Genomic DNA, 72,089 nt, shown 5'->3' with positions numbered 1-72,089 from the left:
GCAGTTCCACGTCGATACTACTGTTTATGTTATTCCAATGCGCAGGGCCTAGTGGGAAACTAGGAACTACACTACATGGCGCCCAACGTTTGGTAAGGCGATAAACTAACGCAAGACAGTTAGAGTAACTCAGTCGTGCATATTTCACACCCCTTTCTCCCGTAAATACTCCAATAGACGTCTGGAGTGGGTGAAAGGTTAAAATCCGCCCGACCTTAGTAGGAAGAGATTCCTATGTAAAGCTCTGGTTTATTCAACGTTGAAGGATACAGTGTTCCAAAATATTGTGCACCTAATCTTTGTCTCCTTGGAGACCTACTCTGCAAACCTCGCATTTTTACAATGCCAGAAAACGGAACCAATGGGGCCGCAGCAGATGCGACTCAGCAAGGTCCCGAACACACAGACCCGGATGCAATAATCATCCCGGTCCACTTAAGAAGATCTATAACTTTAAAACTTATAGAGAACGGACTGACACCTCAAGGTGGTACAGTAATTTTCGTGATAGAGGCTCACGAGTATCGGCAGAAGAGGCATTCTATTCATGGATAAACTTTACAGCGGTAAACGCTAGAACAAAAGAGTTTCACTATTACAAAATAGAGAAACCTCCGGAAGAGTACGCTCCTTTCGAGGAGATTGAAATTCCACTTAAATTTCAAGAGCACCTGCTCTGGTTTAATGGCGCCCTAAAACACAATGATCACATAACTAGGCTCGGTCCACTAGGTAGACCAGGAGCCACGTGGGCGGTTCTAGCCAGCTACACACCACATCCTGACATTGTAAAAATGTCTAGAGAAGAGCTGTTAGTACAGCTAAACACATTAATTAAAATACATAGGCAATTAGTCCAATATGTAATGCGGACTGCAACAGTCCAGCCAGCTGTTAATACACCACAGCTGACCCCTCATCAGGGGAACACAAATAAAATTACACCACAGAACATACAGTCATGTCTTGGTAAAACACCCGTAAAACGGGAATAAATTCCTTTCTGGTTAGCACAGAAAATAACTCAAATAGAGGCAGTATTTCCTGACACTACCCCTATTGAGAAACACAGAATCTTGACCATCTGCCTTCCTATGGGAATCGCACCACACGTGGAGGACTGCGACACTTGGGGTACAGTCTTTGCTTCCATTTACACAAAAACACAGGGTGTTCCGTCTATGGCGGTAATACCAGAAGTGCTAAAACAGATTCAAAATGAATTCGGTCCAGAGCCCGCTTTAAATCTAGGTATGAAATTACTGAAAGACTTCAAGCAGGTCTCGGCTATATTATTAGCCAACATTAGAGGAGAAGCAGCATCTGTGGCGATCCGCCAGAAGTTGAAGGAAACAGATATAAAAGATCCTGTTGAGCTTGCAAAAATCATAGAAAAGTGCTATGAAGAATTAGGTAGAGACAGCTTGGGTGGGAAACCGGTAAAGCCCCAACTGCTCGAAAATCCTGAAAAATTATTTATTAAAAATAATTCAAACACTCCTAAAAAGAGCTGGGATGGAAATAAACAATCCACTCCCAAGGAAAAAGTTTTCCAGTCCAGAGGAAGGTCTCCTCGACGGAGGGAAAGAACTCCGACTCGAGAACGCCAGTCTCCCCAGCGGGAGCCCTCTGAGAAAAGATATAACCTTAGAAATAGGGATAATCTAAAAAAACCTGATAGATATCAAAGTATTGATACACGTCCCTCTCGATCTCTTCCACAGAATTCGGAAAGAAGAGGACGGTCAGACCCAGGAGAGCACACCAAGTCCAAAGACAAGGAACCTGCTCAAAATAAGAAATCTCAATTTCCTAAAAAGAAGGTAGCCAGTATTAGAGTAATCAACCATGCCGAGAATACTGAGGACACAGTTGAAAAACGGGGAGTGGGCATTGACAATGTTGGACAGTGCAGCAGAAATCAGTATAGCGCACAAGATCTTGATGAGTCATCTGGAGACAGTGGACACGAATGAATACATTCAGGTTGAAACTGCCGACGCCAGACTTAGCGAGCCCCATAAAATATACAAAATAACATTGCGTATGGAGGGTGATAAGACTAGGAAAATTAAGGGTCTATTTTGGGATAAGCTCTCAAAAGGCTATGATATTCTGTTAGCTGAAAAAGATTGGCCCCCGGAGTTTGTCAGGGAGTGCCCTCGTGGCGAAGAAGTGATTATGCCTGCCTTCTCGAATCACATTCCGATTCACAAAAAATATACATATGCAAGGAAATGGGCAGTGGCCCAGGCACCTGCATTATATAAAAATCATGTAGGATGGGATGAGGATTCACCTCCTCACAAAATCCAATTAAAAAGTGAACCAACTGCCCAACGGCAGTATCCCATAGAGCAAGAAGCTAAAAAACAGGTCAGGGAGATCTTAGATCAACTTGAGTACCAGGGGGTGATTGAAACATGCACCTCTCAAATGAACAATCCTTTGTTTCCTGTCTCCAAGCCAGACAATTCATATCGTCTAGTTTTGGACTACAGACATCTTAATACATGTTGCAAAACTTTTGCAGTACAAAACTCGCATAGTGCAGCCCTAATGAATAACATAGTTAGGAAAAAATATAAAACGACGTTAGACATATCTAATGGTTTCTTTTGTCACAACATTGCACCGGAAAGCAGATATTTGACCACTTTCTCTGCATTTGGGTCACAGAAAAAATTCTGTCGACTCCCACAGGGGTTCAAGAACAGCCCAGGACTATTCTCAGCTAGGGTAACAGAGTTACTACAAATCTATGATGATGAAGCATTATCTTACGTAGATGATATTTATCTCACAGACGACGACTTGGATACTCACTTGAAAAGAGTGAACACCATTATACTTGGGTTCGCAGCAGAGGGTTACAAATTCAACTTTAAAAAGTCCCGAATTGCCCATCTGAAAGTACTGTTTTTAGGGTACGAATTATCAAGTGAAGGGAAAAGCCTAGCGGACAACTTCTTAGAGAAGTGCGCTGTACTCCAAACTCCAAAAACGCTGAAGAATTTAAAATCCATTCTAGGTTTTCTGAATTTCGGAAGAACTTACATTCTAAATTACGCAGAGAGGGTTAAACCTCTCTACGAACTAATTAAACCTGATTTTAAACAAATCAATTGGACTCAAAAACACACAGACATGTTAGCAAAAACAAAATTAGATACACGTGACAACACGATCGATCTTGTAATCCGAGTCATCCCAGGAAGATGCGGATTCACGTACCTAACCTCTAATGAGGGAGAAAAGGTACCTATTTCAATTAAATCTCACTTGTACACACAAGCAGAAAATACATTCAGTCACACAGAAAGAACTGTGAAAGCAGTGCAAATCGCATTAGCAAATGAACGAGAACTAGCACACGGCAAAAGGATTAATATCCTCACAGGGAATCCGCCTTCGAGGCGCTATTCAGCCCAGTAAACCTGCCTACAGTGTCACTGGATCCGAAATGGATACAGTGTATAGATTCTCTAGGAGCGGAAGACGTGAAATACTATTTCGCTCCGCAATTTGAAGAACTGAATGATTTAGAATATGAAGAAGAATATCCTCTGCCAATCGAAATTCTGCCTCTCCCACTGTACGCCTGTATAATCTATACAGATAGCTTTGTACAGCATTTCAACGTAGAGAGAAAATCCTACGATGCAGCATGTGCGATTATTAAAGGTCGTTGGCTGTGCGGTAAATTCAGAAGTAACAAAAACTGAATCTGTAAGAAACTGTTCGGTTCAGAGAACTGAAATCAGATCTTTAAAGATGGCGCTCGAAAATGCAGAACGTGAATTCCCGACACTTATAGTGTGCGATTCTCATTTTTGCGTCAATTCTTACAACAATAAACTGCAGAGTTGGATCGAAAACGACTACAAAGATGACACAGGTGCAACAATAAAGCATAAATTGCTTTGGGAACAGCTAGCTCTTTTACACAAAGAACTACAAAAGACTCACGTGATTCACGCACAGAGTCTTCGACGTGATGGCGTTCACGTTGCAGGGAATTCATTGGCTAATACAGCCAAAGCGGAAGCAACTAAACCGGCTTCCGTAGCCACAAAAAAGCGTACAGATAAATACATAGACGGGGTAACCATGCTGGCAGTAAAAACGACCGTAAAAGGCGACTGTGCAGCACTACCCGTAAACTATCCACTCAATTATGCATACATAATCGATGCAAACTCCGTTCCTTTTGCTCGAATCCCTGGAGTGGGGGACAGAGTAATTCCAAACAGGAACAGGAGAATATTTTTAATAGCAGACGCACATATGGGTTTGGGTCCTAGGCACAGAGAGATCAAGGAATCACTGACTGAATTACAATCAGTATTCTGGTGGCCGGGAATGAGTGTAGAACACCAAATATATGCAAACAACTGTGAAAACTGTAATAGGGATCGCAGTAGCGAACCTTGCTACCGGCTACCAGTCAGAAAGAGCGTAACGCTGCCTACACCCCATCCTGCGTCCTATTAACAGTTAAGACGAAAAGCACTTAAAAAATGAGGCCCCCAGCGCTCGGCTGACGCTAGAACGGTTATAAAAGATTTGCGAGTCTTTATCGGCACATACGCAATTACCACGTTCCATTCTGACCAGGGTCCTGCTTTCAGCTCTCGAGCCTATAAGGAGGCCATGGCCAGCATGGGAATTGGGTTGCGGTATTCTTGTCCGTCATACCCCGGAAGGGAACAGTGTGGTAGAAAGAAAAAACTGTGACATAAAGCAATCTATAACAGCGAAGGTATTAGGTTCAGGCGCTGGGTGGGTCAAACATTTAATAAGTGTCCAGACTAGTCTTAACAACATGCCAAGAAATTCTCTAAAAGGTTTCAGCCCATACGAACTATTGTTCGGAATTAGAATGCGAGTTCAGGACCTCGATAGTCAGATGTCAGTGGTACAAGAAAAAACAACAGACTTTGATGTAAAGGATCGTTTGGCTGTTTTACAGGAACTGAATGAAACAAGAAAATCATTAAGCAACATAAAGTTAAAGCAACAGCCAAGTACCACTGACGAGGCACCACCAGCAACAGCCCCAGCAAGGCCTGTCTGGATTCCAAAGATTGGGGATCTAGTCAGAGAAAAGATCGCGGTGAAGAAGGAATTTGGGCCTTCTTACAGAAAAGCAGTACCTGTCTTGGCAGTCACCGGAACAAGATCAGTTGTGCTACCGCCCCTTGCTGGTAAAAAGGAGAACAGAGTTGTGTCTATCGATCTGGTAAAACCACAAGCATGTGGCCTATAATCAACAGTAGGCCCAGTGGACTCCCAAGAAACAACAGAATACCCAAACTTGCAACAATCCAAGAGGTTCAAACTGAAAGACTAATCAGATTCGATCAGCCTGCAGTGCACAATGAAGGACTATGCAATAATGCCATGGAACTCGTGCCTCTTGAGACACAGATTGAAACAGTTCGTCAAGAAACAACACCAGTCTACAATGATGTGGCATCAGAAAGTGCTACCGAGAGACAGATTGAAAGAACAATCCCATCAATTGACAGAACTGCCTCTGGTTATTTCATCAACTTCGACAACTTCTCTGAAGATCAAAATGAGCCTGAAGTGATGCCAGAAACAAAAAAGACTTTTAAAGAAAAAGCAACTGAACTCTTTCATCAACTGAAGGAAATCTACCTTATTTCCCCTTGGCTAGAGTTCTGGTTTGGTCTAGGTGTATTTTTCCTCCTGCTTTGGCTCATCATGGTACTATGTTTGGGAAAATTCATTGAAGGAAAATATATTACAATGGACACAGCAAGTCAGAACATCAACCTAGTCCTGAAACCACACAGATCATCCCACGTGAAGAAAAGAGAACTGTCAACAGTAAATGTCACAGCAATTCCAATACCTGGTGGGGTAGTATGGGAGAAAACAGACTATGAGATATATGGTCCGGTCGAAATCCTGAAGTATCCTCATCAACTAAAGGTTTCCTTAAGTGACTTTGTGACACCTAGTACATTCTCTGATGATTGGGACTTTAACAGTATTAATGACATGATGTCTGATTTAGTAATGTCAGCTAGATTCACAGATCATGATTATTTACAAGGTTCATCTAGTTATGAGCAATTATTCTGTTATACCCACTATGGGGATCATTACCTGCGTAAATCTGCACAGCCTAGAAATGTTTTCATGTATAATCAATGGGAACATTGTTCTACACCACCTAAAAGCAGTTCTAAAGCATTTTTTGAGAAATTCAAATACTTCTCAGGGTTTAACACCAGTGATGCAGAAACGTTTTATTACAAACTGTTAGATAAAACAGGAATGAAAACAATGCTGACAAATTCTAAATTGATATATTCAGAAGCATTTTATGACAAAATGATGACATTTGGTTTTGATTATTGGAAAAATAATATTGAAACGAAAACAATTTGGGGTACAAAAGATTGGCAGGTGCAAGGCATAGAAGCACTATTTAGAACCTGCATGATACCAGAACAAATGTTGTTTTTAAATGACACAATACACCAAACATCTTGTCTTGGCCTAGCTAAGAACAAAGACCTTAAAACACCGTCTATTCCAAAGCCAATACCTGAGAATACAACCACAGATATTGAGTTAGACGTGTCACAAATTTTACATTTCAACAGAACACATCCTGATTGGAAAAAGTGGTTAATCTGGCCTACAGACACAAATAGCTGTCAAGATAGATTCCTGAATAAAACACAGGGTTTAAAAATGACCAGATTAGACTCTAGATACTCCCAGAGACAACATCCAGGGAGTATAACAACATACAGTGTAGGGAAACTCTGCCTAGAATGGCTAACTTCGTCCACACTGGCTGAAATTAAGCAACACTTGTCTTTATTAAAAGATGGTGCTGATTTGCGCGATTTCATTCTTGGACCACACAAACAGCGTCAAAAGCGTTTCATAGCGACCAGTATCTATGCTGCTTACAACGAGGCTTGGAAAGTAAAGCAAATTGAAACTGCTGAGAAAATACGAGAAATTGATCGTATTAATTTGGAAAAATCACTTTCTGTGGTAGACAATGGGTTAATGACTCTGTCTTCCAGAATATATTCGTTGGACAATATTGTATATTTCTGCCTTTGATGTGATAGACAGAGACTTGCTAATGTTACAACATGGCCAATCTCAATTACGTTCTATTATAGAATTAGGCTGGACGCTGCAAAATCTTCGTTCAGGCTATGTGACTTGGCGTTTAATCAACACAACGTCATTATTTTCCAGTTTTAACCTTACTGATAAACAGATCAGTTTGGCACAGAAAGGAGCAGACTATACAATCCTGAGCATCGAAAAACTCGAGAGATTACCATTGACAATGTCAGAGAGTCCTGTCATTGAATGGATAATACACGGAATCTTCACTATTCCGATAACAACTTTCCGATTTAAAAAGTGCCTTGAGTACATACCTGCTGGCCAGTATGAACAATTGGGTAAAGGATATGTAAAATCTGAATGGAAATTACCATACACTCATTCTTGCTATAGTGACAGCAACAAAAATGTATTTCTTAGTGGTGACAACTGTAAACATTCACTAAGCGGTATACTTTTGTGTCAGGGTATTAATTTACACGGAGCATGTGATGGAAATTCAAACAACCTTTCATGCCACCAGCTAGTCACACCTGCAACTCAGATAGAGCCCTTCTTTATGCAACTTTCGAACGGGAGTTACATTCTTAGAACGGATCACAGATGTTGTGGCCTCGTGCCAGGGAAAAGTTATCTAGTAGAATTAACATCCATGGTCAAATGCTGTATGCAAGCATTGTTTCCGAGTGGGCCTGCAGACACAGTGACTCCCATCTGGCCTCGTCTGAATCTCTATTCTATACGAATTGATACATTAAGCAAAATGAAATCTGTACTTTTACAGACAACAGTGCCTATAACGTCATCTAAAGAGACGTATGATCTTCTAGTTGCAAGGACAGCTACTGAAGTTCATGACCTTTTATCAACAAATTGCCCCGTGCATTTCGTAGAAATGTTCAGCCAACTCCTTAACATGTCTAGTGCAACAAGCATCCCAGGCATATTTAAGACAGTCTTTACGGGACTGCTAACACCCTTCCAGGCAATTTTGGGAATCTTTCCTAATTTTGTGCACTCCATTTTTGGCGGCATACCATTATTTTTGGGACTCGTCGCAGGGATTCTATTTTTGACCCTTCTGCTTCGTTATGGCAAGCCTCGGCTCAGACATAGCTCCCATGGGAATGGAAGAGACAATCCTAGCAATGCGCTACCGGGACAGGGGAACTAACGTCCTCGGATTGGCCAGGCTGAGAGATCTAAACATGACCTGGTCCCTTTCATTCAGACCGATATGGCAAAATTGCATTTTACCTGTGCTACGGTGTATGCTTTGCGGCGATGAATGCGTGTTGGACATCTGTCTTTCACTTCCATCAGCAGTACCAATGGACGTCGGTACTTTGCTCAGTCCAATAACGGCTCACGCATTGTGTTGTCCCCAGCGGCTACCAATCCTGATGACGGCATTCATGGAGACTCCTGTGCTACAACCAAGTGGTAACAGTGGAGCGAGTGACAAAAGCAACATCATCCAGGTACAACGTTCTGTGAGCATTGCTGGTCCTGCCTTCGATGACAGCAATCATTCTCACACCTGCCAAGTTACAGCGCTATCTAATTTGGTTGAACTATCACCTGAATTTGTAGACCAATTCTTTGAGAGCCTGTCTGATACGATGTTCTCACCCGTACAGAAACAATAACTTTTAGGAAGCTTTCCGACACACAGTGTTCCCATGAACTCTGAATTCGGCCTTCAGTTTTGATCAACAAAAACTGCCAAGAGCTTTGGAAATATAATTTCTTTGAATTGGACAATTTTTCTAATATTGACCCTTTTTTGGCACGAACAATTCTTTGCTTAACGTAAAAACTATTCTTAGAGAACAGAAGCTTCACACTTCTATTTCTAAACACATCTAGAGACATAACAATATTACACCAGCCTCTAGAACACATGTTATTACAATGCATTTTTATGTGATGATTTATCTCACTTTTCTTCTGTCAGAGATACTTCATGTGTAATTCCTTTTGCATAATCGTTCATTGATTTCATATGCAATAATTTTTTGAATGATTACTATGCTTTAAAAAACGTACAGTACCTAAATTCCATGTATTACAAGTACGCCTATTTCGAATGCATTTATGTATTTTGGGGTGGGCAATGTTACACATGCATCTAATTGCTTTAGTTTTAGTAATTTTGATGGACATTAACCCGTGGAGTGGGTGTTGCGTGTTTATCTAGGTTCCTGATCGATACTGTGACCTTATGCCCCTATTCGGCTATAAATCCATTTATTCCCTATATTGGCATAACCGTTCAAGTGCGATTTTCTGAAAAGTCATCTCTGGCCTCACACGAACAGAGCCACATTCCAGCATAGTTCTCTCTGCCACTTCCTTTGCGACCAATTAGTGCAATGACAGAGCAGTAGTCACTATCTGATATTCCTAGATAACACTCCGAGTTCTTCAACAAGATAAAAACTCAGCAAACCTGGAAATCCCCGCTTGCTGTGTTTTGATTAGTAATGGAACTCTAATGAGCAACTGATAACTATCACTTCCTAGTGACATCTTTAATTGACGTCTTATGTCCAACAAACTTGCGTCAAACCCGGCACCTGTCAGGTATAAATATTACCAACGTTGCCTTAAGCAATGTGAGCTGCGAGCTACTGTTGCTGATGCCAGCTGCCTGCAAGACCCCGTGTTGGTAAATCTAGCACTCTGTCGCTGCAGCCTGCTATCCTGTGGTGGTGAAGCTGCTGATACCATTATCGCTGCCAAAGTGCGAACTATGGTGCAGTACGCTTAGGAGCTGAACAGACCGTCCCTCTGCGAAGACATCCAGCAGATTCCAGCTGCCCGCGGACGCTGTCCCCCCTCCTTCCTCGACGCGCTGAAGAGACCTGCTGCCGTTCTCGTGCAGAGAAATCCAGCTACGGCGTTTCCGGTCTACCTTCGCGGGTGACTGGGATATCGAGTGAGACCCCTGAAGGAGATACCAATCCTCCATCATTCTATTCAGAGGTATGGTGTTGACTAAACCCTTAGACGAGAATTCTTGAAACAAACCTTGGCAAAACCAACTTAACTTAAAGCTACTTACTTACTCCCCTTCCACGTGTTAGGCTTAGGTCAGGCACACTGGGGTAGGCTTAGTTAGAAGCACCAGTTGAGTATGTTAGCCTAATGTATATATGACTGTATATATGTTTTATTACTTTTAAACCATTGTATGGCTAAGAAACCATATCAATGCTTTTACAGTTCTATTTCGCAATACTTATCTTACTGTACGTACTTTTTATAATAACAATTATTGCAATTGTGGCAATTCATTTCTCTTGTACGAGAAGAAAGACTGTTCAATAAATGTTAACCCTTTATTGACAAACGCCCGTCTCTCTATTCTCTACATCTCGTGAAAGTAAACTGCACTAGACTGACTGAGTGAAATGCATGTCTATTGTTTCACACCACCCTAGAGATTGACTCTTGATCTGAGGAGCAAAGTTGTCATGTTGCACGGTTGTTGGAAAGCTGAATCCCTTCTTGTCTGTGCCAAGGAAGCTGATCACTTCCTATGCAGAGAAGAAAGTTTCCAGTGACCTCTGAGCTAGTTGGTAACACAACCCAATTAAGTTTAGCATAGTCAGTGGAGGCCTGGAATATCCGCAGTTCCACGTCGATACTACTGTTTATGTTATTCCAATGCGCAGGGCCTAGTGGGAAACTAGGAACTACACTACAGGTTTTTCATGGCAACCAACTAAAATTAAATATTTGGGAGTTTGGTTCACCCCCCTTCTATCTGACACTCTTAAATTAAACTTTGATTACATCTCCAAAAAAATGGACACGGCCATTACACGCTGGCATCCACTTTTTCTGTCCTGGTGGGGCCGACTTAATTCTATAAAAATTATGTTATCCCCTCTTCTTCTTTATACTGTTTCCATGCTCCCACTCCGCATTCCAATCTCTTTCTTCAAAAAGATTGACTCTTTACTATTGAAATTTCTTTGGAACGGTAAGCGTCCTCGGATAGCCCTTGCTTCTTTACGGAAGGATAAAGCTCATTCTGGAGTACGTTTTCCTGATTTTAGGGAATATCATCGAGCCTTTACCATGAAACAATCAATTCGCTGGCTATCTTCTGATCTTCCTCACTATCCTCCCATCTGGTTAAATATGGAAACTTCCTTCATTTCTCCATTCACCTTTCGCGAATTTCTATCCTTTTCTTCTCCTCTAACTCGTCTTCGCACACCTGTTATTTCTCATTCTCGAAATCTCCTTTCACCATTCCTATCTTCATCTTATCCATCCCTCCTTTCCATTCACGAACAACCAATCTGGAACAACTCACTCCTCAAAATTCATAACCGCACTTTCTTTTGGAAATCTTGGTATTCTCGTGGAATATGTTGGATTTCCCAATTAATATATCAAGGTACGCCTTTCTCCTTTTAGGAGCTCCAATCCCTTTACTCATTGCCTGCTTCTGCCTGAGCGCAACACGCTACCCTTTTACCTGTTTTGGTCTCCCATCTTCGCTCCTTGTCATCCTCCAATGATGTTTCTCTAGAACATAAATCCACTTCTATTTTACTAGAAGCTTCTCCTTCTGCATCCGCTTTGTATAATTCGTTCCGCTTTGTTGATGATAGACCTAAATCGCGCATCGAAATTGCTTGGGAATCTGACCTCTCTCAGACCTGGCCTGTACTTTTTTGGGAAAAAATTTGGACTAAACTTCATAAAACCTCTAGAGCTGCGAATACCACCCAAACTTTATATTTTATTTATAACAGAACCCTATTCACCCCACTAGTTTTATCCCGTTAATCACCAGATACCCCTTCTACTTGTTGGTCATGCCCCTGTTCCACTGCAGACCTTAAACATATGTTGTTTGAATGCCCTCCTACTTCCCAGTTCTGGCACCTAGTTTGGAAGCAAATACAGAAATGTTTTCAATTTCAAGTTCCCTTTTCCCCTACACAAATTTTTCTAGGCTCTCTCTCACCAGAACTTCCTCTTTCCCCTAGTCATTATCTTTTACTTGACCTCTTCATAGCTATAGCTTTTCACACCATCACTTCGAACTGGAAACAGGCTGCAACTATTTCCTACCAATCGTGGTGGAATGCGGTTTGCTTTCATCATCGTTTGGATACCAATTATGTCACACTATATCTTTAGCTATTAAACGAGAATTGATCAGGCTTCCCTTAGTAACGTACCTTTCCTCCTCTGCTCCTATACATCCCTCCCCTGATCCTAACACAGTTGAAGCCCGTAAACCCCCATGATTTTCTTGTTCTTTGATTATTGCAATTATTCAATTTTATCATATTAATTTTGCCTTTTATCTAAATTTAAGTATTACTGCTCATAACTCTTCATGCTTGTTGTGCATACCTTACATGGAATTCATTACTGTATTGCTTATTTTGTATATCTATTTATTGTAACTCTTCCTTCCCCCTCTCCCCCTCCCTCCCCTTCCTTTATTTTTTCTTCAATAAATCAAACTTTAAAAAAAAAGGCTGTCAAAATACAGTACAACATATACATAAATGGTAAACATGTGAGAAAGATCCCTTAAAACCGGAGACTTTCTGTGAAGCTCACGAACTTATCACAGAACATATACGAGACATTATCAATCTGTCTCTTTCTACCGCCAGAATTCCTTCCAAATGGAAGCAGGCTTGGGTTTCCCCCATCTTAAAAAAACCCACCCTAGACCCTACGCTTCCTGAAAATTTTAGGCCCATCTCCCTGCTTCCCTGGCCTGCCAAAATCATCGAGGCACATGTCAACAACATACTGACCAACTTCCTTCTTACCAATAACATTCTGGATGACTCCCAACACGGGTTTAGAGCTGGTCACAGCACCGAGACAGCCTTGCTCAGTGTTACAGAGGACCTCCGTACCATTCTTGACACCGGCGGAACGGCAGCACTGGTCCTGTTGGACCTCAGTGCTGCCTTCGATACGGTGTCACACGAGGTCCTTCTGACGAGATTGGAGGAAATTGGAAACACAGGGACAGCCTTGGGATGGTTTAGAGACTTCCTTTCCAACAGGTCTTTCAGAGTCTCTACCCCCCCTTACATCTCTAAGGAGCATAACATCGGACAGGGAGTGCCGCAGGGTTCTTCCCTGAGCCCTACCCTGTTCAATGTCTATGTCCGCCCTCTGGCAGAGGTGGCTAGAAGGAGCGGACTAGCATTGGTGTCCTACGCTGATGACACCCAGTTGGTGGTGGCTCTTAATGACAACAGTGGTCTGGAGGCACATCACTTCAAACAGACTCTTACTGACATCACCAACTGGATGACGGCGAATTTCCTCCAACTGAACGCCGGGAAAACAGAGATACTGCTCCTGGGGAAAAACACCTCGTCCTGGGTAGACAGCTGGTGGCCTGACGTCCTAGGCCAACCTCCCAAGCCTAAGGAATGCGTAAAAAACCTGGGAGTCTGGGTGGACTCGGCACTAAAGTTCACTCACCATACAAAAAAAGTGGCTGCCACTTGCTTCGGCATTTTACGTAACCTCAGACCCATCTTGAAGTTCTTCGACTGCCGCACTCGCCAGCTAATTCTTCAGGCGACCATCCTTTCAAGACTGGACTATGCCAGTTCTCTTTTACTGGGGGCGAACCTTGCCGAAACCACCAGATTGCAGAGAGTCCAGAATGCGGCAGCCAGGGCGCTGGTAGGTCTCCCTCGCCACTCCTCGGCTTCCGGAGCCTTGAAAAAATTGCACTGGCTCCCGGTGGGTAAAAGGATCCAGTTTAAGGCACTGTGTTTAGCCTTTAAAATCCTTAAAACCGCTTCCCCCCCAATGCTATGCCCCCTCCTGTCGGAGTACATTCCTAGGAGGTCGCTCCGCTCAGAGGGACAACATCTCGCGACTATCCCCCGTACCAGACTGGCCAGAGTAGGCGGCCGATCCTTTAGCTTCCTAGCTGCTAAGCTATTGAACAGTCTTCCCAAAGCTATCCGTGGTATACAGGACCTTTTAGCCTTCAGAAAGGCCATCAAAACTCATCTCTTTCAATAATTTCTTCAATTTCTCTGCGCTTCTAACTCTCTGCAATTAGTCTGCTTGCAGAGCCGGGACGCCCCTTGGCTGGGGAAGCTGTGCGCTATACAAATCACTATAACATTAACATTAACATAACAAATGTGCTCAGTGCTCAACGAGTTTGCAATATATACAGAGTGATCAGGACTTATATACATAGGTGGGGGAAAAACAAAGGGTGGCCAGACAAGTATGTTGAACCAATTGCCCTGTTAGCTGATCCTGCTCCCTTGGGTTTGCAGAGCCTTGGTCAATCTGGGCCTTATATAATGGCATTATATGATCGTCGACGTTTCAACCTGCAGTGTGCTCCATTAGGTAGTCAAGTGGGTCTTCATCAGGACAGGACGGGGGATGAACAATGACAGCCTATGGATTGGAGACAGGCGGTAATTAGGCATGTTGCTTTTTGTTGGCGGGAGACACATGATGCGTGGAGGGGTGGGAGACTCATCCTGGGTAGACCAGACAACGTCCTGGCTATGTGAGCATCAAATGGCTGGAGCCTGGCGGTAGAATCGGTTAGACCCGGGCATTGGACTTCTAGAGTGGATGGAAATACATATGATTTAGATCATCCATGGATACCCTATTTGCGAGGGCTATGTAATTAACACTAAGAATACTGTGTGACCGTAGGTTTGGGGCAGCCATGTGCGGGTATGGTGGGTTGTGGTACCCGGAGAACAAGTTCCCCGTGTGTTGGTGCTGTCTTTGCGACTGTGTCGGTGGTTTCTAAACATGCGCGAGTAATGAAAGGCTCAGTGCAAGTTAAGAAAAATAGTGAGAATTCCGTGTGATTTAAAAATGAGATGCACAGATTAACTTGAAGGCCTTATCATTAGGATTTTCTGTTTAACCTTCAACTTAAACATTTGTTTCAGTTGCAATGTTTTTCTTTCCTCTTGAAGTGTAGCAGTATGATCTCACTGACAGAAAAAGGCACATTGTTTGTGAGAGATAGTGAGCCGGGGTAGGAGTACTTTTGTCAAGGGCGAGAAGCAGTAATGAACAAAGGGAGGACTACTGTGCGCTGAATTGGTAGACAAGAGGAATCCAAGGACATTCTGATGTGCGGACCAAAGGAAAGGAGTTTCAAGTGTAGTTGGCAAGTTTTCCTGTGTGAAGGTGGAAAGTAATGAGACAATTGATAAGGGACTCTGGAAAGTTATTTTGTTGTTTTCAGTGATGAACACACATCAGCTTTAGTCAGAGTCCTTTTTAGAATCAGAGGGGTACACCCTATACTGAGCCAACTCATATAGGGAACCACACTCTTGGTGGTATATTTACCAACTACGCACGGATCACATTAAAAAAGAGCCATACCAGTTAACATTTCCAGGAGAGCCCCTCAAAGCATCCAATGTCAATAGTACGATTACAATACATCCCTGGCGAAAAATAAACACTCATTACCTAGAATCGGCCTTACGCTCTAACAGACCCTGCATAAATACAGACCCCAATTCTGCAGCACTCAATTTTGGGGGTTGAATTGACTCTGCGGCAACTAAACTCGCCCCTGAAAAGCATATATGAAATAGCAGGAAGCAACCAGCAGCCCCATGCTATACACCCGAGCTGAAGAACTTCAAGAAAAGGTGTAGGGCCCAAGAGCGAATATGGAGAAAAGAGTACTCTGAAATGGAAAAAAATCATTATAAGAAAGCTATTGACAAGTATAAATAGGCAATAATCTCAGCAAAGTCACATTTTTTTCAGTAAGAAAATTAGTTTACCAAATAATTCAGCTAGAGAGCTTTTTAAAACAGTCACTGCTTTATCTAAATTTGTAGAATGCCAACAACTTACCCAATACAGTTTTCTGTAATAAACAAGCAGACTACTTCTACAATAAAGTGAGAGATGTATACTACAAGTTTTCTAGTCATCAAGGTGGGCATAGCCTGGATGAGCTGGGTCATCTAGTCAAGGGCGAGGCTACTATGCAGGCTCGCCTTATGAAGTTCAATCAGCTGACGCCTGACCGAGTAGAGAGTCTTATATTATCAACCAAATTTGGATACCCACTGGACCCCTGTCCAGCTATGGTCCTTCGTAAGGCCCCTGATACTATTACAGGCTATCTAGCACCCCTCCTAAATAATATCCTGGACACAGGATCCTTTCCAACTGTTTGAAAAAAATCTTGAATACGGCCCATATTGAAAAAACCCACACATGACCCCATGGAGGCTAAAATGTATTGGCCAATTTCCTGTTTGCCGTTTCTATCCAAAATCCTTGAAAAAGCCCTAAATGAAGTCATGTTACATTTCCTAGAGTCAAACGACAAAATGGATCCTGCACAACATGAATTTCAGCCCTTACATAGTACAGAGTCAGCACTTGTTGCAGCCACAGAGGACATCCACATCCAGCTAGATGGAGGAGGGAAAGCAATATTAATTTTGCTGGACCTCTCAGCCGCGTTTGATACGATAACCATCAAGTACTCAGATGGCACCTATCTGAAATGGGGATCACAGGCAACAATTCCAATTTCCTAAGATCATTTTTAGCGAATAGAGATCAAACTGTAGTGATGGGAAAATGCAAATCTCATCATTACACCCTACCATGAGGGGTCCCCAAGGGACCCTCGCTATCTCCAACTTTATTCAATGTCTACGTTTCTCCATTGGCTAAACTTATCCGCTCCCATGGATTCACTGCTATCTGCTATGTGGATGACACGCAAGTAGTGGTGTCTCTATCCTCAAAGCCGATGATGTGGCAATAAAATTTAATAACTGTATGGTCCACATCATCAGATGGATGTGTGACAATTGTTTAAAGTTAAATACCGATAAAACTGAGGTGGTACTATTCAATAAAAATGGTTCTTTCTGGAACACATGTTGGTGGCCAGAAGCAGCCGGGCCCTGTCCATCCCCAGTAAAGAAGGCAAAAATTCTAGGTGTTATTCTAGATGACCAACTTTCTTTATCGCACCCAGATCAATCATATTACCTCGTCCTGTTTCTACACGTTGAAGATCCTTAGGAAAATCCTACCATTCATTTATATGGACCTAAGGAAAACAGTGATTGTTGCTGTGGCGCTACCAAAAATCGATTATTGCAAAGCCCTTTTTTTGGGGTGCAACTAAGACAACCTTACGCAAACTTCAATCACTACAAAATGCATCAGCACAACTGCTGCCTAAGATCCCCAAATTCAGGCTGGTATCTTAAAGTATTCGAGATCTGCACTGGCTTCCGGTCCAGGAATGGGCACAATTGAAGTCATTGTGCATTGTTCACAAGACCCTCCACAGGGTCTGACCTGTCTACTTCAGCAGACACATTAGATGGCACATCCCACTATGCAACCTCAGGTTGTCGACTGCCTCCCTGCTAGTCGTTCCTAGAGTGAAGGTCGTAAAATGGGGTAGCAGAAGCTTTCTTTATTTGGCTTCCTAACTATGGAATACTTTGTCACTTACACTGAGAACCCAAACTAATATGTACTTGTTTAGAAAATCACTAAAAACATGGCGGTTTGCATCCAAATCATAGCTTTTGCCTGCCCCCATGCTCAAGTTTCAATGACAGTTCTAGCGCTAAGACGCATTGGCATACACAAGCTTTACAAAACCCTAATTTCATTTCATAGAGACCTCTTTGCAATATCTCTGTTGTGTGGCCTCGTGCTATACATTGCTCATTATTTAGGAGACCTTCTACAGAGTTCTGCCATGCTGAATTCTCTTTTATGGATCTGCTTAGGGTTTCCCTAATTAGTGCTTTTTAGTTCAGGATTTAGTTTAGGAGATAGGGATTTTTTCTTGCATAATAGGCAATAGGACCACAATTCATATTCTGACCATCAAATTCTATTTCTTATTTTCTGCATTGCTATCACTGAATTCCTTGTATGCTTTATGTTATTGAGACTGAACCTTGTTAGATGTTTTGGCCTGCCAGCAGTGATTCTGTACTTTTATAATATATTCTTAAGACTTTTATACATCAGTCTGGCATTGAATTTGTAATAAGCCCATACTTAATCACTTTTACCAACTGTGGGTCCTCAATGTGTATCCAAATTGGTTACACTGTAAATTGAGCTTTTTTGTGATGTTAACTCCTCTTTATTCCTCAGGCACCCAGAAAGGTTCATTGCATAGAAAGTTGGTCCAGTGCCCTGTCAGAGCAGAAGCAGAAGCAGAAATGTAAGCACTGTTACATACTATGTTAGTAGTGATTGTTGATAATGGTGTATGCCTAATCTCAATAAAAGCATCTGAACTGGGTGAATGTATCTAATCAACACCTTTTATTTGAGTCAGGCTATTGTGAGGGCAGCCCAACATAAAATACCTTACTGAATTCTATTCCTATAAACCTAGTGCAACTCATTCAAATAACAATGGGTTACCAAGTGAGTATCTGTTCAGCATAATGGAAGCAAAGCCTTATACAGATGTTAATATATTAAGCATGAACAGGGCAATGCAGTAGCCTCAGGTCGAGGGCACAATCCGAGTTTATGCTACAGTGCACCTTCATTGGGTATGCTAGCACGTAGCCGAGTGCCTAGTATCAAACAAACAAGTCTACGGGCAGTGCCGGCACTAAAACACCAAGGTTGGAAATGGTCAGCGCACAAAGCATCATAGGTATATGATGCCTCATTTACCCAGTTTCTCTGTATTGCTGTGCCTTTACACTTAGCTCAGGTAGGTGGCCCTAAAAGCACATTAAGTATGGGTGTGCCTCAGAACCCTGAGTTCTCCTTTTGGAAGGGGTTCAGAGACAGCCACAATGGTGTACAGGTGGTCACTGCACCTCCGATGGTGTAATTCCTAGCAGCCCCTGTGTGTGAACCTCAATGCCCCCTCACAGTACGATTTAAGAGAGTCATTTATATATTGATCACCAGCCACTTAGGTCTGCTTTAACATACGAAATGGCTTTTTTGTTTTACTAATACATTTGGCACCCTTTCATGAATGTTAATGAAACTTTCCAAATAAAATGCTCCCTATTCCTAGTTTGGGCTGGAAAGTTGTGGGGTGATCTATCAAATGGAGGCTCAGAAAAAAGGGGGTCGTAAAACGCAATATCACCATGCATTTTCTCCATAGACTATTTTTAACAGCGCTACCACAAAAACTGCTGAAGCATGATTTTTGTGATTTGGTGTAAATCTGTTTAGTAGTATTAAAAATAATATGGTACAACAATATTTGCATATCTGTACGGGTGGGTTCAAGGGACACTCTTGAGAGTCCCTCAAACCCAATGGGAAAATATAGTGCTCTGCTTGGTCCAGGTGTTTTTCCCTAGGGCCAATTCACTAGCACAGGAGACATGCTTCAGTAGGAGTTAGAACTCTGACTAGCTGCCCACAATATGAAGAAAAATGTTGCAGGCAGCCATTACAGGGCTCAGGGACTTAGTCCTATGTCCTGTGTTACAAAACATATATAAGTGGGCCAGCTAGGGATACCCTGTCCCCAGACCCTATGGGTTGGGGGTCCCAGAGAGCCCCAAATGGGGCCAAAATAATTTTTAGGTAAATAAGCCCCAATCCCAAAGATACCCGCAGGATTACCGCTTCTTCAAAAAAAAAAAAGAAGAAAAACCCCATCTGAGTTTACATGGTAATATAATTTGACTCCGAGTGTGGACCAGGGTGGGGGTCTCAACTGGTATATTTTTGGGGAGGGGGACATGAGTGGGGCCTCCTCCCTAAGTTATAGTCAGGGCCCTGGGGATCCCATCCCATGGGCCACATTTTTAATTAAAGGGGGGGGGGGGTGCATGCGGTCCCCTCCCAAGCTATAGTGAAGTCCTGAGGACCTCATCCCCAAGGGCCAAATCCCTTACAGAAGGGGAGAGAGGTGCACAGCCCCACTCCCTGAGTCCTAATAGGCCCTGGGGGTCCACCTCCCTGAGACTGCAAAGATCCCAGGGACCTCATTTCCTGGGTCCGGGCTCAATTACTGTGTCCCGGGAGCCCACACCAAGAGCAAGTAGTCTCCCTGCCTGCAACAGCAGATGGGGACTTTGGGGCCCGTAGTGTCTCAGGGGGAGCCACCCCTCCACACCCACCTTCAAATGTATGATTTGGCCTGGGAGATGGGATCCCTGGGGCCCTTTGTGGCTCAGGGAAAGGGTCTGCATGCCCCCTACCCTTGACTCAACAAAAAGGCCTGGGAAGTGGTCCCTCAGGCCCTTAATGGCTCGGGGGTGGGGGGCAAGTACATCCCTAACCTTCATTTTTTTGTTAAAAAGTCCCCTAGTGATGGGAGGATGTGTCCCTGGGATCCGAAGTGGCTTGGAAAGGGGAGGCTGTGTGCATGGTTTGCAGCAATGTAACAAAGCTCTTTATCTAGTGGTGTGGGTGTGCTTTCAGGTCAACTTAATCCCATAGTCTCTTTCACCCAGATACTCATAATGGCTGATTCTTTCATTGCCATGACCTGGACTGTCCAAATCTCACTTGCTCAGTTACTGCTACCAAGCTTTAAAATAAATCTTCAGAAAAGCCCCAGTTTGGTTTTTGGCCTCATGTCTCTGAGGCTGCCCCCCAGAGTCAATAATAAAGTATGACAAGGCAGGAAGGGTTATTCAAAGAGAGATATGATCCAGAAGTTCCACGGCTTATGTTCCTCTCTTTCCCTGGGCCTATTGTAGGGGTGTAATTTGGAGTAGCAGCTTCTGGCTTCTCCCAGCTCTAGAAATGTACAACTGTCCAAAATATTTGTGCACCTACCCCCGATTTACGAATATGACCACAATCAGAGGTGCAACTAGAGTCACATTTCGGGGGGGATGGGGCTAATTCTTCCAGCAATCTGCAAAGTGAAGATGCTGGGGCTCTAAGAAGGGGTGAAAGAACAACAAAGCCTCGTTAACAAGTAAATGGTCTTTTAAGGACCTGTGAAGTACTCAGGTGTGGCTGCAGTAAGACAGATGCCAGACCACAGCAGCTCAAAAACTGTCTGTGTGTGTGCCCGGGAAGCTGTCTCAGCCCGGGCTGATACACACAACAGTGGAAGCTGAAGCCCTTTGAGCCCAATGGGCGTTGCGCGCCTGACCACAATGACACGTTTAAACTAAAAACAGACTTGAGCAGAGCAAGTGCAACGGAAGCCTGAAAAACAGGCTTCAGCCACTACAGAACTAAAAATCAACAGATGTCCAGATGTCTAGAGCAAAGGAATGAAAGGAACACACCAGATAGATGGATTTCTTCAGAGCCATCAAGCGCAATTCACAGTGCCTCTCATCTTTTCTACATTTATTGATAAACTTAGTTTACTGGTTTATAGTTTTTTATTCAAACAGATGTGTAGAGTGTTTAAGGTTATAATTTTAACATAATTAGATTTCTGAGTGTATGATTACAGAGCAGACAGAAGCAAAGATCACGCCCTTCTTTAAATATCGGCATGTCAAACTTGCTAGAATGTAACATAGGAAAAAGGCCCATTATTTGCTGGGACATGCTAATTTATGTGCAGTACACACCAACATCATAAAGTTATTCCGCAAAAAGTCATAAAAAGTAATGAATAATTATTACCTTCAAACAACCTCAACAATAAAGTGAATACTTGCCAGATGTTAAAATTCAATTAAAAGAACAGGAATTTGAAAAAAAAGCGGAATAACACTATCTAGTTTATACTTCTGGCCACTTATACACCATTACTAACTTGTCTTTCAAAAAACAGGTGCTTTCGTTTGTTTCTGTCATTTCTTTTAGTAATAGAAAGAGAGAAAAGAATCAATTACGTATTTCTCTTACGATAAACTGTGGTGGAGCGCGTTCTCCAAGTTAGAAAGCCGTGCATGGTGGTGGTGCATACTTCTTTGTCCAGGGCTGGATGCTGTGAAACCCCTATCCCTTTAGATAAATAGACTGCTATGTGGGGTCAGTCTGTGTGGAACACTAAAGGACTGAACTAGTCTAGTTCCTTACTCAGAGAGTGCGCAGAGACTGAGGTACAACGAAATGTCGAACATATCTCCCTCTGTTGATGGAGGATAAGCAGTTTGGTTTCTTATTCCTTGTGGAATGTGTCACTACAGATGATCCAATTAGCACTTTCACTGCTGCCAATGCCCCCACACCTATAAATAGCCTATAAGAGAAGCCGCATGGCGGTAAATGTCACCCAGACATTTTTGTAAAATAAATGTAAGCCAACGATAGTCTCTATCCGCTTTCTGGGTGCCTAACTGTAAACTGGTAAAGTCTTGAAATACATCGTTTGCATATTTACTGCTACACATTCAAACTATTTTTCTATTTCTATAATGCTACTTTGTTTACTTTTAAGGTAATTATACTTGCTAGGTAAAATTCCTTGAATTTATGAAACGTTAGGAGAGTATTTTTACGTGCTCCGAAAATTTACCCTAGATTTTTCTTGTATTTTATTAATTGAACCAGCAGGTCTAGCATAGGATGTCCTAGGCCTCTTGTTCTTACCATTTACAAAAATAAAAATTGTGAAATTGCACTTTGATTTTCATTGCTTGGTTATTGGAAAACGTGCAGACAGCAACCCAATGATGACTATTTTTCAGGCTTGTTTTAGAACATTATTTTCTACAGTGTGTCCCTGGCATAATCGTTATTACCTTTTAACCCTTCTTAAAACCTACCACCTTCGAGATAATAATACCGTTTTCGGCTCAGCATTTGTGTGGAATAGATTTGTGCACTTCTTTTTGGTGACTTCAGTGCACGGTATTGGTATTCTCGGATGCACAATTGCCTCCTGATATAGTGAAAGGGCCAGGCCCTTGAGTTCTGGACCTGTTCTGGAGACAGAATCCAATGTTTTTTTTTAGCAGCAGTGAAGCATAGAGGGGAGAAAATTAATTTGTAAGCTAATAAATTAATTAAGATTCCCCTTGGACACATAGTAACCACAGACAACTACGTAAAGTTAGTTTGATTTATTACAAAGCCAAAAACAGCTGAACATAAATGCACCCCAAGACGAGAGTGTAAAAATACAACGCAACTAGCATAAAGGAAAATCTACGTATCCAATTGAGGCAAAGATGTAGCATAAACAAAACAATTCAAGAAACAGAATGCAGAGAATCAGAAAGCATGAGTGCAGGGGGGCGTGGCTTGAACGCCGCACAAGATGGCGGCTTGATAGCGGAGCTGCGCTGCTCGGTCACCGGAACCGGCGAATTCCTCTAACTCCACCGGGACATTGGAAGCGCAAATACGATATTCTGCGGTCGGAACATGAGGTGAGCGGATTGTGCTAGCCTGCTTTCCTCAACTCCGACGCTAATGCGCTCTTCTCCTTGGTGACGCGGTTTCGCTTTTCAGCGGCCGCCATTTTCTACACTTCAGCCGCGCTTCTCTCACATCAAAAAGCGCTGCTTTTCTGCTTCAGCGTACGCGCTGCAACTGCTTCATTTACCAGCCTTATGTTTTAAACGAGACTCTCCTCTACGTCATGCCTTTCCTCTTCAGTCACACATTACCTGTTTTCTGACGAAATAGCGTCATTTCCTCTCAGACGACCTTAGCGCTCATTTCTTGCGCATGAAGCTTTTCTCTACACAATATCATGATGCTACTTTGCTTGGCATTCACAGTACCTCTCAAGTCGACATAGGAGTTTCACTTTGTTATTCCTTACCATGCAGTGATAATATATTTCCACAATTTTGTCTGGCCTTCCTGTGGAGAGGATATTGGATTTGAGACTAACATTTTGGTAGCATTTCGTCATTCATAGTGCTACATATTTACGCTTTTCACCGTTTTTTCACCATAGAGCGTAACTCTTGTTTCTTCTTTACAACTCATCTCATCTGCAATCTGTGGTGGTATTACGTCTCCTTCCTTAGAAATATATGGGGAAGCTCCGCACTCTTAAACTTACAGCTTCTAAGGCCAAACCTCAACTTTCTTCGGACTCTGACTCCGCTGCGCAAACTATGGATGATCCTGTTCTCCATAAACCAAATGCTACTCAAGGCGCAATTCCCAAAACTGCTACATCCAGTAAGCTTCTACAACCTGGTTCAATGAAAAGGCAGAAAAAAGATCCTCCCTCTCCAGGCTCTTCATCACATTCAGCATCCATGGATCTTATCTTGGAGGAACTTCGTGCTCTTAAACCCTTCATGGCCGAAACCACAAAAACCTTGCAATTTCTTCACGACAAATGGTCTACTTTGGAATCGCGAGTCCTTTTGGTGGAACAATCCACGGAATCTCTTCAATCTTCCTGCGCAAAAATGTCACTCTTAGAAAAAGATTTCGCGCTCCTGAAGCGTCAGTCGGAGGAGTTGGAAAATCGCAACCGGAGAAATAACCTTCGCCTTTATAATCTTCCGGAACTTACAGAAGGATCCAATCCAACAACTTTTTTCCAAACCTTTTTACCAAAAATTTTGGATCTTCCTCCTTCCTCTTCACTTAACATCCAACGTGCGCACAGACTGGGCCCGAAAGTTTCCACCAAACCCTGCGGAGTCATCATGCTGTTCCTCAAATATACTGACCTCCTTCAAGTACTTTCGGCAGCAAAGGCTAAAAAACAAGTTATGTGGGAAGGCCACAGGTTACACCTTTCTCAAGATGTTGCTAAAGTTACAGCTGATCGTCGAAAGCAGTTCCTTGATTTAAGACCACGCTTGAGAACCCTTGGTGCCAGATTTGGACTGCTACATCCATGCCTCTTCAAGGTGACTTACAAGGACAGGACAACAACATTTGAAGATCCAATCGCCCTTGAAGAGTTCCTTCGTCGTCACGAAACTGAAAACATGGACACTGCAAGACCTGTTTAACCATCTTTGTTTTATCATGTTTTATTACTTGTCTACCTGCCCGTCACCCTGATGTATCTTGTTCTTTGCTTCCCATAATTGATTGAGTGCATTGTGCCCAAGTATGTCTGACCTATTCTGTGCAATGTTATTGTGTTACTTTTTTGTTTGGTTTACCACATGTTCTATAATGTTTTCTCCTGATTTTTTATTTTATTTTCTTACAGATCCTCTCCCCGTGTTTCTTCATCCCGGTGTACCCATGTTTTTCTTCAATTTGTTCCTTCGCTGGTTCCTCTGGTGTTCGACGGTGTAAGTCTCCGTTGTTGATGTCGTCCTCTTCTGGCGTCGTCATCCCTCCGTTTCTTTATTGACTTGTTTTCTATTTGTTGAGATCTTTTTATTCTCTTCATGCATTCTTCCATTTTTACTATTGTTCTCTTTTCTATTCTTCTCTTCAACCTTCTCTCTTCCTTTTTCTTAATATGTTCCCTTCACTCACTTCTGATTTCTTTCTCTTACAATTACTATTTTTTCCATTTTCAATACTATTCTCTTACTTCTTCAACTTATCTTTTCGTATTTCTATATCATTTTACTGATGTTGCAAATTTCGAGTAGTTACATGGAACGTTAAGGGGTTAAATAACCCCATTAAACGTCAACGTGTTCTAACACACTTGACACGGCTTAAAGCCGATATAGCTCTCCTTCAAGAATCCCACCTTTCGGATACGGAGGCTAACAAACTTAAACGTTGTTGGGTAGGTCATGTCTTTCATTCTCCTGCCTTAGGTAAGAAAAATGGTACTGTTATTTTATGTCATAAAAAGTTAACAGTTTCAGTTATATCTCATGAAAATGATGTTAATGGCCGTTGGGTTCTTACTAACCTTCTCATTGATAAAATTCCTATTGTTATATTCAATGTTTATGCTCCTACAGGTGTTGATAAACTATTTTGGCCTGCCATTTCTGACAAATTGGTTACAATTAATGAACAATATGTTATCTTGGGTGGTGACTGCAACCAAGTTATGGACCCCTTTCTAGATAGAAATTCAAAGGTTAAGTTTATTCCCTCTAAGATGCATTCCCAATTTATTACTTCTATTCGAGACTATGCTCTAGTTGACATTTGGAGACTATGTAACCCTGACCTTAGAGAGTATTCGTTTTATTCCCCCACCCACCACTCCCAGTCCCGTATTGATTACCTTTTCCTCAGCAAGCCCTTAGCACAGCTAGCTACTCACTCAGACATCGGTTCCATCTTAATTTCAGATCACGCTCCTGTTTATGTAGATATAGATCTTATTCCCTTTTCTCCCCATTCAGGACGCTGGAGATTTAATAATTCTTTACTACTAGACCCTATTTTTTGCACTAAATTTACAGCTTTCACCTCTGAATTCTTTGCTCTTAACCAACTCCCTGAGACTCCCTTTGTCACGGTCTGGGACTCCTTCAAAGCAGCTGCTAGAGGTTTCATCATTAATTTTGTCTCTCAAAAGAAAAAACAGTCACTCACCAGGTCAACTCAACTCTTGGATAAAATTAAGAAACTAGAATATACCTATTATAATTCTTCCTCTGAATCTTCACTTCGTGAACTTATTTCTGCCAAAATTGAATTTAATAAATTTACCACAAATGCGGCTTCAAACTCTCTCCTTAAATGTAATTCCCGCTATTACGGTGGCCAAAATAAAATGGGCAAGCTTCTAGCAAATTACCTCAAGATTCGCAAGGAAAAAACAAAGATTGAATCCTTACAGAATCCAGCTGGCGTTTCTTTCTTTAAAGACAAAGACATATTGGCTCAATTTGTCTCTTTCTACCAAAATTTATACACTCCGGAATCCAGTCCTGACCCCGTTGATCTACTTGCTTATTTTCAAGATATTCCTTCCCCTCACTCTTCTCATGTTGATTTTCAAACATTAGACTTAGACATTACCCTCTCTGAAATTTCACACGCGGTTTAGATCCTTCGTCGTGGCAAGGCTCCTGGACCTGACGGTTTTACCATTGAGTTCTACAATCACTTTTCTTCCCTTCTCCTCCCTAAACTTTTATTATTATTTCATTCCTTTGTTAATTCTGGTTCCTCTCAGGGGACTTTTCAAGAAGCTTTAATTTGTCTAATACCCAAACCGGATAAAGATCATACCCTATGTAAAAATTATCGCCCAATCTCCCTAGTAAATACAGACTATAAGATTTTTGCCAAAATTATAGCCCTCAGACTAGACCCTCTATTACCAGAACTTATTGGTCCCGAACAATCTGGATTCGTTAAAGGTCGTTTATCGTCTGATAATTCTCGTGTTTTCTTTAATATTTTGAGTAAGGCCACTTCCCTCTCTTCCCCACTAGCTGCCATTTCTCTTGATGCCGAGAAGGCTTTTGATAGAATAGGCTGGGATTTTATGTTTCAAGCTCTTCGTTGGTTCGGTTTCCCTCCTAAATTTATTTCTCTTATTTCTTTACTGTACTCTAGCCCCCACGCTTCCATTTTTGCTAACGGAATCACTTCTGATTATTTTCCTCTTCGCCGTGGCGTACGTCAAGGTTGCCCTCTTTCTCCTCTTTTGTTTATTTTGGCTCTAGAACCCTTTTTAACCAAGATTAGACGCGATGATAATATTTCTGGTTTTCAATATGGCCCTCAAAAGCAAGTTAAACTATCGGTATACGCTGATGATATTTTATTTTATTGCTCAGAACCTCAATCAATGTTACCTTCCTTCCTGAATCAAGTTTCCTCATTCTCTAAGGTCTCTGGCTATCGACTTAACACGGACAAATGTGAAATTCTACCCTTAAATCCTTTATGTCAAAAGCATTTATTTGATACATCTGGTTTTTCCTGGCAACCCTCTAAGATTAAATATCTAGGTGTCTGGTTTGGCCCGCGTCTTTCTGATACCCTCAAGTTCAATTTTGATTCTCTTTCCACTAAACTCACTACATCCATCACTCGCTGGAATCCTCTTTTTCTTTCTTGGTGGGGTCGCTTGGACTCCATCAAGATGATGTTAGCTCCATTGGTCTTCTACACTATTTCTATGATTCCAATCCGCATCCCTAATCACTACTTTAAGTCGTTAGATTCTATTTTATTAAAGTTTTTATGGAAAGGTAAAAAATCCCGAATAGCCATCTCTGCTTTAAAGAAGGATAAATCTCTAGGCGGAGTCAAATTTCCTAGTTTTAAAGATTATCATACTGCCTTCTCCTTAAAACAAGCCTTACGTTGGCTTTCTTCGGATCTTCCCTACTATCCTCCACTCTGGCTGACGTTAGAATCATCTTTTCTTCTTCCTTATGAATTCACTGAAGTCCTCTCCTTTTCCTCTGCTGTAACTTCTCTTCGATCGCCCATTATTGCTCACACTTGCTCTCTTCTTCAGCCTTACTTATTATCCTCCTATCCTTCTACGTCTTCTACTCACATCCAACCTATTTGGCATAATAAACACCTTAAAATCCGTAACCGCTCACTATATTGGAAATCTTGGCATTCACGGGGTTTGAAATGGATCTCTCAACTTCTTTCTGATACTCATCCTCTTCCTTTTCATCTCCTTCAAACCCAATTTTCATTGCCATCCTCGTATCGTAAACAATATTTATTGCTGATACCCTCCCTTACCCAATATCTCTCCTCCTTACCTGCTACCAACTCTATTCCTGCAACACACCTTTCTATTTTGAATGTTCTCGACCAAGCTCCTTCTGCTTCTTTTCTCTATAAATCTCTACACTCATCTATTGAACGTACTAAGTCTAAAGTTGAGTTGGCTTGGGAAAAAGATCTATCTCAAACGTGGCCCTCTACTCTCTGGGAAAAAATTTGGTCTAAAATTCACAGCACATCTAGAGCTGCTAACACTACTCAAACTTTATTCTTTATCTATAATCGTACACTATTTACACCCTTAACTCTGTCATCTTTCTCCTCAGACACCCCCTCCACTTGCTGGTCCTGTCCCTGCCCTTTGGCTGATCTGAAACACATGCTTTTCGAATGCCCTCCCATTTCACTTTTCTGGCAAGCAGTTTGGTCCCAAATTCATAAAATCCTCAATTTCACTCTCCCCTTTTCAATAGTTCACATTTTTCTAGGTTCCCTTTCCCCCGATCTTTCTGGATCCCACCATAGACACAAATTACTAGATCTCCTGATAGCTATTGCTTTCCATCATATCACATCACATTGGAAACAAGCTAAAGATGTTTCCTTCTCCGCTTGGTGGAACGCAGTTTGTTTTAATCATCGACTGGACACCAATTTTGTTTCCCCGATTTCCCTAGCAATTAAGCGTGACCTCCTATGGCTCCCCCTAACCGAATATCTATCCAGCATTGCCAGATCTTCCCCCATTTCTCCAATAAGAAATGTAGAAGTTCAAAAACCACCGTGATTGTTTATCTTAAATTATATGCAAGATTATTGATTGTTTCCTATGTTTCCTTTATATCACCTCTGCGCTATATAGTTCCAATATTTTCCCTCCTACACATATATTCCTGAATTTTTATTGCAAATTATTTTTCTGTATACGTTATTTCTTGGATTAATTTCTCCCTTTGTAAGAGACATTTCTTGTTTTTATAACTTATGATTGTTTCTTCATGTACTGTCTTTACTTCTTTATGCCTTAATAAACTTCAAACTTAAAAAAAAAAAGAAAGCATGAGTGCAGGTGTTCCTGCATCGAGGGCTGATGAGTAAAGAGCATTAATCTATCCCTACTCTAACACTAAGGTGAAAGCCCTATCAAAGCATCTTCAGGAAGAAAGGTAAATGATGTCAGCATATGGAGTCTCCCTAAGAAGTCACTCCACAGATAATGGGCCATGTAGCATAAAGCTACTGAGACAGAGCTTGATCTCAGATGCTCTTTCTCCAAAGGCAGAAGTGAAATGGGCACCTTCCATACTCTCATCATCACATTATTGTAGATAACTTTCACCAGATTCATTGCAGGTCATTCCATCTTCTCTGGGTACTATCCTAAAGGTAGTTATTCATGGGACAACCATGTTCTTTCCATGCAACATTTTGTCCTTGGCTCCCAAGCCTTCTCCTGTGTGAAGCGCACCGACCTTCTTTTATCAACTCAAGCGATATGATTGTTACTTCTCCTCTCTTTGCTTGACTAGTAAAACAAAGACATTATTCTAGCTAACAAGAACACTTCTTTCACCTGAAACATAAATGTGAGAAAGAACACATTCTGCAGCACATGAAATTCAAACTTGTTAATTCTAAAGTGAGAGTGTCCATGGAACTGTATTTCAGGCCTCCAAATTCAGCTAACATTATAAAAACAACATATGAGTTTTACGAATTTGCATAAAATATGAGACACATTCAATTAATGCATTTACCTACATGTACGACACAATTAATAAACACACTTAGTACATGAATAATTGTGGGTTTCACAACACGAGTTCTTCACGTTAATGTGATTCTGTGCCTTTTTTTCCACTTCGCTGACCCTGTGATTTTGTGCCTTTTTTCTCCTTCCGCCCCCGTGATTCTAGCCTTTTTTCTCCTTCAACCCCCGTGATTCTGTGCCTTTTTTTCTCCATCTGCCCCGTGATTCTGTGCCTTTTTTTTCCTCTGCCTCCATGATTCTGTGACTTTTTTCTCCTTCTGCCCCCGTGATTCTGTGCCTTTTATTCTCCTTCTGCCCCCGTGATTCTGTGCCTTTTTTCTGCTTCTGCCCCCGTGATTCTGTGCCTATTATCCTCCTTCTGCCCCAGTGATTCTGTGCCTTTTTTCCCCTTCTGCCCCAGTGATTCTGTGCCTTTTTTTTCTCCTTCTGTCCCATTTTTTGCCCCTGTGATTCTGTGCCTTTTTCCATCTGCCCCCTTCGTTGCCCCCGTGATTCTGTGCCTTTGCCTCCTTCTGTCCCCTCCGATGCCCTGGGATTCTGTGCCCTTGCTTCCGTTCCCGCCACTTCCTCCCCCGCGGCCCCACCCCCCTGACTTCCCATTCGCTGCTCCCGCCTCCCAGCTGCTCCTCCCTCCCACCTCCCCATATAGGCCATCCGCTGCGCGGTGAGGAGAGCGACCCTTGACCCCACCAGGTAGGGCGCTCCCCCTCCGCACAGTACCGCCTGTGTGTCCCCTGCCTCAGCTGCCGCTGCTGAGGAAGTTCGAGGCCCTCCAACACTCGCAAGCTACCACTTGTGCCTCACCCCGGGTGGCCAGTGGTAGGCCTTAGGTTTGTTTGTCATTTGTCATTCCATTGTATTGCACTCTCTTGGTGTCCGTGACTGCTGTTGTCTGTTTCCCCTTCGTTGCCCCCGTGATTCTGTGCCTTTTTTCTCCTTCTGTCCCCTTCGCTGCCCCTGTGATTCTGTGCCTTTTTTCTCCTTCTGTCCACTTTGCTGCCCCCGTGATTCTGTGCCTTTTTTCTCCTTTTGTCCCCTTCACTGCCCCCGTGATTCTGTGCCTTTTTCTTCTTCTGTCCCCTTCGCTGCCCCCGTGATTCTGTGCCTTTATCTCCTTCTGTCCCCTCTGTTGCCCCCGGGATTCTGTGCCCTTGCTTCTGTACCGCCGCTGCATCCCCCGCCGCCCCACCCCTCTGACTGCCAATTCGTTGCCCCCGCCTCCCGCTTACCAGCTGATCCTTCCTCCCACCTACCCATATATGGCGGCTGCCTTGCATCCGTGCTGCTGAGGCTGTCTAAGGCAAGCCCGTCTGCCCCTGTCCGCGCCTGGACCGTGCCCAGCGCCAGAACCCCTGGCCCGCGCCAGCCACTACAACCGCTGCCGCTACGATGCCAACACACTGCATCAAGGCCGCACCGAAACGCACACATGGTCCCCTCACCTGCCGGAATTGCAGGTACAGAAGCCTCAGAACCGCCGAACCACCCACCAAGAAAAACCTCAACTACCTCCGATGCATCCTACTGAACACCCGCTCCGCACGCAAGCACGCCGTTGAGCTCCGGCAGGTTCGCTTGGAGGCTAGGAGTTCTGGGGTGAACCAGCTGGCTCTCTTGCTGGTGTCTCTGTGGGTGGGTTTCTTCAGCGGGGAGAGGGTGTTTGCGCAGTCGTTGATCCAGCGTCCAAGGTTCCAGGCGTCGTCGTTGATGTTGGAGGTGTCGGTGGGTTGGCTGAGAGTGAGGTTTGCATGTAGTTGGTCTTTTGTGATTTTGCTCCAGCAGCGGCTGGGGATCTGTTGGCTGCGGTGGTGTTTGGTGGGTTTCTGGAAGGTGAAGTGAATGCAGCGGTGGTCGGTCCAGAGGAGTTCGGTGGTGTGGCTGAAGGAGACGTGGGTGCTTGAGGAGAAGACGGGGTCGAGCGCATGGCCGGCGGAATGGGTAGGCGTTGTGACAGGCTGCCTCAGTCCGAGGTTGTCAATCAGGGTGATGGAGTTGCTATTGTTGTTGTTCTCGATTTGAAAGTTCAGGTCTCCAAGGAGGACGTAGTCGGTGGAGGTCAGGGCGTGCATGCTGATGAAGTCGGCGATGGAGTGGCTGAATTGGGCTGAATTGGGGTCGGGGTCCAGGGGGTCTGTAGATGAGGGTACCTTTGAGGGTGGTGTTGGGGTCTGTGTGGATCTAGAAGTGCATGTGTTCGGCGATGCTGAGAGTGTTGTCGGTGTTGGTCGAGACCCTGATGCTATTCTTGTGGACGATGGCAATTCCTCCTCCGACTCCGTTGGTGCGGTCTCTGCGGGTGATCTTGTAGCCGTCTGGGATGGCTATGGTGATGTCGGGTGCAGAGGAGTCGTTCATTCAGGTCTCTGTCAGGAAGGCGACGTCCGGAGAAAATAAACGGCACAAAGAAAATAAACTGGACAGCCTCGCAGTCCACAAAGACGCCATTCGCAAACACCATCACCTCATCAGGTCTGCCAAGAGGACCTCCTTCAAAGACTGCCTTGACAACAATGCACACAACAGCAAGGAGGTCTTCAACATCGTAAAGGAACTCTCCAACCCCAGCTCCAACACTACCAACATCCTGCCATTGCAAGCCCTGTGTGACTCCCTCGCCACCTTCCTCCACCGCAAGATCGCTGACATCCACAACAGCTTCAACGCCCAGACAGCCCCAACAGACATCGAGACTCCAGACCCCCCCGCACACCATCGAACACGACCCCCTGCCAATCTGGGCCAACGTGAACATAGATGACACCATCAAGACCATGAGCACAATCCACTCCGGCTCCCAGTCAGACCCACTCCCGCACCACATCTTCAACAAAGCCAGCTGCTCCATCACACCCCACTTGCGCAACTTCATCAATATATCCTTCAACACTGCGACCTTCCCAGAGAACTGGAAACATGCCGAGATCAACACCCTACTCAAAAAACTGAAGGCGGACCCGAGAGACCTCAAGAACTTCCAGCCCATCTCCCTGTTTCCGTTACCAGCCAAGGTCATCGAGAAGATCGTCAACAGACAGCTAACCCGATACATCGAAGAAAACAGCATCCTGGAACCAACCCAGTCAGGGTTCCGCAGCAACCACAGCACTGAGACTGCCATCATCACTGCCACCGACAACATCAGGACCCTGCTGGACAACGGTGAGACCGTGGCCCTCATCCTCCTGGACATCTCTGCCGCCTTCGACGCCGTCTGCCACCGCACACTACGCACACGCCTCCATGATGCAGGAATCCAAGACAAGGCCCTGGAATGGACCACCTCCTTCCTCTCCGGCAGAACCCAGAGCGTCCGCCTCCCCCATTCCGATCCGAAGCCTCCAAGATTATCTGCGGCGTACCCCAGGGATCAACCTCCATGAAGGAATGAAGGCCGTCACCGACTGGATGAAGATCAGCCGACTGAAGCTGAACACGGACAATATGGAGGTCCTCATCCTCGGCTCCAACCCTTCAGCCTGGGACGACTCCTGGTGGCCAACGGCACTGGGAGCAGCCCCGACACCCACCGACCACGCACGCAACCTGGGAGTCATCCTCGACTCAACACTCTCCATGACCAAGCAAGTCAACGCAGTCTCCTCCTCCTGCTTCAACACCCTCCGCGTGCTCCACAAGATCTATAGGTGGATTCTGACAGATAGAAGAAGAATAGCCACCCAGGCCCTCGTCAGTAGCAGACTCAACTATGGAAACGCCCTCTAGGCAGGAGCCCCGGCCAAGCTCATCAAATGACTGCAACGCATTCAAAACGCCTCTGCACGCCTGATCCTCGATGTACCACACCACAGCCACATCACCCCCACCTGAGAAACCTGCACTGGCTCCCCATCAACAAGAGGATTTCCTTCAAGCTCCTCATCCACGCACACAAGGCACTCCACAAGACCGGCCCAGCCTACCTCAACAGAGGACTCTTCTTCTACATCCCCAACCGCCAGCTCCGTTCCACCGACCTCGCCCTGGCCACCATCCCTCGCATCTGAAGAACAACCACCGGCGGCAGATCCTTCTCCCACCTCGCCGCCAAGACCTGGAACACACTCCCACTGAGCCTACGACAGACCCAAGACCTGCTGACCTTCAGGAGGCTACTCAAGACCTGGCTGTTCGACCAGTAGCGCCCCCCTCCCTTTTTTCCCCCAGTGCCTTGAGACCCTCACGGGTAAGTAGTACGCTCTATAAATTCTTGATTGATTATGCAGGTTAAATTAACTTTCTATGTTAAATATCCATGTTACTTTTACAGTGGCCTAAGTACATCACGTTTCAGGTTAATACATTTCGAAATTCTAACACTTCATATTATTACAATAAAGGATTCTATGTGGGTGCGCTCTACATGTGTGTTTATAATGCACCCCTACAAATTAAATGCAATTTCCACTTCATCAATAGTGAAGGATAGTGCCCCGAGGTTTCTGCCTCCACGATCCCTCCCTACATCAGTATTCCATCAAGTCAAACCCTTGGTTGTCAAACTTCTGTGCAGCTGATTCTCGCTGATTGATTCTTGGATACTAAGCTTACTAATGGCCAGATGTAGGTAATCCTATTTTACAGATTCTAAAATACCGAATTTTACCGATTCGGTATGTTCGGTAAATTTACCGAATTTGCAAAAATCGGAATCTTCGATTTGGTATTTACCAATTCAGTAAATACAGAATTGGTAAATTCCAAATCGGAGATACAAAATACAAGCAATTGAAGATTCAACCAATCAGGTGTATCCACCCCACGCCACAACCAGGAAGTGACCACACCCATGCAGGTGCAGACTAACTGAACATCCCGGTGAGCTGTGAGACACTGACTGGCTGTACTGAGCTGAGCTGAGCAGAAGTGCAGGATGGAATCCCAGGACTCACAGAGGGAAGTACCAGACAACAAAAGAAAAATGAAGTTCAGCACAGCTGAACTGCAGGTGCTGGTGGAGGAGGTGGTGAAACACCACACCCAGCTATTTGGCAAACAGTCTCTGCAGGTAGCAGAGGCTGTGAAAAGGAACACCTGGCTGGGAATCCAGGCGAAGGTGAACACCATAGGGGTGACCACTAGAGAAGTTGATGACCTCAATAAACGCTGGTATGATCTCAGGATCATGACAAATAAGAAGCTATCAGCACAAAGGAAAGAGGCCAGTGTGACAGGGGGTGGAAGGAGCAGGGCACCTGCCCTAACTGACCTTGAACAGCTGGTGGAGTCCACCCTGGAGCCAGAGAGTGTATTTGGTATTGGCGATGCTTACAGCTCAGCCCGAGCTGCAACAAAACAAGGTAAGGAACATGTCCAGCAATCCCCCCCCTACTCTGTCCCCCTTCCCCAATGTGGCTGTGCGTTACACACTCCAGTACAGGATTATGGATACACCAGCAATGCATCATAGGAGAGATAGTGATTGCAACATACATCCGTACAGTCATCATGCAAAACACCAAGGCATGCCACACACTACATTCAGAAGCAGTTGAGGACATTGAAATTGTGTGACAGGATTGTAATTTAATAATGAAATACAGGGTTGCAGCACCACTAAGCCAAATGTCCATATCAGTCCACGGGAGAGTCATCGTGCAGGACAGCGCAGGAGAGGGAGAAAATGGCACCCCAAAGGGAAAGGAATGAGGATGCAAGCAGGAGTGCAGGGCCAAGCACTGAAACACCACCGGCACCCAGAGCACAGGCAGCTGCCACACCAGAGGCAGGCATAACAGTACATCCATCTTTACCTCTGCTGTATGACTCACCACAACAGGACCCACCAGCACAGTCTCCCTCACCAGCTTCAGAGTTATCAGAAGTCTTAAGGCCCAGGAGGCATGATGTTCCCCCTCTACGAATCCTTGCGTCGTCCTCTGATGTGGAAAGGGAGGGTCACACCCAAACTGACCCACAAGAGGCAAACAATGCTGGGCTGCAGTTCACCCCTGAAGGTGTGCACACACGTGCAAGACGCTGTAGGGTCCTGGAGAGCAGCACAAGTGGGCATGGTGACGGGGTCTTCTGCGGACTGGAGGCCACAATGGTAAAAGTGCAGCGCCTGCAGGCGAAAGTAATATCAGCAGTACAGAGACAGATGCGCTACCTAAACAGCAACATGGACAATATGAACCAGGGCATCAGCTCCATGGTGGAGAGCATGAGGGACATGGTAGAGGGGATACGTGACATGTCCCAGTGCATGATGGCACTACGTGAACTAGATGAGGACCGCACACAAAGGCGCCGGGAGAGGCAGTGTATGCAGCATCAAACCAAAGTAATACACCCATCTGGCAACTGCCACTTCCCTGCTATGTCGGCGTTCTGTGGCAATGCAAGAGGGGCTTGTACACAGATCACTCCAGAGGGATGGGTAGGGTGACATCTGCCATGGAACTGCTGCTGACCAACCAGTCAGCCAACTCTGGAGATGTAGGTGTGGGGGACACTGATGACACAACCAGCAGGAGCAGCAGTAGCACTCCCATACAGGACATACGGAGAAGCAGCAGGTGCCAATCTGCAGACCCTGGCTTAACAGCCAGTGTTGAAACCCAGCCTCGGGCATCCCGAACTGTTGTGCGTGGGCGCAGACAGTAATGCTGCCCACACTCCAGAGAACATGGTGGGGTGAGGTAACCCATGACCGCCTGCTTAGGTTGCCACAAATTGGACTACAATGAGGTGTCATTTGACATTTGCCGTAGTGCCCATTAAACTACGTCATTCACATTCATTCCCTGGCTGTGTCTCCTTACTTACTTAAAAAAATCTGCGTGTGATCTCTTCCTGTCTCAGTCTCCCATCTGTTGCTGGCGCTACTCCTGCTGCATAGGGCTCTGGCTGTTCAGTTCCATCATCAATGTCCTCATGATAAGTCATATCAACTTCTGTGCCTTTCTTGGTGGCAAGGTTGTGCAGCATGGCACAGGTTGCAATGATTTTACAGCAGATAATGGGTGAGCACTGCTGTGCACCTCCGCTCTTGTGGAGGCAGCGGAACCTGCTTTTTAACAGTCCAAATGTGCGCTCAACAACGTTGCGTGTTGCTCTGTGTGCCACATTGTAACGTCTCTCACTCCGGGTAGATGGATTCAGGTAGGGGGTGAGAACAAAAGGACCACACAGCATAAGCGCTATCACCTAGGTGGAAAAGAGAGTGCCATTAATTACATACTGAAAGACATTAATCTGCAGTATCTATCAGGGTGTGTCACAGTCATTTACCTAGCAGGTATCCTTCCCCAAATTCTCCTGCAGAAAGGCGTGTATAGATCCTACTGTTCTGGAATATGTAGGAGTCGTGGGTGCTCCCAGGGAATTTCGCCACAATGTCAGTAATTATGTTGCCAGCGTTGCATATCACCTGCACATTGATAGAGTGGGTTGACTTTCGGTTCCTGTAGATGTATTTTGTGGCTGCAGGAGGGCAGATTGGGATGTGGGTGCCTATGACATGAGGGAACTGTGCCAGTTGATAGAAGTCAGTCTTGGTTTTGAGCAGTTCTGCATGTTTGTCAGGGAAGCTGATGTAATAATGCATTCTTTGCATCATGGCCTCCAGGAACTTCCGGAAGTAACGGGACAGGCAGCTCTGGGACACCCCATCTTCCACAGAAATCACCCCCTGGTAACTCCCAGATGCAAGCGGGTGTAGGCTACAGAGCACCTGCACATTGGGTGGGATGGCGTGCGCCCTTGGTGTTGGGTGCTCCAGGAGAGGGTGCAAGTCCCTGATCAAGTCCAGGATGGTTTGGGGGTGTAGCCTGTACCTTTGCAATATCTCTGCCTCAGTGAGTTGGAAGAGAGTTATCCTCTGTCAATAGACTTGCTCCTCCCTTTTCCAGACCCTCTCTCCTGATGCCTGTAACCGTAGCCGCCTCGCTATCACGTACAATGCCGCCATTCTGGTCACACTGTTGCATTTTGGGACTTTTTTATAGCCTGCACCTGCTTACCACCTGCTTTCACTCCACGGTAATTACCGAATCTTGAATACTGAATTTCATCAAATTCGGTATTTTTGGAGTTTCCTACATCTCAAAACTCATTTTTTTCCATTTCTTATTTACCGATTCAGTAAATTCCGATTCAGTAAATTCCGATTCAGTAAATTATAGACTCGTATTTTCCGAATCGGTCTTTTTTGGGCTCCTACATCTCAAAAGCCCAATACCGATCGGTAACGGCCGAAATTCGGTATTTTCGTCCGTTACCGACCGGTATTTGGCTACCTACATCTGGCCCTAATTGTTCAAACAAAGACAGAATATTCATTGTTTGCTCTAGGAAAGGTTGGCTCAGCCTCTGAACCTTGTAACAAGATGGAATTACATTTACCTTGGGGGGTTCAACTAGATCATAAGGGTTTATTCTTGATTTGAAAAATGTTTACTTTGTTCACAAAACAGCCCAGTTGGACCAGTATCTTTTCCCTATGCTTTGGCACATAAAGCACTTCTTTCCAACTGATTCTTTCCATTCAACAGCTCCTACGATGATACTATTGATATGTGAAATTTTGTCCTGTATGACAAAAATGTTCAATGCTGCTGTGTAAAACACACTATTGGCTTGTATTGCCTATTTTATTGTGGGGTTGCACAGAAGAGGTGTATTACTGTCTTACATACAAAAAATATGTGGTGGCCGCCATCGCATATCCAGACAAATTTGAAATTGGGGAATCTCACATATTAGAACTTAAACTTCAAACAACCTCCCTACTTGGTGGCCATGGTTTTGTTGGCAGGAGGTTCTCGTCTGACATTTGGTTGTTTTTCACATTTGCAGTGTCAAAAAGGTTCAAACTTTTTAATATACTTCTGCTTTACCGCTGCACTACCTCGCTAGTGCTGCGTCGGCCAACGCGGCCCGCCCACCTTTTAGAACGCCCGCACTGCGCCGAAAATACGGCCGCAGTTAAGGCGTTAAATGCCCCTGTTTCTACTGCCAAGTTGGGTTTGCAGTTTATACAATGTTTTTATGTCTTTATAGGTTCAAGCAAACTTACCTGAGTGTCTGACTGAAGTTTGCCATTCTCTTCAGCTGGGGGAATAGGTCCTCGTGTGTACCAGAAGAATACTACACAACAGCCTCCCTGGCATGGAGAGTGTCAGACCCTTATCATCATCAACACAGCTGTCAAATGTTGTGGTCTGACAACTTTGATCCACTCTTCACATTGCAAGAGATTAGCTCCTCTTAGAGACAACAGTGCTCCTGCCGCCGTTTTAGAGCCTTTGCCTAGCTCTAGAATGGTCAACAAGCAATATTTGCCACAAGAATATTGTGTCATAAATACTGTCTATAAAATATCAAGTTTACGTGCCAAAATACTGTCAAAACATTTCACCTAAAAAAGGTAACCATATTTAAATCTTACTATATATATATATATATATATATATATATATATATATATATATATATATATATATATATATATAGTAAGGTGTGTGTATATATATATTCACTGAAAAAACCATAGGTTTCACACACGTTATAGTTAGGAATTAGCATTTAAAAAACCTTACAAATTAATTGATAAAACCATAGGTTTCACACGTTTTAGTTAGCTGAACATTTCTCTCATACAAACCTTTGAAATTCCTCCGTTATAGTTAGCTCAGCTAACTATAACTTGCTCGCCCGCAATGCACTGCTGATGACGTCCATATTACATCACTCATGACATGGTCAGTGACATCACTCATGACATCACTGATGACATCTCAAATGACATCACTGATGACATCATCCAGTGAATGTGTGTCTTTCTGAAAAATATAGGGGCATATTACCAAGCAATAGCGATAATTATCGCTAATGCCTGGTTAGGGATAAAAAATTATCGCCGAGCTGCATGGATTTTTATCGCAGATAAACCTTGGTATTACCAAGGTTTATCGCAGATGCGATAAAAATCGGCAATAATGCATGAATATCGCTGAAAAATCTGCGATATTCAGGCATTACCGAGCTAATGCTTTTAGCCATGTTATCCACCTCCCATTGGATAACATGGCTAAGAACTGCTCAGGGCAGGTGTTAGCTTTTGGAGATATTCGCACTTAGCGCGAATATCTCCAAAAGTTGGTAATAGGAGATGGCGATGTTAGCGACTGTTTCCAGTCACTGACATTTTGGCACGCCCACTTTGCATGTCATTAGTGATACATTTTTCTGACATGCAAAGCTGGGCCCAAGATGGTCGCTATCTCCTACTAGCTGTCGCTAACTGGTGTTGGCGACAGCTAGGTAATAGGGAGATAATTTTATCTCCGCTTTCTTGGCTTTTAAAGCCAAAAAAGCGGAGATAAATCCCTTGATAATATGCCCCATTTTTTTTATATATGTATATCTAAAGGTCGATGGAAGAATAAATGGGTAAATAAGTGTCTAAATTGGTGGTTTTTTTTGGTAAAATTGATTGTATAACTGACTTATTAAGTATATCTTAGTGAATAGGTGTACTAGCGAGTAATCTTTAAATATTTAAATATCAGTATCTCACTTTGTATATAAGTGGCTGCATGGGTTGGTGAGTAGCTACATGAGTGTGTATATGGGTTATTAGTTGGTTTTTTGAGTACCAAAATGAGTGTTTGTACTGTTCGGTGGGGAGTATTACTTAGCGCACAGATGCATGAATGACTTACTCACTGTTTGTATATGTTTTGAAGACAGCATGTGTGCAGGACTGTATGGGTGGATGAGTGTGTGTATGGGTGTGTTATTGAGTGAATGACTGTCTCAATACTATCTTTATGAGTAACTACATATGTTTTAAACTAATATATGTGAGTATTGATGTATATAAGTGAGTATATCTGAGAGCGACAGATTCTAAGACTTCCTGTATAAATAAGTATGTGTTTCTATAAGTGATTGTTTAAGAGAGTAAGTATGTCTACGATTCTGTAGAAGTTAGTGTAGTGGTGGGTACATAGCTGTATATGCAAGTAAATGGATATTTGCATGTATGAGTATGTGTGTGAGTAACTCTATAGATGAGTGTCGGTGTATAAAAGGATATATAGGTGTATGAGTACATATGACGAGTAAGTACATGTATGAGTGACTATATAGAACTGTTGGTGAATGAGTGGATGTGTATGTAGATTTTGGGATTACTCAATAGGTTGTTGAGTAATCCCAATTTTCACAACACAATTCACAACAGCATATTATCAAGCCCATTATCGCCGCTTTAGCTGCAGTTTCCTGCCACTGAAACGGCGATAATTTTATCACCATTCTTGATAATATGCCCCCTAATGCTTCAGCTCATTTACTCACATCTACATAATTCTAAACTCTAATTTTCTTTTTTCTTTTGCAGATTATCAATCAGACACCTTTTGGAATCCATTTCACAATTTGTTTATAACATTGTTTAAGTTATTTTTTCCAGTTCTAATATAGTTATAATTAAGTTTCGTTTATATTTATTGTTTAATAAAAGTTAATTTTAAAAAACTACATACTTCTTTTATTTTGTGGGGGAGGGGAATGACGGCGCACAATAAAAATAATGTTGAAATACTACAGTAAGATATTCAAGACTAGGATTGAAAACTACTGAGTTCTAACTAACAGATATAATAAAGACAACGGTGAGAAACTACGAAAATGGCAATGGACGGAGTGAGTAATCAACGTTTGGCGCCGCGGCACTACCTTTCAAATAAATATATAAAAAATATGACTATTAATACTGTACAAAAGTACAGCAGCAGATGACACACACAAACCGGGAAAAGAAAGCGACAGATTTACTAACTGATACAAAGAAAGGTTTGCTTGTTGAACTTGACGAAAAAGAAAACGTGGGCTTCTAAACGACGCTGAGCATGCAAAGAGAGTACAACTGCTACACCAAAAAAAAGGAAAGCTTTACATACTATCATAGAAATGAAGGAGCATATTATCAACAAAAGGCGATACATTATCGCCGCTTTTATCGACAGGAAACTTCACATAAAGCGGCGATAATGTGCTTAATAATAGGCCCTTGTAACTTCCCATAGCAGCCCAGGTTCTGGTATTAACCTGGGCTCCTATGGTTATTCACAAGGGCATATTATCAAGCCCATTATTGCTGCTTTATCTGCAGTTTCCTGCCGATAAAAACAATGATAATTTATCGCCTTTTGTGGATAATATGGCTCATTGCTCTTTTTTTGACCAGTAAACTTAGGTGCATATTATCAAAGACCAGTGTTACAATTATCGCTGTTTTATTGGCAAGAAACTGCCGATAAAGCAGCGATAATGGCCATGATAATATGGCCTTGTTATTTCCCATAGAAGCCCATGTTAACACCAGAACATAGGCTTCTATGGCAATTAACAAGGACGTAATATCAAGCCCACCCTCCCAACATTAATAAAAAACCATAGGCCCTTGATAATTCCCATAGTAGCCCAAGTTCTGATGTTAACCTGGGCTGCTATGGTTATTCACAAGAGCATATTATCAAGCCCATTATCGCCGCTTTATCAGCAGTTTCCTGCTAATAATAGCGACGATAATGTATCGCCTTTTGTTGATAATATGGCCCATTGCTCTACTTTTTGACCAAGTTGGAGTCAAGCTAGCCGGGCTGATGAGAGGTGTTACCTCGAAACCGGTCCGGTCCTCGGATGCTTGATTCCGTTCTGGGAAGGACATGGCTTTTGTAGTTCGGACTGGACTGTTCCCATGGGGCACAGGGTCAGAGCTGATTTGCATATCGCCATTGTCTAACCCAGGGTGGTGTGGAGTGCAAAAAAACGATGGATTTGGGCCCAGATCTTTGGACTGGGGTGAGTGTGTGACATTGGTCCACATTCGGTCCATCACCTGTTGTTTTTGCTACTTTTTGACCAGTAAACTTAGGTGCATATTATCAAGGACCGGTGTTAAAATTATCGCCATTTTATTGGCAGGAAACTGCGATAAAACAGCGTTAATGAGCTTCATAATACGGCCTTGTTATTTCCCATAGAAGCCCATGTTAGGACCAGAACATAAGCTTCTATGGGCATTTACAAGGACGTATTATCAAGCCCACCCTCCGAACATTAATAAAAAACTCCAGACAATGCAGGTACCTGGAACTGAAAGGTCATTTTACATATCACTGCCCCATAAATGTGGCGTTCCCCGTGACGTGCACGGGGAGAGAGAGAGAGCTCAAAACATATTTTTTTTTTAAAAGACCCTATGGGGTGCTGCTCACCAAGATTGCGGAGAGTAGGACTGTAACCCCCCCCCCCACATACTTCAAAATAAAACCAGAGGAGTGCCGTTCCCCAGTACTCAGGGCACCTTACAAGCCCACATTATGCAGACAAATTGCCCCCGTAATTTGCCCCCTGGGACCTAATGAATAAAACAGACTTCTACTTTTTTTTCACCTTTTCCACCGCGTACAAGTACTGCACGAGTACCCCACCATTTTGTATTTAAAAAAAAAAAAATTGAGCCTAAAGATCCATGTACCACCCCCTGACCAAGACTATAGAATCTTTCCACCCTGCCCCGTTTCCTTATTTCTCAACTTTGTTGTACTGTTTTCTTGTGACTCTGCTCTCCCGACAAACAACATGGCTGCCAACACTTCCTGGTTTGTACATGGATCTTTAGGCTCAATTGGTATTTTTTTTAAAAGAAAAAATCGTCGGGTACGCGTATGGTACTCGGACGCGGTGGAAAAGGGAAAAAAAAACAAGAAGTCAGTTTTATTCATTAGGTCCCGGGGGGCAAATTCCAGGGGTAATTTTTTTCCATAATGGGGGTTTAGTAAGGTGCCCCGAGCACTGGGGAACGCCACCCCTCTGTGGTTTTATGTTGAAGAATGTGGGGGTTTACTGTCCTCCTCCCCTTAGTCTTTGGGACCGGCACCCCACCGGAGCTTTTAAAAAAAATATATATATTTTTTTAAAGTATGTTTTCAGCTCTCCCTCTCTTTCTCCCCGTACACGTCACGGGGACCGCCCCCTTCCTCTAAAATGACCTTCCAGCCCCAGGTACCTGCACTCCCCGGTGTTTTTTAATGTTGGGAGGGGGTCGCGAGGCCCCCTTACTGGAACCCTTGATGGCCCTGGGGACCACCATCTCCCAGGGTCAGCTCTTGCAGTGTCTCGGGGTGCGTACTCCCGGGACACTGCTGTTTGCTATGGTTGGGCGGCACGGTCGCCGCTCCTACTTTACCATAGCATACCGCTTTCCTATTTGAAAAAGAGAGCAAGTTAATCTGCTCTCTCCTTCAAGTAAAAAAGCAGATTGTTTTCGTCAGAGAGAGCAGAATGTAAGCTGCTGTCTCTGATAAAGCAATGCGGGCTCTTGAAGGACGCTGGGAGCCGTCTGGGATCATGGGGGCATTGGGACTAAAAAAAAAAGAGTTCTTTCCGGTTTTTTTTGTGCACCAGTTGTACTCTCTATGCATGCGCAGCCTCAATTCCAAGCCCATGTTTTTTTCTTTTTCTTTAATTTCGTCAAGCAAACCTCTCCTCATTTCAGGTATTAAATTTGCCGCTTTCTTTTCCCGGGCCGTGTGTGTCATCCACTGCTATACTTTTGTAATATATTAATAAACATATTGTATCTATATTTATTTGAAATGTAGTGTTGAGGCGCCAAACGTTGATTACATACTCCGTCCACCGCCATTTTAGTAGTTTCCTCCGTTATTTTTATTATATCTGTTACTTTCATTTTACCCTCTGCTTATCTTCTCTGTGATCGATGAGATTTCCTGCCACAGACACCACGGAGTTTGTCTTTGGCCTTTGATGTTACTAGACTTGTTCACACGTATAGCTAAAAACTAATTTGAAGCACGTAAGCCACAACCATTACAACGCATGTTCGTCAATGCAAAGACATTATTATGAATATGCGTTTATCATGCGTGGTAAATGTTTACTAGTTGTAAAAGCATGAGTGGAAAAGGCATGCGTGGTAAAGCCATATGCGTGCTAATGGCTTCGTGGTGCCGATCACGCGTGGTTATGTCCGCGTTGTAATGGCTGTTTCCCAGCAACCGGGTCTGGGCGTGGCGGACTCCAGGGCACCAGGCGGAGGGCACGCAGCCCCTCTCATACAATTTGTTTCCGTGGTTTGAGGAGCGTCATTGAGGCCCACACACTTAATTTTGTAGGGGGGTAGGTCTGCATGGGAAAATGTTGCAAGAGGTTTGTAAATGTGGTACACATTGTTTCGTATTACTTTGATTTCTTTACCATGTTGTAGTCTATCCAGAGAAAATATAACTCAGTACTTTTCAATCCTACTCTTGAACATCTTACTATAGTACTTCAACATTATAAATATTATTTTTTATTGTGGACCGTCACCCCCCCACAAACAAATAGAAGTATGTCGTTTTTTTAATTAACTTTTATTAAAACAATAACTGTAACCGAAACTTAATGATAACTATATTATAAACAACTAGAACAATAACTTTAAAAAAACAATATTATAAACAAATTGTGAAGTGGACTCCAAAAGACGTACTATTGGTAATCAGCAAAACAAAAAACTAAAATAGAGTTTAGAATTATGTAGATGTGAGTAAATGAGCTGAAGCATTACAAGTCAAGGTAACACTTTGATTTTACATGTGCAGTGTGCCTGGTACATTTCACTTCTGTTATAGTGCCACGTTCAAGTGGTGTCTATAAGGAAGTGCCTACTGCGTTACTGATACAGAAGTGGCACAATGGGATTGTAAATATGCCAACTTATTTCTAATGCATTGTAATGAAGGCATTGTATATGTAGGCCTTTGTGCTTACCGTTGTATAAATACTGTGGCCAAACACTGTGGCCAGTGGAATTCACAACTTCACTTTAGCTGTTGTTCTACACGTCAAAGCAGACAGCAGTGTATATAAGTTTAAAAGAGAAAGAGAAATTATGTCACAGAGTGATAGAGAGAAAGAAGGTGCGAAAACATCATTAAAACTGTCTCGCAGAGTCTGGAGTTGAGATTTTTTCTTGAAAAGTCAGACGTAGATTTACAAGCTCCTTGCGTCAAGGTAATACTACGGTTTTACGTGCTCCCATCATCATCATCATCGCAGGTTCTTCACCCGCTCAGTGCTTCGGGCGCCACTAACTCAGTGACCAAAGAGGCCACCCATGTAGTAGTGGGCCCCTTGTTCGGTGCTTTGCGAACAACTCTAAAATGGTGTACAACATGTGCGCTCCGTCTTTTTTATACATAGGATCACGTGTGTAGTGATGGATACTCTGAATGGGTGTGGGTGTATACCAGCTATGAGGGAGTGTGTGTGTAGATCCGAAAACTAGACATGCAACTAAGAAATCACTGCAATGGAAATTTGGGCCTTGTACTGTTGTTGTGTTTTCCTGGTAGCATAAGAGTGGCTTTCTTTTTTCTATGTGACGTTACGATACAGTCACCATGAATGTAGCCTATTTTGTGATAAATTTTATTGTATAATGCGTTTCAAAAACTAGTTGTGGTTGGGTGTTTTTAAATTAAACTGTGTAGTCTGCTTACGAGTTTGTTGAGTGTAGAAGTATTTTTTTTCTATTTTCTATTCTATCATAATTGTGCTGACTTTTCTCCTTTAGCGTGCAGTACTATATTATTTTATAAAATGTATAACTGTTGAAATCATCTTTGAAAGTAGAATGTAAGCATGTAAGCTGCTCTCTGTGACAAAAAGCAATGCTGGCTCCCGCAGGAAGTGGGGAGCCGGCTGGGACCGTGGAGGCCTTGGGGCTCTTCCCATGGTTCGCAACATTACATTTGAGCCCCGTAGGATGGGGTCCTCGGGGATTATAAAAAAATTGTGATAAAGGCTATTTTTTTAATGGTAGATTTATCGTACGCGTACCAAGCACGTATGGACGACGTACGGTGCGAAGATTGGAAGTCGTCCCATAAGCGTACTGAAGGAAAAAAAAGAAGAATATTTTTCAGATATTTATGAAGTGTATGTGTTTAGATGTTGGGTGGCGCTAAAAAGAGCCCTTGTATTGGGAGATTTTAGTACCTACAAGTAAGTACCAATGCAGAGTCTAAAGTTCAAGATGAAGACTCTGTTCCCCTCATCTGTAAAATGTACACCGTCTCTCCTAGAGATGTCATGGATATTGAAACACAGATTGTTGTGGTAGATGGACCCCATTCTATAGTCTCGGAGAAAGGCAGAAACAGATTTATTCACATGTTTCCTAGCTTTTTCAATCTGTGGACAATAATGGTTGGATCACTTCCATTTCTGCCTTTGGCATATATTAGAATAGACAATGGCAGTTTTGGGGAAAGGTGTCATCAATTGTGCAAAGGTGTCCTTCATACGCATTTCCAGACCTACCCTTGTCAAAGTGCCTAGGTCATTGCCACCACAGTGCACAATTATGAGGTCAGGGTGTTGGAGATGTAAAAAGGATTTCACCAATGGCATCAATTGGTGCCACTTTAATCCTCTCTGTCCAATCCATTTAATGTCTACATTTGGTAAACGTAGGTCTTTGTGAATTCCTTTCTGTTCTACGTACCTTTGGCTACAGAAAATATAGCTGTGTCCTACAATCCACCCTGTAAGCATCTTGAAGAGAGGTCTGGATGCACTCTGACGGTCTCTGTAAATGAAATGGCAGTTTGAAAAGTAAGATTTTTCTAAAATGGTGGACAACATGCAGTTTTGAAAAAAGAAAATAAATGAATCGTTGCTCGATAACATTCTACACAAAGCTAGGATGCATGTTTCTGTTTTTTAAAAGCCTGATTTTTATTGGTTAAGAAAAACTGATAGAAAAGAACGTTGCATAAGATAAGCTGGTATATTCTCAAGTCAAGCACGCTTGCTGTTTTAATTTGCAACAATGTATGATGAACTTTTCACCTGTGTGCTAAGTTAGGTGTTCCCTGAAGTGTTTCTATGGTAACTGGCAGATTGTGGAATGGGGAAAGGGTTGAAAGTTTTGTCAGTTGGAAAGGGTGCAAAAGTTCAAGCAATATAAAAGTGTATTTTGTTTTGATTTAATGTGGGAATAAATGTGATTTTTTATTTATTTGTATATGTGTTTTAGATTGAGTGTGTAGATTGACAGGAAAGTTTGCAATTTGCTAAAGGACTTCCCGTCCCCCTAGGACTGCTTAGGGGGGTTTACAATGATCCCCAAGGTCAAAATCGTTGATGGCCTTTTTTGAGCCTTTGATGGCCCTGGGGACCACCACCATCTCCCAGGGACGGCTCCTGTAGTGTTATGGGGTGTCTATCCCTGGGACACTGCTGTTTGCTATGGTAGGGCGAGAGTTCTCTTTCAAGTAGGAAAGTAGATTGCTGTTCGCCTGAGAGAGCAGCATGTAAGCTGGTTTCTCTGACAAAAAGCAATGCTGGCTCCCGAAGGACGCAGGGAGCCAGCTGGGACCGTGGGGGCTTTGGGGCTCCCCCCATGGTCCTGAACGTTATATTTGAGCCCCGGGGGATGGGGTCCCCGGGGATTGTAAAAAATTAGTGATAGATGCTACATTTTTTTTACGGTATATTTAGTGTACGCGTACTGTGCGAATTCTGAAATTCGTTTCATAGGCGTACGTAAGCAAGAAAAAATCAATTAAAAAATATATATTTTACAGATATCTATCAAGTTTATGTGTTTATATGTTGGTTGCTTGTAATGAGACCTTTTCTCTTTATTTGGCTTATAAGTAAGTGCTTATGCATAGTCTAAATTTGTTGAGGAGCAGTGTTTTATACAGTGCTGAACTTTTGACCTCTGTTGACAGTTGACTTTTGCATGATCTGTTGGGGGTAGGGTGGAAAGTTATGTCAGTTGGAAAGGTTTGAAATGTTAAAGCAATAGAAATGTGTGTTTCGTTTTGAATGTGTGAAGAATTTTAATTGGTTGTTTATATGTATGTATGTGTAAAATGAGAGGGAAAATGTTCCTTTTCGTGGTTCTGCTGCAAACACTGAACTAGAGAGATTCTGTGTAAGAATATCTACTGTGTGAGTGGCATTCTTCTTAATCTACAAATCAATTTGAAAGGTGAGTTGTTAAGTTGTATGGGAATGTATGTGGTGCATCTTTGTACATTAAGGAATTATGGGGCATATTATCAAGACAGGCGATAAAATTATCGCCACTTTATTGGCAGAAAACTAAAGATAAAACGGCGATAATGGGCTTGATAATATGCTCTATGGAATTCCAATCGAAGCCCTTGTTAGATGTGAAGGACATCTAACATGGGCTTTGATTGGAATTCCATAGAGCATATTATCAAGCCCATTATCGCCGCTTTATCAGCAGTTTTCTGCCGATAAAGTGGCGAATATTTTATCGCCTGTATTGATAATATGCCCCTGTATTCGTCCCTTGTTATATGGCTGAGATACCCGCCACCCCCTCTCAACACAATCCCCAAGGATGGGAAACCGGAAACAGTTCTGAAGTTTTTGGAAGACGGGAGGGAGTGACCCTCCCGGCCGTATTTATTAAAATATGAAACAAAATTAAAACATTAAATCAACAGTTTCATATTATGTACAATTTCATTACCACATTGCGATGTTTGGCTAACCTTAACATATCCTCTAATACAAAGGTTCTCCTAGCCGAACTAACATCCTACCAAACATTTACTTAACTTTTGAAATTGTACATCCTAACGTTTAAGGGCCAACGGCAAGGTCGTAACCGGTGTCAAGATCCCTAACCCAGACATATCCCCCTCACTTGTGAGGGGCGGCACGGAGGCATACCTCAAGTGCAACTACCAATTTCCCTTGACTTGACGGGGGCCCCAATAAAACTCGATGCCACTTAAAGGTCGTACGAGGACTCGTGTGAGGTATCTAGAAGGTAGCGTAGACCCCCCCCCAAACCCCACACAACTTACCACATCTGCCGTCGCAGACGTCCTGGCCCCGGGAAATTCCCCAGGAGGGGGCTGTAACCCCTCCTACCCATGAAGGGGCCTTGACCGCCTTCCCTTTCCTTTCGGCGACCCATCCTTAGAAGGGACCGCCTCCCCGTTGAGGGGCCAATGGCCACCTCCCCCGAGCGCCCCCATCCGTAATGGGTGACGCCCACTCATAGGGATCTTCCAATTAGTGCTCACCGATCATGACCTTACCGCCCGACCAAAATAAATACGACAATGATAACTACATAACTAAAGACTAAATATAACAGACAGTAGCAACAACAACTTTATTCAAAGCATGCTTACTGATGAACACTAAAGCAGAATTACTTTATTTGCAAAACATAACACAAATCGATCATTCTTTATTGCATACTCAAAATCTTCACGATAATACCACAACCTGTAAACGAAAATCAGAATTATCCATCAAACTTTATTTAAAACCACTCGCTGTCTTCAGGGGCTGGTGGGTGGGTCAAAATTGGCTCTTCGTTCCGTCTCGAGCTCACGTGCAGCGAGGAGGTGCAGCTTCAGAGCACAGGAACAAGAGGATGCTTTCTGGTCTTGTTCCTCCTTTTATCCGTCTTCAGGGCGGGCGTAAACCCGCCCCTGCCTGCCCCAAGGGCGTGGCCAGCCGCGTCAGTGTCTAGGCCAACCCACTCTAGGGCGGGAAAAGGCGCGCCTCGGCTACGCCGCTTCGGGCATACCAGCCGAGACTCGCCTCCCGCCCAAGATGGCTTCCCGGGGGGATCGTGGTACTCTGCCATACGTTCGGGGGGACCGATTGGTCGCCCCTTTCCATATGGCTGAGATACCCGCCACCCCCTCTCAACACAATCCCCAAGGATGGGAAACCGGAAACAGTTCTGAAGTTTTTGGAAGACGGGAGGGAGTGACCCTCCCGGCCGTATTTATTAAAATATGAAACAAAATTAAAACATTAAATCAACAGTTTCATATTATGTACAATTTCATTACCACATTGCGATGTTTGGCTAACCTTAACATATCCTCTAATACAAAGGTTCTCCTAGCCGAACTAACATCCTACCAAACATTTACTTAACTTTTGAAATTGTACATCCTAACGTTTAAGGGCCAACGGCAAGGTCGTAACCGGTGTCAAGATCCCTAACCCAGACATATCCCCCTCACTTGTGAGGGGCGGCACAGAGGCATACCTCAAGTGCAACTACCAATTTCCCTTGACTTGACGGGGGCCCCAATAAAACTCGACGCCACTTAAAGGTCGTACGAGGACTCGTGTGAGGTATCTAGAAGGTAGCGTAGACCCCCCCCCAAACCCCACACAACTTACCACATCTGCCGTCGCAGACGTCCTGGCCCCGGGAAATTCCTCAGGAGGGGGCTGTAACCCCTCCTACCCATGAAGAGGCCTTGACCGCCTTCCCTTTCCTTTCGGCGACCCATCCTTAGAAGGGACCGCCTCCCCGTTGAGGGGCCAATGGCCACCTCCCCCGAGCGCCCCCATCCGTAATGGGTGACGCCCACTCATAGGGATCTTCCAATTAGTGCTCACCGATCATGACCTTACCGCCACAGGTCCGGATAGTTGACCGGCTATCCGGACCCCCCACCACACTCCTACCTAAAGGTCATGTTTTAACGTCTTCAGCCAAGCTATGAAGTCTCCTATGAGTAACTCATTCCCCATCCGAGACAAATGAACACCATCCCCCAAGTACATACTGTCATCATTAATACACCCATGCGAGATAGAATGCAGTGCATTGGAACGGAACAACCTACTCACTTTGTTATTAATTTTTCTCACAGAATGATTTAAAGCAGAAACAGAAAAAGCCCCCCGCCACACTTTTCGTGGGATCATATGGGACCACGCAATTGTGCACCCTGGAACTCTCCTCGCTAACCAACTTACAGTGGAAAGCATCGCCTCCAGGAGAAGTCGTCTACCAGTGGTGACCAAATCATTGCCCCCAAGATGTACTATGACTACAGACGGCGGTGACCTCGTCCGCCCTAGCAAACCCTCGAAAAATGATTGAAACTGGTCAATACAGAGACCGCCCTTTCCGTAGAAGGACACACTGTACCCGTATTCCCCAGCCACGTGCACCATGTCACCTGCCTTGAATACGTCCGCGGCACGCCTCACGTATGAGTGGCCCACGACCCACACCTCCTTTTTCACAGCCGGTGATGTCTGACCGCTGGCCCGGTGTTGGGTCGACTGCATAGTCCGCCCCGCCTCGTAGGCTTGCGTAACTGAAAACCAAACAAAACAAGAAGCGTGAGTACATCATTACAGCTTCACAACATGTGCAAACGCACATACCTTTTATAACAATTGGAGGACCAACGCCCCACACGTTTAACTTGTTCCACATTCAGACCCCTGGCTGTAGCCTCTGTAGCAGCCCCTATCCGAAAGGAATGGGTCCCAAACTCGCCCGGGTTCAAGCCCGCAGCTGTAATCGACATCGCAAGCACCCGCTGAAACTGAAACCTTGTCAGTGGGGTGGCGTCCGCGTGTCTCAACAAGGTCCCCCCCCATGATGCCACCCTTCGTGTTAAATAATCCTCTAAACACTTCACTGGGCACATGGACGACCCGGGAATCCTCAAGAAGCGTGAGTACATCATTACAGCTTCACAACATGTGCAAACGCACATACCTTTTATAACAATTGGAGGACCAACGCCCCACACGTTTAACTTGTTCCACATTCAGACCCCTGGCTGTAGCCTCTGTAGCAGCCCCTATCCGAAAGGAATGGGTCCCAAACTCGCCCGGGTTCAAGCCCGCAGCTGTAATCGACATCGCAAGCACCCGCTGAAACTGAAACCTTGTCAGTGGGGTGGCGTCCGCGTGTCTCAACAAGGTCCCCCCCCATGATACCACCCTTCGTGTTAAATAATCCTCTAAACACTTCACTGGGCACATGGACGACCCGGGAATCCTGCGTATAATTATGCAGTCACCCATCCCACTCTGATCGGTCTTGGACCTCACAAACGAGACAGTCATTGTCTCCCCTCTGAACTGAACGTGCTCTGCGCACAGCCCTCCCGTCACATCCTGCTTATTCCTCGCCACTAATTCGCTTACCCGCATAGCCCCATGAAATGCCAGCATAAAAGCGGCTCGGAATAACACTGTCTCAAACTGAGATGAACATGTTGTAGGGAGTCTGGATAATAACTGGGCCAACCTATCCAAACCTATCGGGCGCCTCTCATCTACTCTGCGACCCTCAAGGCGTTGCCACCCACGTAGCGCTTTTTGCACAACGAAAGACGCTGTCGGGTCCTGGATCCCATGAGCCCTAGCAACAAAGGAAATGGCAGCCCGATGCCTCTGGGCCGTGGCCACCGATTTCCCTGCCAGATGTAACGACATCAGAAAGTTCACTACCCATTCCTCCTGGCCCCAAAGCTCCTCCCTAGCAGTCCCCAAAAAGGCTAAATAGGACCGGAACGCCCCTTCATATGCCTTCCTCGTCCTGGGTGCTAAACTCTCTCCCACGAGGTTACGAAGTTCGGGGCACCGAGAGACCAGAGAGCTTCGGGAAAGGGTGCTGGCTCCGGGTCCGCTGTGGGAAGAAAACCCCAGAAGGCCTGCATACGAAAACGAGAAAGGGCATCAGCCGCCTGGTTCATTACCCCCGGGACATGTCTTGCTTTGAATAGCACATTCAATTGCATACACAGTAATACGATTTCCTTGAGCAGTCTCAAAATCCATTTGCATCGTGCTGCCTGGCTATTGATACACTCAACCACGGTCATATTGTCAGACCAAAATACCACAGAGTGATCTCTGAACCCTTCGGGCCACGTTCTCAGGGCCACCAAAATGGGGAAAAGTTCCAGGAAAGCAATGTTACTTGTCAGTCCACTGTTATGCCACCATGCCGGCCATTTTTGTGCAGACCATCGAGTGCCGAAAATGGCACCAAAACCCATGCTCCCTGCCGAATCTGTCCACAGCCCCAGCTCCTCAGAGGACACGGCCGGTTTGTTCCAGACGACTCGACCATTGAAATCCGCCAGAAATGCCAACCAAATGCGCATGTCCTGGCGGACCTCTGCCGAGAGCCTTGTGCGATGATGGCCCTCCTTCAGTCCGACCATTGCTTGAGCGATCGAACGGGAAAAAGGGCGGGCCATTGGTATAACTCTTAGGGCAAAATTCAACTGTCCCACTAACTGCTGTAATTGATGCAGCTTAACCTTAGATTCACTCATACACATTTGCAGGGATGCCCTGAACTTTAACACTTTATCACCTGGCAAACGGAAACAACCTTCTCCGGAGTCTAACTCGATCCCCAGAAACTCGAGGCAAGTCGAAGGACCCGCCGTCTTACCTGGTGCTAATGGCACGCCAAACTGATTCATTAAAACACAAAATGCAGCCAAAGCTTGCCCACATTCCGGATCCCCGGCTGCCCCCAGGAACAAAAAATCATCGAGATAATGCATCACATGTTGGAAACCCGTCTTCTTAGTGAAGACCCATTGTAGGAAACTACTGAATTTCTCGAAATAGGCACAAGATATAGAGCATCCCATCGGCATACACCTATCCATTTAATACTGACCCTGAAACATGAATCCCAGGAGACGCTGATCGTCTGGATGTACCGGGAGCAACCGGAACGCTGACTCGATATCAGATTTTGCCATCAGCGCACCGGGCCCCAGGCGATTCAAAATGGCTACGGCCTCATCGAAGGATGCGTACCGCACCGAACACATTTCCGGGTCTATCGCTTCGTTTACAGAAAGACCACGTGGGGCTGACAAATTATGTATCAGCCGAAACTCACCCGGGTCCTTCTTGGGGACCACTCCTAAAGGCGAACAAACAAAGTTAGCAACCGGGGGTACACTAAACGGACCGGCGACTCGACCTCGAGTAACCTCCTTCCGGATCTTTTCCTGTACCACGGTCGTATGCTGCAAGACCGATATCTGATTTTTGCATTTTTCCACACCCTGAAAGTCCCCCACTGGGATGCGGAAACCATATGAAAACCCATTCCGCACCACCCCAGCGGAAGCACGATCCGGGTATTCACTGAGCCAGGGAATCATTGCCAAGGTATCAATCGGGGTAGGTAAAGGCGCCCCTCGGACTATGTTAGACCTGTTTGGCACCTCCTCTACCCCCGTTATCACCCGTTTTGGCTCTGCACGTGGACTCAGGATGGGATGATTGCCCACACCCACTACATTCGTGTCTAAATTTGCACGACCCCTGGGGCCTAGTACATTTACCCCTGTTAAAGTTCCAACAAACCCCCTTTTTACCTGCATTACCGGTAGGCCTCGAGTGATTGTCGGTACCCGTACCTGATCGAAAGGGTGTCCCCGCATACTGACGGGAGGATTCGCCCACGTTACTCCCTACCAATGGCAATTTCAACATACCAGTATCCTTCATTTTGGACCAGGACACAGAATCATAACAATCCCAAGTTAAGTTTTTATCATGTTCTTTTGCTTTTCTGAAAATATTATCATAGCAGAACCAATGATTACCCTCGTGTGATACAGAGTACCCCATGATCCGTGACTGATAAATCGGCAATTCGGGTAGCAATTCGGGCCTTCGTTCTCCCAAGATCGATGTGAAAACCCCCCACGCCTTTCCCCAATTGCCAATGTTTTCATTTACCTTAAAGGCGGCCATCTTTGCGCGCCAAACACTCGGATGCATGAGGTCCTTCTGGCCTTTAACATGCTCCATCTCATAATGATCAGTAAGCAACGAGAAGATGTTTACATACTCCCCTGCCCATATCTTTTCTTTAATAGCTAAAGGGACATGCTGACCCAACTTCTCCCTTCGAGAGGGTGCCGACTCCTCCCTCGCAATCGGCAATGGCCGCTTACCTGAACCGGACGCTGTGTCTGTGACTGAAACCGTCCCCTGTGGCTTCTCTACGGTCGCAGCCGGCGTGGATACCCTCGCTGCTTCCCGTGTTTCACGCAGTTGCTTCATCAACACCTGCGCGTCGACAGCCGTGGCGCCCTCGCTACCTTTACCCAACCACGCTGCTAATTGTGCTGCCAGCTCGGGCGGCATATCTTCCCCGGACACGGGGGTGACCACAACGGGAATCGGATTCCCATCCTCCGGCACGGGCGTGGGTGCTTCGAGCGGGACCCGGGATATCTCCCCCAGCTGCTCCCCTCCTGGGCCTCTTGCCTTTTCCTCCCGGGGCTGCTCCCACCAAAGGACGTTTCGGCCCCCCTTCCTCGTCTTTATCCATTCGCCTCTTTAGGTCGGTCACCTCTTTCATGAGAACACGCAGCATCTGGTCGGTAGTCATTCGCTTTCCCGCCTTCTTCGGCATTCTCCAACAGAGTATCTGGAAAACAAACAAGAACGATTACAACGCTCAAAATTGGCTCTTCGTTCCGTCTCGAGCTCACGTGCAGCGAGGAGGTGCAGCTTCAGAGCACAGGAACAAGAGGATGCTTTCTGGTCTTGTTCCTCCTTTTATCCGTCTTCAGGGCGGGCGTAAACCCGCCCCTGCCTGCCCCAAGGGCGTGGCCAGCCGCGTCAGTGTCTAGGCCAACCCACTCTAGGGCGGGAAAAGGCGCGCCCCGGCTACGCCGCTTCGGGCATACCAGCCGAGACTCGCCTCCCGCCCAAGATGGCTTCCCGGGGGGATCGTGGTACTCTGCCATACGTTCGGGGGGACCGATTGGTCGCCCCTTTCCAAACGTTTCATAGTAGTAAATGTGTTCTCCTATAATGTATGCTGCTATGTTTTTTTGTTAAAATATCACATTGTGCGTCTGTGTACATTAAGGAATTATGGGCCATATTATCAAGAAAGGGCAAAACATTATCGCCGCTTTTATCGGCAGGAAACTTCAGCTAAAGTAGCGATAATGGGCTTGATAATATGCCCTTATGAATTCCCATAGAAGCCCAGGTTATGATGTTAACCTGGGCTTCTATGGGAATTCACAAGGCCATATTTTCAAGCCCATTATCGCTGCTTTAGCTGCAGTCTCTTGCCGATAAAAGCGGCGATAATGTGTCGCCCTTTCTTGATAATATGGCCCAATATTTGTCGATTTTTCCATATTTCTAGCCTCTCTTTTTATACTCCCCTCTCTCTCCTCTTACTCCTTTCTCTCTCTCTGTACTACTGTCTTTTTTTTATATTGTCCTCTGTGGTCATATTGCCCTTCTTTGACTTTATATTTTCCTGTTTCTCCTCTTATACCTTCTGTCTCCTCATTTTCTTCCCTTTCTCTTCATATTTCATTTTTTTCTTGACACTCCCTGTTCTGTCCTCTTTCTCATTTCTCTCCCTCTGTATGTAGTCTGGGTCGATTTACAAGCCCCTTGTGCGTCTTTGTTGTTTTATTGTGCTAGTTTTTTTGATGTAATAGTGCAGAAATAATGTAGTAAATTGCATATGTATTTGGAAAATGAGTCGGTGTTTTTCACTGAAATGTAGTAATTATATACATGGAATATGTATAGTCACTTAAACGTTTTTCAGTAGTAAATGGTAAAATGCATGGTCTAATTTTTTTTGTCTAATATCACACTGTGCATGTGTGTACATTAGGAAATCATATTCGCCCCTTTTTAAACGTTTTACAGTAGTAAATGTGTTTTGGTAAAATGCATGGTCTTATAACTTTTTGGGTAATATCACACTGTGCATCTGTGTACATTAGGAATTATGGGGCATTATTATCAAGGACCGGTGTTAAAATTATCGCTGTTTTATCGGCGGGAAACTGCCGCTAAAACTGCGATAATGGGCTTTATAATACGCCCTTGTTCTGATGTTAACATGGGCTTCTATGGGAATTAACAATGGCGTATTATCAAGCCCATTATCCCCGTTTTAACTGCAGTTTCCTTCTGGTAAAACTGCGATAATTTTAACACCGGTCCTTGATAATATGCCCCTGAATTCGCCACTTTTTGTATATTTTCAACACTCTCTTGTCATACTCCCTCCTCTCTTGTCTTACTCCTTCCTTTCTCATTATACTATCTTCTTTTTCTTATACTCTGCTCTCTTTTTATATATTTTTTTCATACTTGCTCCTCTTTCTGCATATTTGTCCTCCTCTTTATATTTTCTCTTGTCTTTATATTCACCACTTTTGTCATAGTTCTTACTGTCTTCTCATAGTACTCCCTCTCTCCTTATACGGTCAGTCTTCCTTTATATTTGTCTTTTCTCCACATTTTTGTCTCTGTATCTTTTTACATTCCTTCTTCTTTCTTCATATATACTCTTCTGTTCTTATATTCTCTGTTTCTTCTTATTCTCACTGTTCTTTGCAGGTACTCCCTATTGTATAGTATTTTCTCATACTTTTCATTTTCTTCTAATACTCTTCTCTCTGTACTCACATTTCTCCTCTCTTTTCTTATACTTTGCACTCTCTACTAATATGGCCGCCTTTTCTTATTGTCATATTCATCTCCTCATTTTATCCCCTCTTCTTATACTCCCCTGTTTTCATATTCTCCTCTCTCTTCTCTTACTTCTCGATGTCTCCTCTTTCTACTGAGTTTTTCTTATATTTCCTATTGTCCTATACTCTTTCTCTCTGTGTTCATATTTTCCTCTTTTTCTTCATATCTCTTTTCTATTTTCATTTTCTGTCCTCTCTGTTTATACTTTTTAAATCTGTTAATATTGTTTGCTCTCTTCCCTTACTTCTCCTTGACTCCCTGCATACACTGTGCAGCACTTTCCTCATATTCTCTGTCTTTTCATACTGACCTCTCTCTTTATATTCGTTTCTCTTGTCATACTTATGCCTTTTTCGTCATACACTTTTCACTCTTCATAATCCTCCGTCTGTTTATACTCCTTCTTTTCTCCTCAGACTATATCCTCTGTTCTTGTACACCCATTTTTTCCTTATGCTCCACTTTTCCTCACATTCTCCGTGCTCTCTTCTGGTACTGTTCTCTCTGTCCTTATACACACTGTCCTTTGCTAGTATTCCTTTATTGTTCTTATAGTTGCGCGTCTTTTTACATATTCCTTCTTTTTTCTTTAGAGTGTTTCTCTCTCTTCTTATAGTGCCCCCTCTGTCCTCTTACTCTCTTTTTTTTCTTCTTATACTTTTTCTTCTCACCTCATATTTCCATCTTTCTCTTCATATTCTCCCTTACCTATTCATACTTTCCAGGTTATTCATACTTCCTTTATCCCGTTATATTGCAGTGTCTGTTTATACTCCCCTTTTTCGTTATATTTCCCTTGTTTCATACTCCTTCCTCTCTTGTTGTGAGTACATTTATTTTCATAGTCTCACGTTTGTCCTCATAATCCTCCCTCTGTTCTTATAAGTAATATTATAGAATATTTCATATATTTATTTTTGTAATGTTATATATATTTCTTTATAATAGATTCTGTTTATCAATACTGAAAAAACTGTATCATGCCTACGAAATCTCAGAAGAGGAAACAACGAAAGAAAGGTGTTTATTTGAAGAGAAGTCATCCATAAGATTTACATGAAGAACCATGTGTTAACAAATAGAAAAAAAGTCCTGGTAAGAGAAGGAACACTTTTTTGAGGAAAATATTAAAGACTAAGGGCCGATGTAGGTAATTCTAATTTACCACTTCTAAAATACCGAATCATACTGATTCGGTATTTAAGAAGTGGTAAATTAGAAGGGGGGAAATGTAGGTATTTCAGATTCGGTAAATACTGAATCGTTAAGATTCGGTATTTACCGATACTGTAAATACCAAATCGGTAAAGCCCATTGATTCCTATGGGCATTACAGCCCATAGGAATCAATGGTCATTACCGAATCTCTATTTACCGATTCGGTAAATACCGATTTTTGCAAGGGTGGAGGGGGTGTCACTTTGAAACCCTCTTGCACCCCAATTCCGGACTTGTGTGCCATATGGCACACAGACATGCCCTAAGGGCATGTCTGTGTGTCACATTGCACAGGTGTGCATGCACAGATGTGCATGCACACCTGTATTCGGTATTTTACCACCCAATTGGATTGGGTGGTAAAATACCGATTCTTAAAGCCCTGTGGCACTCTGACATGTGCCAGCTACATCTGCATTTCCAGAATCAGTATTTTACCGAGTCTGTATTTAACGATTCGGTAATTTTACCGAATTGGTAAATACAGAATCGGTAAAATACTGATTCTGTAAATGCATGCCCTACATATGAAAACCGTAATACTAGTCGGAAACGGCCGAATTCGGCCGTTTCCGACCGGTGTTAGGGCACCTACATCGGGCCCTAAGAGTAGTGTGCACAAAGTGAAAAATGGTATTAGTGTATCTGCAACGAAAAAGAAAAAGAAGAATAAAGAGAATAATCATGGAAAGTCAACTACAGAAAAAATAGTGTATAGTAAAAGGAGGAAACCCCAAATTATGGAAATTAGGAAAAAAATGTTTTATAATAGAGTTGTGTTAAATTTAATTAAAGAAATAAGGGATGTAAAAAAAACAGCATTTTATAAGAAGAAGAAATGTATATAAAATATAGTTGAGAAGGCTTTTGAATTGAAAAACCAGTTGTTTATTTTAGTAATCAATAGAATTCAATCACTAGATAAGCCAATCCATTTAATGAAGGCCAAAAGTAAGTGGAGAAGAGTAATTAACAGAAGTAATTTTTGTGAGGTTTTTTGGGGTGAATGGAAACATAGTTCAAGTTCTGAGCCTTTTTTTAATGAAGAAAGTTATCTTCAGAGTAATGATTTGTTGCATGCAGTTGACACTAGTGGTCGTGCCTATGAGGTTAGAAATGTTTGTCCTATTGAGAAAGAGAAAATTGTTCCTAGAAATGCAGAAGAGGTGTTACCTGATGAAGTTTTAGGGAGACGTCCTAAAGCTCCAGTGTACACTTGGAATTGTAGTAGTATTTGTAGTGTACGGCAAGAATTTATTGATTTTGTACGCAATTTCTTACGTAACTATACTAAGAAGAGTGTTAACTAAAAGAATAATATGTTGCAAGGAGTTTCTCTCACCCTTGCAGAGTGAGAGAAAATACTGGTTTGCAAGGTCATTCTCTGGCTTGAGTTTCTAAAAAAGTATGTCGAAGTGTTTTTCACCACTTCAGGATGTTAGCAGTACATCATTCTGAAATGAGGAAATTAGTCAGAAGATTGTATTATGCAAAAAGTCCAGCTCTACTGTTAAAAAAGTTGAACAGTGCTCTTTTGCATGGATCTGTATCAAATGTAAAGAACGTTTGTGATGAAATTGAGGTTAGTTATTTTGGTCCTGAGGAGGACAGTGCAGAAATTGAGATATTAATAGAAGGAAATATAGAAGAGAATGTACAACATTGTAGTACAGAAAATTTTGAGCAAGAAATTACAAAGTTTAAGGTGATTTCAGGTGAAAGGCCAAATTATTGGTGTGTCTGTTGTCGGCGAATTCATTATAAACATCAGACCAGGACTATTGATTTGTATTTAAAAAGTGAAAAGGAAAATAATAATGAGTGGAAGGATTTTGCAACTTATTTGTTGGTAGAGTATTGTTTTAATTTGGGTTATGATCAGCGTATTTGTAAATATTGTTATAACAAAGTAGACGAGAACAAAATGCCTGCTATAACTGTGCATACTAATCTTGAGTTGGTAAATATTCCTTCTGAACTGATGGATTTAAATACCTATGAGTCTATTCTTATTGAATGTGTGCATCCATTTCAGGCTATTGTTCGTATGGAGCCTAAGACAGGAAAATTGCCTCCTTCTGATTTACAGAGAGGATTAAAGGGAAGAGTTGCATATTTGGCTCTAGATTTAAAGAAAAATATTGAAACAATTGGTGTACAAAATGTTGAGGATGAACCTTTAGTTATTCTTGTTAATGGCGTTCCTACTAAGAGTATGAAAATCTGTCAAGAATTAGTGGATGTTAGGAAAGTGAAAAAGGTAACGGTGTATCTGGTAAAAAATAATCAATATTACAGAAATGTGTATGTGAGAGAAGAAGAAATAACTGTAGAAGAAGATAGTGACTTGCCATCTGGACAAATTAAAAAGTGGATGTGTCCAGAACTGAAGAAATCTACGAACATTACAGTGTTCATCCACTGCATTCTAAAGAACTGATGGGGAATACTATAGAGTTATTCCAATGAAAGAAGCAAAAGAAAGTCCCATTAGTGTATGGGAAAAAAGCTTGGAAACTCATTGTTTCCCCTAGTTGTTTCCCACAGGAAAAGGAGGACGATATGATGACCGACCTGTGCAGATTCCTACATCTGAATACCGGACATCAAGATTATATGCAGAAGATCCAAGATTTCGACATGTATTCCATATTTGTTTCTTCTTTTGTTTGAGAGTGATTTGTCTGGACTTTCTTATGCAGTAAACCATTTATTGAAAACAGGTGTAGATCTGAACAATGTTTCAGCAAAGGAATTTATGGATAAAGTACGGCAGAAAGATAATGTTTTGGAATCTCAGCTAATTAATCTCATGGCATGTTAGCGTGGTACTAATGAGTACTGGTACCGTCGTCATGGAGAACTGAAATGTATGCTAAGGAACTTAGGAACTCCTACATGGTTCCTTACTCTAAGCTGTGCTGATTATGCTTGGGATGATTTACTTCAATTTCTTCGAGAAGCAAATCCAAATATACTAAATATTGAATACAAGACACCTGGAGAATTGTGCTCTTTGGATCCAGTTAATGTATGCAGGTATTTCAATCATAGATTTGAAGCTATGATGTCTTTTATCACCAATAAAAAAATCCTCCTCTTGGAGAGGTTCTGGACTTCTTTTGGAGAAAGGAGTACAGTGAACAGTTGTATGTCATCTTTGCGACATACTATCACAAGAAAGTCTCCAAAAAATACCGACAACTTAAGAAGAAATGAGGAGTCAAAATACATAAATGACTATAACCCAGTCATTTTGCCCATGTGGAATGCTAATATGGATATTCAATATGTTGCAGACAATTCCATTGCTGTTGCTCGATATGTAACATCGTACATAACAAAATCAGAAAAGACGGAATTGAAGGAAATGTGGGAAGAGATTTCCCACGAGAAGAGTCTAAGTAAGAAATTATATACTTACAGTTTGAAGATGTTATCTCATCGAGAAATTGGAGCGAATGGATGCTCGGATCGCTTATCATCTGCAAGTCTATACTCCAAATCTAGAAGAATCATTTGGGTGAGTCTAGGTCCTGCTGCAACACGAAACCGAGTTCTTAAATCTGCACAAGAAATTGAATATTTAGCTGAAAAAGAGCCAGAAAGTACAGCTATTGTGAAAACAAATATGTTGGATACATTTTATCCAAATAGAAGTCATCATCTTGTGAACATTTGTCTCTATGAAGTGCTGCAAAACTATATTTTTATACAGAATATTACAGAAAACATCAATAATGGTATATATGCTGTGATTGGTTCTGAATGATGTCTGGTGAAACAAAGAAAAGGACATTTGATTAATCACCTTAAACTGAGTTGCGAAATACCTGACAAAAGGGAATTTTACTATTTTGCTCTTTTGCAACTTTTCAAGCCATGGCGTTCAGAATTGGAATTACTTGGAGATTTTGAGAGCTATGAAGATTCCTTCAATGCAGCTAAATATTCTATAGAATGTCCTGTTTTTGCTAATTATGTAAAAATGTTGAATGACGAAATTGAGCAAGAAGCTACAATTGCAGCTGAGATTGCTAGAGACAGTTCTCAAGAGAGTCAAACTTCTGCTCCATTGAGTCAGGACCGAATAGGAGAACCAATTGCTCAAAATGAAGCAGCAACTGCTATGGAAGAGGTGGAAACAGCAATGTATCAAGCTCAAGAAGATGTAACAAACTTAGGAAACTTGGAAGAACAACTAAATCTTGAGCAGAAAGAAATATAAGAGCAAGTGAGAGAACAGATTGACCATGGATTACTTCATGAGAAGAAAGAGTGTTCTTGCTCATCATTTGAACCTATGCGAATGTATGTGAGTGGATAAGTTGGAACAGGCAAAAGTTTTTTTAATTAAAGTAATCACAACTTTTCTACAGAAAACAACTGAGTCGCATTTGTCTTGTGTTGTCACTGCTCCAACTGGATTAGCAGCCCACAATATTAAAGGAATTACTTTACATTGTTTATTAATGCTACCAGTAGAGCATGAAAACAAATAAGAATACCACAAGCTATCTGGAGAAGCGTGTTGTGAAGTTTCAAGAGTCTTGAGGAAAATGAAACTTCTCAATATTGATGAGTAAAGCATGGTATCAAACTTAATGCTTGCTTTTGTGCATTTAAGAATGCAGCAAATTCTTAAAACAGAGTATGACGTCATAGTTTTTGGAGATCTTCTACAACTTACTCCTGTAAAAGGACAACCAGTTTTTAAAACACTGGCGCATGAAGATCTAGAAAGTCTTTGGGGAGCATTGGAAATGTAAACATTTGGTCATATTTTCAGAATAAGGAACTTAATTACAAATATGCGACAGGCGAATGATGCTGATTATGGAACTATTCTTCAAGATATAAGAATTGGAAAAATGACTGAACATGGCAAACAAGCTTTACAGAGACGATTACTTTCCAATTTGTTTTCAAATGAAAATATTGTCCCGGAGAAAATATACATGAGAATTGCAGAAAACAAATCTGTAATCTGCTTAATGCCAACACTATGTGAATGTTCTATATTCAATGAAGAAATGTTAAAGTTGGAAAATGAAGAAATTATAAAATTGGAAGCTATTGATAAAATAGAACATGAAGGAATCACTATTATTTTGACTGAAAAGTTGAAGAGAAAATTGGATTCTTTAGAGAAATCGATAAGTAAAACTGCTGGTTTAGAAAAGAATTTGTATGCATGTGTAAACTGTAGGGTAATTTTACAATGTAATTTGCATGTGGAAAAAGGTTTAGTAAATGGAGCAATGGGTAAAATTGTTGATTTTGTTCATTATGTGAATAGAGATGGGGTTGAATTTTTGAAAATCAAATTTGATGAAATTGCTGAAGTACAACAATTTAGTCGTTGTTCAGCTCGGTTTTGCTTGTAAAAGATTTGTATGTACGCAGAAAACAGTTTCCTATTTGTTTGGCATATGCGGTGACCATTCATAAATCTCAAGGTTTAAGCGTAGATAGTGCTTTAGTGAATATTGGAAGTACTGTATTTAAAGAGGGTATGGCATATGTTGCTTTGTCTCGAGTCAGAACTTTATCTGGATTGTACTTGATTGATTTTGATGAGACAAAGGTTAGTGCAGATGCAAATTGTGTGAAAGAGTATAATAAGTTAAGAAGAGAATATGCACCCAATTTAGGTCAATATCCAGTATTTGAAAAGTGTGCGGTAGGTAGAAAAAGAAGATTTGAGAAAATCTGTAGTGAAACTGTAGAGAAATAAAAAAACAAGATGAAGTTGCGCCTGCAAGCAAAAAGAAAAAGGACAGTGTTGAAGAGAATGTTGGTTATCGGTTTGAAAATAGTTGTGGTGTCAACTGCTATGCTAATGTAGTTGTTAATGTTGTTTTTGTTCTTGAAAGTTTGCAACAGCAAGTTGTTGAAAATCGGGACGAAAGATTCTGTTCATTGTTGTATTCTGTTTATGAGAAATGTAGTAGTGATAAAAGTAAAATACAAAGTGTTTCTGATATTCGAAATGTTTTGGACATATGTTCTGGTTCTAGTTAATTTCCGCAGAATATTCAGCAAGATTGTCAGGATTTTTTAATGTTTATGCTTGGTGTACTGGAAGATGAAGGTATAGATATTGAAAACCTTTTTGGCCTTTCTTATAAATGGCAACATGACTGTCAGAATTGTTTGTTTACATGTAGCACTAACATTGACACTAAAAGATTCATATATTTGACTTTACCTGACTCTGAATCAGTGTGTTTTAACAATCTAACTATAGGAGCAAGTCAAAACATGGAGCATAGCCAATGTAAATCAGAAATGTCATCAACATTATTTATACAAAGATATGGACAGTATGTAATTTTAATGCAGCAATGTTGTAGAGCTGATTGAAGAAAATTGGAAACTTTAATTAAAAATTTTGTAGCTGGTCAAGATTTAATATCAGGAAGAACTTTCGTAGCTGTTGCAATTATTTTTCATGATGGACCTTCTACAACATCTGGACATTACACTGTTTATTTAAAATGTCTGAAAGGTTGGATACATTGTAATGATAGTCAATTAGTTTTTAAGCAACGTTTGCCTAAGGAGTTACCAAATTCTTACCTAATATTTTTAAAGCCAAAATTTTAAGATCAAAATTTGGCCTTTTAGGATTACTGCTGTTAAGGTAGATTAGTCTGGTGTTGTAGAGTATTTTCTAAGTGAGGGTGAGGAGCTTGAAGGTGACCCTCTTGTTTATATTGAGGCAGTGTAGGTATATCAGGTGGTGGGTGATGTGGCTACAGCAGGGGACATTTTAGATCTGTCAGGTGGAGGTGATTTGGATTTGTTGTAGTCGTTGTGGGTATTTGGCTGGAATTCCCGTGTAGAGTGTTTTGCCACAGTGTAGTCTGCTGCTGATGAGGGCCTGTGTCACTGTTCTTCTTCTTTTGGTTAGGATCCACTTGTAAATGTAGCGGAGCATGTGGAGGGTGTTATAGCAGTACGAGGAGACGGTGTAGACTTGCTTACACATGGAGAGGGAGGAGTTGAGGATGAATACTAGGTTGTGGACATGGTTGGTAGGTGTTGGTACTGTCCACAGTGTAGTCAGCTAGCAGGAGTCGTCCGAGGCTGAAGGGGTGGGTCTGATGATGAATAACTTAATTTTGTGCAAGTTCATGTTTAGAGACCTGCTCTTTATGCAATTGGTGTCGTCCTTCATTGTGTCGTGGAGGTTGCTTTTGGTGGTATGTGGCTTCTTGGTGAGGAAGAGGATGAGCTGGGTGTTGTTGGCGTAGGAGATGTTGTTGAGGTTTTGATGGTGGACTACTTGTGTGAGGGTTGCCATGTAGAGGTTGAATATCGTCGGATTGAGGGATGAGCACTGGGGGACAGAGGAAATGATGTCGGTGGTTTTGGATCAGAAGGCTGGGAGGCAGATGTTCAGGATTACTATTGAACAATTTCCAAAGAAAGAATTTGGCGCATACTATTTGGCCGTAAGTATGTGAAACCAATAATGGGTTTTTGTTGTATATTTTGTCAGCATATATTTGTAAGTAACATTATTTATAGTGTAGGAAAATTAATCATAATGCTTTGTTATTTTATGATTGTTTGAGATGTGTCATATTTACGTAAGAAATTGCTCTTAGAAAAAAACATTTAACATTTAAGATATGTTTTGTTTCTATTTTTTAGATTGTTATTGAGAATGTTGATGGATTTTTTTAAGATAATCTTATTGATTGTCTTTTTTTTGCCTGCTGTTATGTTATGAGTACTATTGAACCCACTGTTTCTAGTGAAATTCAATATATTCTGAGAACAGCAAAAAAAGCAAATGTAATACTTTACAAATTATTTTGTGTTGTAAAAGATATATTGTAACTGTATTTTTTTGTGTCTTCCACAGATGGTAATTTTATAATATATAATTTGTTTATTATTTATTATATTTAAGATTAGTACAAGTAACTGTTAAAAATGGTCGATGAAATGTGCTTCAACGAGCAGAAGTAACAAAACATGGATGGAGAGCATACGTGTGTAAAGATGGTTTGTATCTTTTAAAGACATTTAAAAAAATGATATACTGAGTGTTTCTGTCAGAATCCCTAATCAATCAGTAGATACGATAATGACTTATCTAAACCCTAGCTGGCACAGAAAAGATGAAGAATCCGCAAGGAAACAGACTTGGAGTGCTTTAGTGCAACAGAGGAATTCTAAGATGGTCGCCTCGAGGAAAAACGCGGTGGCGGTCTAGTCATTTACCACACACCTGTGGGGAACCCTTGGTGAGGCGGCGCTCCCTAACAAGTGCGCACTTCACCTAAGAGGTTCCAGAGTTCAGACCCGTTTTTAATTGCTCCATAGATAATCCTGAAGAGAAAGCACAAATATTTCTGAGAGAGTTAAAGAAGGTTCCCGGTTAAACTTACCTTAGTTATCGTGCCCGCAACTAGAATTCAGCTTCCGAGTTGGAAGAAGCCCGAACATTGCACAGCGGTTGATTTTCCCATCGCGGCTCCTTCCGGGCAGACAGACTCAGTCATGTTCGGCAGCTGAAGAGCAGAGAGAACAAGAAACCATACAAGAAAGCTACGTTATAGTTGACAAAAGTATATTCTTGGAAAATAATCGTATGACAAGTTACTGAGTGACTAAACCTACCTGACATTATAGACAATATTGAATGTACTCAGTCGATGTATTTTCTATAACCTAAAACAAGAAACGATAAAATTCGTTTTAAGCAAGGTCCTAAGGGAAAAGAACACATTGAGTAAGGAATACCAGAAAGACTCTTCAATTAAGAAGGAACATTAGTAAAAAACACAAGATATTCAAGGATTGACAGAATAGATAACAAGCAACTGCATAAAGAAAGTTTGGTAGAAGAATACAAGGAAATTAATAATATAAAAATTAGACAATAAACTGAGAGGCCTAGGTTATTGAATGTTATGTAATTATAGGTTATCAGCAGTGAGAAAAATAAAGAACCGCAAGCTACAAGGTTGCAGATAAACACTAGAGGAGAGGCTAGTTCGAAAGACCAAGGGGTAGGTAATTAGTAGCGTTAGACTAAATTATAGATAAGGAATAGAGATAGAGTAGGGTAGGGTATTAAATAATTGTTCTTTGTTAGATCCGTTATGTATCCATGTCAAGGGATTGTCTGTGAATAAAACAAGACAGCCAGAGAGAAGGTGCCAAGGAGGAAATAGAGAGGTCGTGAGCCAGTCTCTTCTTCTTTATTATTTTTTCCCATCCCCATTCTCCCATGTTTTTTTTTTAGAGATTAGATTAAAAGGTTTGGTCTCTGGAGGATCCTGGAGGGGGAGTTGGGAACTAGCGTCATCTGTTCCTGTGCAAGTATCCGGTAAGAGTTTCTGGGCTTACTGTTCCTGACAGTACCAGTGTTCTATACCTGTTGTTGTGAGTATTTTCGACTTATATAAGGAATTACTACTTTCTAATTATGTTAAAAGGTGAGTAGTGGATAGGTCTTTAAGAGTTTATTTGTGTGAAAACACATGAAGTATTCAAAAAGTAGTGTGATAATGATATCTAAATATACACAGATACACAGTGTTATTCTGGACAATTAATAGTATCTCTTGCATTTTACTAAAACACATTTACTATTTTGGAATGGGTAAGGTGAATAGACATATTCTACATTTTTTTGTACTGTATTTTACTATAGCAGCCTGAGTCTTTTCCTATAGTCATAAGGAGTGACTGGTTTCAAAATTTAAGAAAACCTAAGAACAAGTCAAGTCAAGTCAAGTCAATGAATTTATATAGCGCGCTACATACCCAGAGGGTCTCAAGGCGCTTGAAGAAGGGTGGGGAATTACTTGTCGAATATCCACGTTTTAAGTTGCTTTCTGAATGCTAGGTGGTTCTGAGTAAGGCGAAGGTGAGTGGGAAGTGAGTTCCAGGTTTTAGCTGCCAGGTAGGAGAAGGATCTACCTCCCATGGTAGTTTTGTTGATGCGAGGTACAGTGGCAAGGGCTTGGTTGGAGGATCGTAGCTGGCGGGAGGGGGTGTAGAAGGACAGTCGTGTGTTGAGGCATTCGGGTCCGATTTCGTAGAGTGCTTTGTGTGCGTGGGTTAGGAGGCGGAAAGTAATCCTCTTATTGACGGGGAGCCAGTGGAGGTTTTTCAGGTGACCAGAGATGTGTTCTTTACGCGGGATGTCTAATATGAGCCTGGCTGAGGCGTTCTGGATGCGTTGGAGTTTTTTCTGGAGTTTGGCGGTGGTACCGGCGTAGAGGGAGTTTCCGTAGTCCAGTCGGCTCGTGACCAGAGCGTGGGTGACTGTTTTTCTAGTTTCGGTGGGGATCCAGCGAAATGTTTTTTTGAGCATGCGAAGAATGTTGAAGCAAGATGAAGAAACGGCGTTTACTTGTCTGTTCATCGAGAGTGAGGCATCTAGGATGACGCCCAGGTTCCGTGCGTGGTCCGTCGGGATGGGTGTTTTCCCAGGGCCTCTGGCCACCAAGAGTCATCCCAGGCGGAGGGGGAGGTGCCTAGGATGAGGACTTCTGTTTTGTCCGAGTTCAGTTTCAGATGGCTGTGCTTCATCCATTCTGCTACTTCTTTCATTCCTTCATGTAAGTTGGTTTTGGCAGTGTTAGGGTCTCTGGTGAGTGATAGGATCAGTTGAGTGTCGTCGGCGTAGGAGATGATGTTGAGGTTGTGTTGGCGTGCGATGGCCGCGAGGGGGCTCATGTATACGTTGAAGAGGGTGGGGCTGAGTGAGGATCCTTGTGGTACGCCGCAGATGACTTCAGTGGCCTCTGACTTGAATGGTGGAAGGCGGACTTTCTGGGTTCTTCCAGTGAGGAACGAGGTGATCCATTCCAGTGCTTTTCCTTGGATTCCGACGTTTCTGAGGCGTTGTAAAAGGGTGCAATGACAGACCGTGTCGAAGGCTGCGGAGAGGTCGAGGAGGATGAGGGCGACTGTGTCTCCATTGTCCAGTAGAGTTTGAATGTCGTCTGTTGCTGCGATGAGGGCGGTTTCAGTGCTGTGCTTGGCTCGGAAGCCGGACTGTGAGGAGTCGAGGGAATTGTTGGTTTCGAGGAATGCGGCGAGCTGGTTGTTGACCGCTTTCTCGATGACTTTGGCCGGGAATGGAAGGAGTGAGATAGGGCGGTAGTTTTTGAGTTCGGTGGGGTCAGCTGTGGGTTTCTTCAGGAGGGCGCTGAGTTCGGCATGTTTCCAGCTTTCCGGGAAGATTGTGGAGTTGAGGGAGCAGTTGATGACATCTCGGAGGTGAGGTGCTATAATGGAGTCTGCTTTGTTAAAGATGTGGTGAGGGCATGGGTCTGTGGGGGATCCTGAGTGGATAGAGTTCATCAGACGGATGGTGTCATCAGTGGAGATTGGCTTCCAGTCATTGAGGATGTTCGGGGGGTGGGGGTCCTGCAGGGGGTTGTGTGGGTTGGTCTTCGGGTCGGTTGTCGAAGCTGTTGTGGATGTCTGCAATTTTGTTGTGGAAGAATGAGGCTAGGGAGTCGCAGAGGGTTTGAGAGGGGGTGATGTCGTTGGAGTTGGCTGAGGGGTTGGTAAATTCCTTGACGATGTTGAATAGTTCCTTGCTGTTGTGGGCGTTGTTATCTAGCCGGTCCTTGAAAGCGGCTTTCTTGGCATTTCGGATCAATTGGTGGTGTATGCGGGTGGCGTTTTTGAAGGTGTCCTTGGTGATGGTAGTTGGGTCTTTTTTCCAGGCCTTCTCAAGGGAGCGACAGAGTTTCTTGGATTTCTTAAGATCATCGGTGAACCAGGAGGTCTTCTTGCTGCCTAGTTTGATTTGTCATTTTTTCAGTGGTGCTAGGATGTCGGCGCTGTTGGATAACCATTGGGTGAGGTTGGTGGCTGCTTGGTCGGGGTTTGAGGAGTGGGCTGGGGGATTTTGAAGAAGCGATGAGGAGATCTGGTCGATGGTGATTTTGTTCCAGTTTCTTTGCAGAGTGGGTTGGGGGTGGTTGTTGGATGTGGGTTTGTTGTAGGTAAAGTGAACGCAGCTGTGGTCAGTCCAAAGGAGAGCTGTGGTGTGGCTGAAGGAGACATGTTTGCTGGAGGTGAAGATAGGGTCGAGTGTGTGACCTGCGATGTGAGTGGGGGTAGTGACAAGTTGTTTAAG

The 72,089-nt window shown here is 43.1% G+C and overlaps 1 protein-coding gene across 1 annotated transcript; it reads left to right on the top strand.

Moving 5' to 3' along the window:
- Positions 1-35,252: 35,252 nt before the first annotated feature.
- Positions 35,253-68,364, top strand: LOC147727161 (uncharacterized). Its single transcript, XM_086963578.1, has 3 exons — positions 35,253-35,690; positions 35,958-36,336; positions 68,306-68,364. The coding sequence occupies exons 1-3, from the start codon at positions 35,253-35,255 to the stop codon at positions 68,362-68,364; spliced, it is 876 nt and encodes a 291-aa protein (XP_086819704.1).
- Positions 68,365-72,089: the final 3,725 nt, after the last annotated feature.

Source organism: Lissotriton vulgaris, chromosome 3_1 (genome assembly GCF_964263255.1).
Source record: "Lissotriton vulgaris chromosome 3_1, aLisVul1.2, whole genome shotgun sequence".
Classification (NCBI taxonomy): domain Eukaryota; kingdom Metazoa; phylum Chordata; class Amphibia; order Caudata; family Salamandridae; genus Lissotriton; species Lissotriton vulgaris.
This window is presented reverse-complemented; position numbering and strand designations above follow the sequence as displayed.

Coding starts and splice junctions, on each gene's coding strand:
- LOC147727161 (XM_086963578.1), top strand. CDS start 35,253: ATGGAATCCCAGGACTCACAGAGGGAAGTACCAGACAACAAAAGAAAA. Junction 35,691..35,957: donor CAAAACAAGGTAAGGAACAT/GTCCAGCAATCC, acceptor TGTCCATATCAG/TCCACGGGAGAGTCATCGTG. Junction 36,337..68,305: donor GCTGCAGTTCACCCCTGAAG/GTGTGCACACAC, acceptor ATTGCTCCATAG/ATAATCCTGAAGAGAAAGCA.